Here is a 60257-nt window from a genome sequence, read left to right on the forward strand (position 1 = left end):
CCTTATTCAGCTCCAGTGATTTCAAGGGATGGTCCCTAAATGCCGCTGAATTGCTTGGGAAGGAGGCGATCCTGCTCAAAGCTCTGCTAAGAGTAGAATACAATGGGAAATACAGAAGACAACTTATGGTCTACTCCACATGTCAGAGGTCAGATATTTATTAATGAGGGAGAGAGAGGGCTTGAGAGAAGTTTGGCATTAGGGAAATAGCCAAGGCCCTGTGACAACTGCCACATCAACCTGTGTACTTTGGAATGGTCTCTGTGTGTGGAAATCCGCTTTCTGTGAGCTGGGTTCAGTGGCCAACCTATTCTATCTGCTGTAGGCTGGGCAGGAAGGAGGAGCTTTAGTGCATTTATTAAGGACTGCATTAGAGTGCACAGAAAACATGACAGTGAAAAGGAGAGGAAGGATGCTGTGCCATGGGAAGTGTTGCTGTTCTTGGTCACTACTCCCTGTGCTGGGAGGTCTCCAGTGGTCACACAAGCTAAAACGAGTGTCTTGCATTTCTGTATTTAATGCCGTCTGAATATGCCTGGGGGTATCCAGGGCATTTACCTGTGAGTTTCAGCTGTAACACGAGACCTATGGGAAACATCTGGGCCCTGCTGGAGCAGCAGCCACCAGCCAGGCAAGGATTCACCTGAGCACCTGCAATGGCTCCAAATGTGTACCTTGGGGCAGCCAGTAGGTGCATTGAGAACCCTTCTCTATTTCACAGCAGCACTCTGACAAAAGTCAGTGGATACTCCAAATGTCTGTGGATACCCTAATTCTCCTGCAAAGTGATGTCACCTGTGTTTTAGGGACTCACTGATGCATCTAGACAAAGTCAGAAGTCACCAATTTTGTGAAATGTATTAATTGCATTTTGCAGCCTAGGCGATCTCATGAGTATCAGTTGCACAATTCGGCTGTAAATAATTCAATATTTGGCTATCAGGGATTCCATCAATATTATGCAGGCATTTTGCTTCCTTTTCTCTTGCATGCAAGGGAAATAAATATTTCATAAATGATCTCACAGATGGTTTCTGGGATGACACAGGGCTTACTTGCAGCAGAAGAGAGCAGGGAGAGAGATGACTGTGTGTGCTGGATCCCATGATGGGGAGGCACGAGGAGTTACGGCACAGAGGTAGGCTCTGGTCTGAGGGGGTTTCCCACCACTGTGGAAAATCACTGCTGCTTCTCTCCAGCTCCAAGAAGTCACTCATGGCCAGCAGGTCAGGCAGGTCAAGGCTTCCTGAGGCAAGAGAAACATGTGGGCACTGTGTCACTGCTGTGCCAAAGGGAGGGGCCAGGGAAGGAAGGCTCACACCCAGCAGTGAGACCTGACAGGTGGCTGAGTGCAGGGGTTACTGCTAATGACAGGAGAGGGACGTTCAGCAGTGCTGAGAGTGGAGTAGAGACAGCCAAAATCCCCTAATTCTGGCAGTTCTGGGACAGCTCTTTTAATTCTTTTGAATTCAGGGATTCCTTTGCCAAATCCTGGGGGACCAGCAGCATCATGCCAAGCCAAACACAGCAGTCTGACTTGCCACAAGCGTTACTACTCCTCTAGTTTCCATCCCTCCTCCCAGGTCTCTCTCATGCAGACCAAGACATGGATAACATTGTCTGAGAGCTCAGACTGGGCATGTGGTCAGATCCAGGAGCCAAAGAGAGGGACTCAGGCAACATCCTGGATTTGGTCAATAAGAGAGCAGGAGCAGGAGGTGAAGGAAGGAGCTTTGTGAATCAGGACCCTGTTCTATAAAGCCAAATCCTCTGCAAATCTGGGCAAGAGACATTGTACAGCTCGTGATTAAGGCAATCTCTGCTGAGAAGTCAGCCCAGCTGAACAGGTCACGAGCTGTTCCTTGGGCTGCCACACACAGAGGTGGTTATCATGTGGCTGCTGTGACAGCAGCTCCTCTCACTACGGTAGTCAAGCCCAACCAGCCCAGACCCAGACAGATGCTGGGCATGCCTCTTTGCAACTCAATAGCCCATGTCCCCATAAAGCAGAGTTCTTTTCTGCAAGCTCTATAATGAGCTGTGTTTTGAACAACAGTCCCTGAGATGGAGCCGACAGAAAGCAGGAAATTCAGAGTTAAGGCTGATGCTCTGGGCTTTGCTCACACAATTGTTGAGGTCAAACAAAGCACAATGATGTGAGCTGGAGACAGGGTGCTACTCACCCTCCCCTGGGAGCTTCCTGCCTTGCCTTGTCTCATCCCAGTCTCCAAACTTTCAGAAGAGCTTGTACTGGTTTCTGGCATTAAGTTTCCCACAGAGCTGGTCACAGAGTTTTATTCCCATGGGTTTTTTTGCTTGGCTTGGTGAAGTCTCTTTGTGTCCCTCAGCACCCTTTGGGCAGCAGGGTTAGTGTGGTGATGGGGGTGTCTGGGCAGCCTTTGGCAGAAGGTGCTTCGTGGGGAAGAGGAAGTTCAGCAGGAGATGGGGAAAGCAAAGCAGTCACACCATCAGCATTAAACACTTAAAGGTAAAGGTGGCACTCTGCTAAGTTTTTGTTGGTTTTACTTTAGCATATAAAAATTGTTCTGGGAAAATTAATGTGACACCTGCTACCATAAAAGAATAGAGGATAGAGAACTAGAACTAATGAAAGAAGTAGAGAACTAATGATTTTTCACTTCAAGATCTTAAAGTATTCAAGAAAAAATTCAACCTCTTGCAGTCAGGACACTGAGAAGTGGCAGATCCTGTTTCATAGGCTGAAGAAACAAGAGCACAGACATCTGAAATATAGACAAAGAACAGGGGCTGGTGAGATGCGTGAACATCAAACACTGCTGGGACTTGTGACCAGTTTGCTTCAAGCTGTGAAACTATAATTAGCATAGACTTATCTGAAGATAAATATTAAATGCACAAAGAAGACGTGTAAGGCCAACTATCTTGAGAGCTTCTGTCCCTGATAAAATCTGTAAATACCTACTAGATATAGGCTGCTTCCATAGGTGGCATTTTTTCAGTATTTTCAATTGATTTTTTCCCCCTAAGCAATCTATCTCTTTCCTAGTTTAGGATTCATCTTATCACATCATAAAGATAAACTAAAAATGGAAAAGGTCACAAGTTCTATTTTATTCAGTGAAAAAAATATTACCCTTTGTAAAATGCCTTTGGACTTATTTACATGACTGCTTTTGTTTTTCTTACAGAACAAAAGCTCGACTCCTGCTTGTCCCATGGAGCCCTCAATACCAGTGACTGGATCAGGGATGGGCTGCCTGAGGAAATCAAACTTGTGAGCACCACGTGGAAGCCATGTGAGCCCACAGATAAGTTGCTGATAAGTTGTGTGAATCCACAGATAAGGGTCAGAAGCTAGTGCTTAATTTTAAAATGGAAGGTCCTTTGGCAATGTTGTCCTAAGACAACAACAAAGAAATGGCACTGTCTAATGCTAGTGACTGCTCCTCCCAGCATCCAGAGGAGCACCAGACCTGGCCATGTAAATAATGATACTGATGCCTGCGTGGAGAAAACTGCCTCTGCTTCTTAAGACAGGAGTTAGCATCAGCCTGACCAATGCTCCAGGCTACTGGCTGTTTACAAAAAATGAATTATCTGCATTAACCAGCTGAGGGTAGGAACAATTTGTGTATGTTTTCAGGTGGTATCAGAATTAGGTGGTTTATATACAGATTAAACCCCAGGAGGGCATCTGTGATGAGAGATGACCTGCCATGTGGGCTGGCCTTGTCCCAGCCCAGTCTCTGTCAGTCACCTGCCCCTTGCAAAAATGTCCAGCAGCAAACACACACATGGGGTGGGTGGCATCTGGCATGAGCAGGGAAGTCAATACAGGCCAGGACCCCTTCATGTGTGTGCAGTGCAGGTGCTGGCAGCAGGACTGCTCAGCACCACTGGGAATGCACTGGGATTTTTGGTAAGGGCACACTGTGCTTTTCCAGATCAGTCCTGCTCCCCTATTGCTTGCCTATTGCTGCAGAAAATAACCCAAAGAACAACTAAACAGCAGACAAAGCTTCTCTAACATCTTAGTTTTGTGTCCCTTCTCAGTGAGGGCTGAGAGTAAAACTGTCCCAGAAACAATGGTTTAAAAAATGCTAAAGGAGGAGAGCATAAAAGGGAAACTACGATGTGCACTTGCGCTGCTGGTGGATGTTTTTTATTACTGTTATTGGCTATTCAAACACTTACCCAAAAAAAAGAAAAGGAGAAGTGGAGACAGCAGCCTCATATCAAACAGATTTCAAACACTTCACAAACTTTTTCGAAATATATTAATCTTCCAAAGACTCTTTAGCCTGTTATTTAGATTTAAATAATCATGACCTAGTACTTACTAAATAACTAAAATCTTTTGAGAGTTCACATTTATAGTCCAGATCACTGTAAAACAAAAGGCAGAAAGAAATCCCATTTGGATGTGAATATTTAATACGGCATTTGGAAAGCTGCTGCACTGACACTAATTTAAGCAGATAATCAAATAAGTCTTAAAACAAACAATTATGCAGACATATAATTAGAACAGGAAAAGGTTCTAAGCTAAGCCAATAGAAAATGGTTTATAAAGACCATTTGATCAGTGCCTTTCAAACAGAACTGGAACAAAACACCAAGGCTGTTACTTTATATTCAGGATAATAGATCAGTGGAGGTACCAGTAGTACCTGGTATGTAAATACAGGATGGATGCTGGGTCTGTTCCTCAGGGAACCACTTCAGAGCCTGTGAATGTTAACTGGAGTCTTTCTGTTATGTCAAATAGGCTTTGGGTCAGGATCCATCACCCTCTGATGAGGGAGTCCCACAATTCCGTTATTTGGCAGCTTGCAGGAGAAGCAGAAGTAAAACATATTGCAAAAGCCAAGCTCCAACAGGAGTTCTGTTCAATTATGTCTTAACATTAAACTGTAGCTAATGTGCTTTTACCAGATGTCCTGATGAAATACTATTACAAGCTGGTGCATTGCATTAATTAAAGTGAAATTTCATAATGAATTCTTTTTTCAAGGCAGCAGGGATGAATTGGTGACCTACATAACCTCTCTTCCCTCTAAAATAGCTTTCCAAACTAATGAAATGAATCCCCCTGGTTGTGGCAAGGGAGCAGAGCAAGCTGTGCTTTGCATCCCAGCTACACACTGCGACAGGAAAAAATCTGGGCACTCTCCACAGAGATTATGGCTTGCCTTTCATTGTGTCTAGCAACAAGAGGGAACTTTCAGAGGCAGGAGGACTCTCTATTAAGGCACCTTGCATAACGGGAGGCTTTTGAAAGCTCCATTAAGATTCTTGGACAGTGCCCTCACAGAGAAGCTGGGGGATAAGCTGGCTGACCCTCTACCTTAGAAACTGGCACAAATGCACAGACAGTTAAATGCACATTTGTTGAAGTTTAAGAGGCTTAGGGTATGTCATTAAAATATAATCCACAAGGGACAACAAACATGCCCACAGCTGGCAGGCTCAGAGCCGACTGCGGTGAGCGTGTCAGGAGAGGAGCGCAGGGACAGGTTCAGCATCACACAGCCTGTGTGTGGGGGAAACACAGGGGAGGAGGGGAGGCCTCTGTTCCCAGGCATATGTTTTTAAAAGAGAAAATATGCCTGTGAATTCTGATTATGCCTGTGTTAGTACATTTTGATCCACGGTGGTTTGAGATTAAAAGCGATTTATGGTGTTGCTAAGTCTCAGCAGTCTGCATTTTACTAAGCCATTGCAGTGCAATCAAAACAGCGCCTGTACCAGTGCTGGATTGTGCCAGCAAGTCCTAATTGCCTGAAAGATAATGGTGTCATTAAAGTCTCTTGCCCCTGTGAGCCTTGTACTCCTCGACAGAAAAGATGCTTTTATTGTTGGTTTCAAAGGAGCCCTTAGTCACTGCTAAAGCACATTGTCCATTCAGAGGTACTGGGAGGCTCTACTCTGTAGCTGCTTTATTTCTCAGCTTCTTCCTTCCTAAGCAGCGGGCAGGCAAGAGCAATGGAGAGAAATGCAGAAAAAATATTGACTTTTCAACAAGCAAGACAAAATATAAATCAGATATAATTCAGTTAGACATCACAGGAGAAAGAAGTGGCTGAGACCTTGCATTAGTTTAGGCTTCTAGCAACAGAAATGGAGAATGCTTCTGTATAAGGAGACACACTCCACAAAAAATTCCAACTTCACCAATAATTTTCAAGTCAGTAATCATTTTGACAGAAAAGCTGTGACCAGCTTCTTTATTCATACAAAAGGCATGTGGCCCTGCAATTACACCTTAACTCATAGCCATTCTTCTTTCTGGACAATTTCAATTAAGAAATGACCTCTCCATAAAACATTCAATTCTGCTACAAGATTTATTCCTGTCTTCATCTGGTAACATCTTCCTGAAAAGCAGAAAGACACTTAGGCAGGTAAATTTATCACTTGTCTATTTATGGGTGTGAGTTTTCTTAAACAGAAGGGAGTTTTGCTATATTTGCCTGTACTCTGAATCTTGCTATTTCTTGTGCTTTGAGAATCACATTTCTGTTTGCTTTGCTCAGTGTCCTGTTCACTGATGGAGCCTGTCTTCACTGGGTCAACAATACCAAACCACATATATATGACAGTGACGTGCAGAGGTAGCCTATAACAAGAGTCTTCTCCATTTGTGCCATCCAAAACTGAACAGAGATGTCTTTAATCTCTAAGCAATGTCAGGACAAGTAGTATCTGCTGAATACAGTAGGAAGCTTGGTCTGCAGAGGGGCTGTGTAGTCCACTCGACCTGCTACCCTCATAAAATCTTTACCATTAAATATACACTCAGTTACACTTAAGAGACTCAGGACCTGCCCTAATACATTATATTGTAATGTTGCCCATTACAACATAATCCAGAGTGCTCACCAATGCTTGCATTACACAAAAAATGCTTGGCATTGCTGGTGCTGGATACTTTCAAGCAGAGAAGAGCCCCCACATATCAGCACTCAGATAATTTTCCTTTCATACTTTCCTTCTCCTTATCTGCCTTTCTCTTAGCTGTTGCTTTTACTCCTCCAGCTGTTACCTTTCCATCTTCTATCCATATTATCCATCATGGTGGTTATAAGAGCCTTTCTTCATTGCATCACATTTCTGGAGTACTTTGGAGTACTCTGTTGTAGTTTCTGCCACTGATTCTCAATTTATTTAAGACTTACTGGCACTTAGTGTATTTTCATTGCTGAAGCCTTTTGAATAAACTGCAGTCCTGATGCTCAGGACTGTTCCTGTAAGGTGGCACCACAGCAGGGGCTTTTTCTGAGAGCAAAAGGGGTCTCAGTCAGCTGGATGAGTTAGAGGAACCTTTCACATGGAGGGCAGGCAGTAATTACACAGAAGAGCTTAACGCTTCTTGCCTGAAATGTAAGTGGCAGAGGGAGATTGTTTAAACTCCTAAACCAAATTTGCAGACCCCCCTGTTCATACGATGCAGCAGCTTGAAAAGGGCCAAAGTGGTCATGGGTGGCCACACTAGAAAGCCCAGGGCAGCAGCATGAGCAGCTCTCCCCAGCCTCTCAGACCCCTCTGTGCACATCAGGCCCTGCCAGGGACTTGCTCTGATGCCCAAACCCTGCAAAATGTGAACACTCAGATCTTAATCTAGTGTGTTGAAAATAGACAGAGTTTTACTTGTTTTTACAAAGAACCAGAGTATGAATGGCAGTAAACCCATGAGCCTTTTGGCTTAATCCCATTTCAGACACAAAAAAGAAACTCCTGCCTGACAGCCACAAGCTCTCTGGGAAAAGTCAGCTCTTCCTATGTTTCCCTAACTATATTTACTCTGCCATGTGCTGTCATCCTCCAATCCTCCTTGAGTGTCACTTGAAGAAAAAAATCTGCAGTGAATTATAATGACAATACATTGAAGATGTCTTACAGCAGAGAATGGCACTTCATAGCAGCCAGCTGTGACAAATCTGGGTTGGGAGAGAATATTGTGTGTGTCCCAGAGATTATAGCTTTTAAAATAAAAACCTCATTCTTTTTCCTTGGGGATTTTTAATGAATTGCCACATGCAACAATGCCTTAAACGAAACATTGGTGATTATCCATCTGACTGTGGCTCAGTGATTACAAAATAAAAGAACAGGCAGCACCCTGAAAACTCTAAACCTACTTGAAGAGCTCTAGTGATGCTAAGGATAGTCCCATTTTAAAAGCAAAGAAGTAGAGGTCACCAAAGAAGCAAGAACCTTTAGAGAGGTAGGACATATTACTATGGCTAACATTTCTCAGCAGGCTGAAACTCCCACCTCTGAGCCATGGACCAGTTGCACCACACACAGACTGAGTGCCAGTCAGATCCCAGGATGATTCAGACACCTGACTGTATGAAAACCATGTTTTACACTTCTGACAAGAGCTAGAACACGGCCAGGAGCAGCAGTCCTGGTGTGACCCAGAGGGAAGTGTTGGACCACGGGGATACAGTCCAGTGAGGGTTACAGGTCTTACATCTAGGATAAAGGATGTCCTGTCCCATCCAGATATCTCCTTAAACACATAAACACTATGGCTTTTCCCTCCTGGACAGACATGCTAGTCACAGCATTTAACAGAGTTTGGCTTAGGTGTGCAAGGGAAGAGTCCAAACTACCATGGCTCCCTCTGCAGTTGCTTGGTGAGATGAGTTCCTCCCCCATGTAATGCAGGTTATGCTGCAGATCATGCTGCAGGTAAGTCTACCACTCTCCAAGGAATGTACAGGGGCTCTGGAGACCACAGTCCAAAATCAGACACCTCATTTAAATGCCTCAGCTCTGGCTGTGCAAATACACATCACAGCACCAAGTACTAGTGGAGACCTCCAGCTCCCTTGTCCATCTTTCACCACTTTTCCAATGCCTGTGCCCCTCTGGGGCTCTCCCAGTCCTATACAGCCTGTACAACCCTAACCAGTCCTTTGGGTCCAGAAGTATGTTTTAAAGCATCCCAAAGGAGATTGCTCTGAATAGCTTCTGCACATGTAGAAGCAGGCTGATGCATCCCAATGCATCGGGCTTGCTGTGCATGGAACTCAGTGTCCCTCTGCATTCCCAGGATTTCTGGATGCCCAGCAGCCCTCCTGGCAGATATCCAGACATCCACTAGCTCATTGCCTGTGCCACTGTGGAGCTGGCAGGTCCACACACTTCCTCAGCGTTCACCCTGCATTCATTTTCTGTTGCTCCTGGGCTTGGCAGCTTCCAGGGTAAATCTAGGTCAACATCTTTCCATAGGATTTCTGTTCCCTTCCTGCCATGGCTGGCAGAGGGGGATGTGCCCAGACAGTACTGAGGACCCATTGACTGATGAGGAAGGACAGGAAGGGAATGAGGGTTTTTGGTTTAACTATGTTGAAGCTGTGCACAAACACAGACCCACAGGCAAAAAAGTCAGTAAAAATCAGAGGCTGATGTATGAAAATCTCTTGTTGTCTCCAAAAACTGCACAGATTCATTTGAATCCAGTGGGAAATTCAGTGTTTGCTTTTTCTACTGCGATTAATAGCTATTCAGATTTTCAAAATTTTAAGTCTTATTTTAACATATGTAATAAAGTTTAAAACCTTAGACCACTTCAGCTCTGAATGTTGGGAAACCCACAGGAAAAAACAGTCTCAGCCCTATTTCAGTAAATGTGCAGGAGGATCAGTATGAGGAAAAGCTCTTGTTAGTTCTCTCACGCTTTGCTCTTAGTAATTGGTTGATATTTTAGGGATGGAATAATCTGTGGAAGTTGCTTTCTGTAGCATGTGCTGCTAACCCTCTTTTTTTTTTCCTGTCAGAAAATCCTTTTGAAATTAGACCCAGCTCCTGGAATCAACCCAGACACTGCTTTTCAAGCCAGAAGCATACGTATAAGCATCATCAATCATGCCACTGACTCTTATCGCTACTCTGTATTCACTTTCTACCTGGTTTGAATTCCTAATCGGCCCTGCTGAGCAACCCAGAGCCCTGAAGAAAGTGGTAGGAGGGAGGTGGGAGACAGTGTGACTTTCCAGCTGGGATTGGGAGGGTTTCCTGAAAATTATACTGATAAAGTCTGTTTCCTGGAGAAAATAGACAACAAGCAGTTGGCAACAGGGTGAGTAAGAGTCGGATGCAATGGAGTATGATGTACAAAAGTGTGTACAACTGGCTCAATTATCATCGGAGCAGTTGGCCTGGCAGCTGCTTATGTCATGTTTCAGACTCGTGTACTGCAGCGCAAGCACACGAGGAGTCATTTGGACAGGAATGGAGCAGATAATTCAGAGACAAGGCTGTTTTTCTGATTTAAGTACAGGAGAAGCTCTGAAAAATGCAGGTGATTTCCTGTGCCATCTAAAGCAGGATTTCTCTTTTTCTGCTTAGGAAGACAGTGATGTTCTCCCCATCCTCTAGCTCTCATTTATAGCAATCTCTTTCTCACAGTAAGGTTGTCCCAGGCTACCTAAAACAACATGAATTGTGTGGGAGTACCCTCAGGGACTGGTGATCCAGGACACGATGATGGGTCTGGACTGTGCCAGGGAATAGGCTGCCTCCTCAGGCAGGGATGGTGGGTCTCAGGTACAGCTAACCCAAATGGGGATTGGAGCTACCTCTCCATCTCAGGTACAGAGCCAGCACAAACAGTATGCACACAGAACATTTATTTCATTGCTATGCCCCTCCCCCCAATTGTCCCCCACCCTCTTCCCATTAAGCAGTCACACATGCTGCTGAAAGCCAGGGCAGCTGTACTCATCTATCAAAGCCTGTCAGCTTGAGAGCATAGGCTCTTCCCATTAATTAAGCAAATGTAATGTGATTAGCTAAGGCTGTAAATGTTTCTAGGCCCATTTAGAAAGCTACAAAACACTGAGCATCATGGTCTCTTTTTTTTATATGCTTGTGCTATGTGGGATGCTCCTCTGAGGCTGACTTTAGTTTTAAATCTTTGTGTATGAGAAAAAAATAGGGAGATATAATAGAAAGCACTAAAACTAGGTCATGTAGTTCTAAAATTGCTATTTGAATCTGAAAAAGAAATTAGTTTCTGCTCTTTTAAAAAACTTTTGCCTACACTTTTTTTTAAATGGATGTAACAAGAACTGCTGAAAGCTGAATTTTTGGTAAGAATCTATATACCTCATTTAAGTTTTCTACTTGCTTTGATAAAAAATATATATTACTTAGCAGCTAAGTATCTAAACTGGGGTGCTTTTAGGCTGTCAACCTGAAAGCAAATGGAATAGTCACTGGGAAGTTGCACAGAGAATAAGAAAATTCTTGAAGGAAATTGACTGTTTTGAACTAGAGTTACTTAAGGATTTAAACCTGAAGTGGGATGTGGGTGCCTAAATCTAATACTGTGATGCTGAATGCAGTCTTTGCCAGACTTTCAGCATGTACGAATCCAAAGGTTCCTCCCTGTTTAAAGCTCTCCAGATGTTTACAGTCATTTTGATCTTTGGGTCTCAAAAGTGTTCCCACTCCATCCAGGCTGAGCTGCTCAAAAATGTCTTCTGCATGTCTTTGGGATCCAGAAATGTAGCATTTCTTTCCCTAATTTCTTGCACAGGCTCAGCCTGCTAGGCATGCACTAAGAAAACCTTAGACAAAGGGGCTGTACCTCTCCCAGCAGCTTAGGCCACTCTTGAGCTCCTGCAGGGATTTCCTAGAGGCTGCATCCACACACGGACCACAGCAGGAGAAGCCTAATGCTTGATATCTCACCCTTTATGGGTTCTGTGCCAGTTCCTGAGATCAAAGTCTTGGCACATCACATATCTTAATGTGGATGTAAAAAAGCCCTCAGGACTCAAAAATCATGAGAGTCATTTCCTGAAGCCGAATTCATTTAAATGAACCATTCCATCAGACCCTGACATCCTCTCTGCAATCTTTTAGATTGATCCAAATTCCCAACTTTGTTTCCAGAAATCTGGGGCTTTTTCTGCATGGATGAGGAAGATGCTACCATCATGGCAGGCAAGGCAAAAACAGGGATGAATGCCTGGTAAGTTCTTTTCTGTCAAGGCAAAAAGCTTTAGAGAGCCCGGGATAAGAAGGTGCTCCCTACAGTCCTTATCTCAGTGCTCTCACAAGCATCCTGGGGGACACAGGGAGGAAAATGCTCCTTGAAAGCACTTTAACTCTTACCCTGAAATGGGACAGCACTGCAAGGAGCTGCTGCTGTCAGGGCCAACACAGAGCATATGGGAGGAGTTTCATCAGTCGCACCTCACAGCCTGGTGCTTTCTGAGGGATTGCTCCTTTGCCTGTCCCAGCCTTTTCCCAGGGAGCATTTCTTACTGCTGAGGCAGAAATGGAAGGGGGAAGAGGGTTGTTGTTCTAATTATCCTTTCATCTTGATGAATGTGTGATTAGATGTGAGGTTTGCCCTTATGGTGGGTCTGTGGTGCTTGAGGCCAAGACTGGGCTCAGTCCCTGTCAAGACCTGTTTGTGCAGCTGGGGCTGCAGACACTCCTGGGCCCTTCTCTTACAACACATAGATGCAGTTCTTAGAAAGACAGCAGCAAAAGCACATTTTGTATAGTTTCCTAATGCCAGGATCAGCAAGAAGCAGGATTCAAAGGAGATTCAAAGACCCCTCATCAAGACGGTGCCTTGCTCCAGGCTTACAGGAGTTTTTGAGTGGAGAAATTTCCCATCTCTCCTGGACCAAAAGCAAAGAACTATCAAGCCTATATGGCCAAGGAGCACTTCCAGAAGAGGACACAATGCTGGAGCTTCATGTTTTGGGCCTTGACCTTTGGGCTGTTAGCATAACTGAGAGTAAACAGATATGTTGAAATACTGCAGTATCTCCTGCCAGTTACTGCAGAAGTTTCAAACCCACCTAAGGGGCACAGGTTATCATTTTTATGCTGTTAGACCCAGGCCATCAAAGGTGGTTCTAGTGAGTGTAAGATACCAAGACATCTTCAGGACCCTGTGACTTACTAGCTTTCAAAGAAAAATAGGTTATCAGTCTGATTTCTGGGGATGTGTTAGCAACTGGAAGCAATGTGGGGAAACCCAAGTGGCATTCTGACAAGGTACCTTGGTTCTCTAGGCCTGGTAAAAACCATGGGAGCCTAATAAGTGGGATATTGTGATACTCTATTAGGTGTCACTCTCCTTCTTCAGGTAAAAATCCCTTGGAGTGCTACAATACCTTTAAAAATCAGTGGTGGTTAGATGGCTGAATGCTTTCAGAAATCTGGCTTCCACCTTTCTCAGAAATAGGAAATTTTCCCTATGATTTATGCTATTGAGGTGTAGCCTCTGACAATAACAGTAGAAACCTAAATATTTTACTCAGAGGATTCAAAAAGCCTTTATCATACCTCAGTTTGAGGCTGGCATTCAGTTAATGCTGATGTAATGTCTTTTTAAAAAATTCTGTAATTAAATTTACCAACACAGTCACCAAAGAGACATTTATAAATTGTATATATAGTTGCAATTCAGCATCTGTTGTGACTATTTCATTGGGTTAGTTCTAACATCACAAGCTAATAATACTGAAAACAGGGATATGGGTAATTCACAAAGGACACTGTACTCAGTATATAGCTAACAGTGATTAAGTAGTCTCTGCCTTCAGAAGAAAGATAAGGGCCAAAAAGAATAGGTCCCTCGATAATATCAGGTAATTCTTATATATGGTCCTTCATGACACAGGCATAAATCACAATAAAACCCATCTGCAGATCTAAGGGGTGAAACCATAAATCCAGCTTTATAAATGAAACCTGCACATCTGATAGTGTACATTGCTCCAGATTTACAGCAGCTGTAACTGATGTACTAAGGTTCACAAACCCATTTGCACTCTGTGGCTGGGAAGAAGGGAGGTAAGATTTTACTAGGCAGAAGAATATATTGGAAGATGCAATGAGAGAGACTATATGCATGTGTATGTGTGCAAGTGAGAAATGTGTATTTTACACAGATTTGCCATATCTTGACTTTACATTAGGGACTCCCTCCTCTGTCCCCAGTTTCTATAAATTCATGGCACTGTGTTATGCCTTCCCATTCACTCCAGGTCTGACAGGGAAAATGCAATTGATGGGGCCAAATGCTTAGCACTGGAAAAAACTGGGCTCAAATAAAACCTTTCATGCTGGCCAGGAGCCTGTGCCTTTTTTCAGGCTGCAGCTTTGCCTCAAGCAGGTGAAACCCAAATGATCATTTAATTAAGGGCAGGGTGATGATGCTCTAGTACCTTTCCTGGGTCCTGGCCCATCTTCTGGACAAAAGTCAGCCAACTTGTCCATCTGCTCCTTCTCCTCTGGGCATTGGAGGGTGCACCTCCCCTGGAAACTCCACCTTCTCCTGACCATAGCGCTGCCTCTTATCGGTAACACCTGAGCCCCATTGCCCCCACAACATGAAACATCTCCTTGGGCTGCTCCCAGCATGGCAGGTTTGGGTTTTGGGCTTGCCCAGTTCCTTGTGTCGCTGTAGCTCTCCTGTGACTGCATTTCACAGTGCGTGTACTTGTCTTTTCTGTGGGCAGCACGAGGCATTGTTTGCCTGGTGCTCTGCTGTGGTTTGACAATGCTGAGCACGGGGTAGAGGCTGACTGGGCACATTTTCATGTTAGATTTTAGCAATTTGGGGGGTTTGAGCTTTTTGTGTTGTTAGGTATTGATTTTTTGGAGAATACTGAAAGTTCTCCTCAAATTGTAAAATTAGCATCAGTAGTCAGAACATTACAATTGTTTCAAAAACCCCTCAATCTAATCACACATTCAGCTGCGTATACATTCATTACATGTGCCTCAAAAGATCAACACAAATACTGGCCCAGCCTACATAGCCCAAAGACTTAAAACATTCTCAATAAATTAAGGTGTGCCTCATACTTTTAATATCCCTCATTCTACAACAAATCAAGCAATCATTAAAAAAACACACCAAACTTTAAAATCTCTTTAAAAAAAAGGGGGGGAGGCACAGGCTATGCCTCAAATGCATTTGAATAAAGCATTGCATGTCTTAAATTTTCTCACAGCTCTTCTACATTTTCTCACCTGTGGCATGTTGTTATTTGGACCCGCTGTCCTTCACACCGATGCCTCTGTTGGGGCTAAAAAGGGGTTAAGTATCTGTGCCTGCACTTCCCTCACACTGCTTCAGCTCAGCCTGTTAAACCAAGGCATGATCCAAAATGCATGACTGATTATTTAGTTTTCATTGTTGGGACTGGCACCTCGAAAATGTCCTGGGTTTCCTACAGCATTTGCATTTCACATTTATTAGGATGTTTTCCCAATGGCACTCTCAGAGTTTGGCTACATACAGCCAAAGAAAAGTGGCCTTCCTCACACAGGCTTTTGCCACAAAAGTCTTCTCTAACCTTCATTTTTAGCACTTTACTGTGAAATTCCAGTATGCTTCGCAGCCAAGGTTAGTGCAATCCAGCAGTGCTAACTTCTCTCCCTCTTTTGGCATTACTGCCATTCCATATTTACATTTCTAAATAATTGAGCCCAGCAGTGTTGCTTCTTTCAGAGCAGTTGGAGCTTCCAGGCGTGAGCTCTCTGTGTTTCCAAATGTGATCTATGTAAAGTTCAGTACCTCCTGAACAATCAAATATGTTCCTGTGTTTTCCTTTAATGTGCCTCAGGGAATGAACGTAACCAAAATGTCATTCTGAGGAAGAAGTGTCTCCCAAAGAGTGAACAGAGCGTGTAGAAATATGAACTTTGTTTCTCTAGGGGCACCTGCCAGACATCAGACAATGCATATAACGCTATTTGCTACCTGTCAGGTCCCCAGAAATCTTTCTATTAGAGCTAGTAGAGACTGCTTTATTTTATTACAGATTTCTTCCTTTTTTTTCTTTCAGTCATACATAAATATAATATTCTAGCTTTTTAACATAGCTCCCTAAGATAACTGTATCCATCCAGTCCCTCTGCCTGCTTCTCAGTCTGCCTGTAATCTGAATTTCTTGTCCATATAAACACTTTAGGCAGACAAATGGAGGCTCCCAAGAGAAGTTTCCATAAGGTCAATGTAGAAATCTATGGCTGGAGAGAAGATAAAATTATTAATGCCTCTACTGAGGGAAAATTGAAGACCATCCCTCTGCTTGCTGATGGCTGATTGCCAGCTAGCCCTGTGTAGCTTCAGATCAGCCAAATCCCATAATGCTTTTTGACATGGCAAGAGGCAAAATACATGATGGAGGGCAAGGAGGCAGCTGGGAAGTTGGCATAGAAGCCATATCATGGAGTGAAAGAGATGAACAAATAGAAAAAAAGGAAAGAAAATCATGGGAAAAATATCACAGAGTGATGTGAGGAGCAGGGTGTGCTCTTTGGGATGTCCCAGGGAGCAGCAACAAAGAAATGGACTATTGCAGGGGGACAGTGCAGGAACATGGACCACGAACTCTCAGTGGGTTTGCTTCTTGTGGAAGACTTATTTCAGTGGTGGTGAACCTCTGTTCCATTGCTTCATTAGCCTCTACCTGGGCTCAAAGCCCAAAAGCAAGCAATGTGCCAGCTGCTTTTAAGCAAACTGTTTCTGAAACCCTGTCCATGGCTCCTTGAAGGAATTCCTGAGTGCTACCAGTGATTCTCAGACTCCTCTCCCCTGCTGTAGGCACCTGCTTGACATCTGAAAAAAGTTGTGAAAATGATGGTAGGGTTTTTTTTCATTCAGAAGGTTTATAATATATTTGTCACCTTTTCATACTGCCTTATCTCACTTCAGTGTTGCTGTAGTGTCCACAGCTTGCCCTTTTGTCCAAGTCAGCTGAAAGCTATTAGAATTGTCAAGAAATTCAGAACCAATTACTGTTACACACAAAGCTGCTTTCCCACTGCCGTCTTCATCAGTTTTGCTGACACTTGCAGCTAATGGGGACAGAACAACAGAATCAGTTGTCTTCCATATTTCCAGTTTAAAATACAAGAGGGCTATTAACTGCCCCTTTGTGCTACTTTAATGATTATTTTATTTTATTTCCCTTTATTTCACTCAATTTCATTCTATTTCGTTTTATTTTATTAGCAAGCTCTGCAAATGGCTTGCTCTAGGCTGCAGTTGTGGTCAAGGCTTGCCTGAGCTCTTGCCAATTGGCCCCCTGCAAGGCAGACCTTTGCTCTGAAAAGTCCCAATCTTGGCAATAAACTTAATACCTTCAAGACAATATTTGATAGACTAGTTTTGCCCATGGTTCCCCAGCTGGAATACAGGAGCAGCAGGGCTGGTACAATGCTGGGTGAATGCTTGTGGGGCAGCAAGTGCAGTGGGGTAGCTCTGACAAGTTAAGTCTCACTGATATTTCTCGAAGATGTTTGTTGTGGTTCCTAGGGGGTAAAGGAGTCAGGAGAAGTGCCCTGTATTTTAGAAAACATGAGGAGCAAGAAGGAGGACTCCACAGCTGGCTGAACTGGCAGCTGGCAAGGCACAGGGCAGGTCCTGGTTGTGTGCCCAGGAGCGGTGCTGCTTCGAGTCACTGCCAGGGACTGTTTGTGTAAGTTCAGTTTGAAGTTGGCTGAGGGAAGCTGTAGGCAAAGCTCTTTTGTTTAGATGCTGGCACAAGGTCTGCTTGGATCAGAGCTGAGGAAAGAGCTTTAACCCCTCCGGCAGGCCACCGCCTACAGCCAAGAGAATCACCAGTGCTCTTCTGGGCTATAAAGCAGGGGAAGGTGGGCTCTGTGGCCCTAAGGGAGCTGTTAATTCCCATGGGTGCTCATCTGAACTGGTTTTGCTAGAAATCTAGAAGACAGGATGTGTTGTGTTTTAAGGGTTTATTATTGAAACTTGAAGAGCTTGAAGAGCTTCTTGTTTGTCAGTGCAGCAGGGATAACTCATTTTGGCACGTCTTGATACTTTTGCACATGAACATTAAGGACATGGTTCAGGGTTTCCTCCCAGCCTCTCCTTCCATCCACAAACAGTTTGCTGGAGGGAGCAGATGCTTGTGTCCCCCAGACAGCAAAGGTCAGTTGGAGGTGCGTTCTGTTACAGTTTCAGATTATAATTGAGCTGTAAAGTGAACATTTAATGCTGCTAACCCAGTTCAAAGAGAAGCAGTACCTTCCAACAATCGTCCTCCATAACACCTGACAGCTTTCCTGCACGGTTATTTCCCCTGAAGATTTGTTCCACAGCCGTATAGATGTGCTGAGCATCTTAACCCTCCTGGAATTTCAGGGTCTCCCATCTCAAGAAATCAGCCGCCTTATTTCAACAGCCTGACCTGTTGGCTTGTCTCTGTACACGGCTTTGATGGATCTGCTCAGCTTGTCCCTGACAGCTTGGATACAGTGGCTCTTCCTCATATGAGGAGCTGGCCAGTATGGGAGCACTGGACCTGACAGCTGTGAGCACTGTGGCCATGAAGGAGCAAACAAAGGCTTTTCTGTTTTGGGGGCTGCCAGGCTGTCAGTGTTCAGGCAGGGAAAGGATCACTTGCTGTTCCCTTCCCCTCCCGTTCATTAAATGAATACAATACTCCATTTTAAACATGCAAAACTTACCTTTCCCCACTACAACTGAGCATCTGGGAACAGACTCCACTAGTAAATAAAAAGAAGCAGCTTGATTAATTTTATAACAGTAAAAGTGTGTTAATCACTAAAACTGCTTCTGCTGCTATGGTTCAGATAAATGGGTTTAGCACAGCAAGCAGCCGAGGGCATGCACTTGTGGCTCCTTGTGCAGCAGAGGAGGAGAGTGTGCTCAGCCCATCAGCCCCCCGAGGCACCAGCCTGCTGCCTGTGAACATGGTGGCAGACTTCCTGCTGACTTCAGTGGAGCTGACGCTGTGCTGCAAATAAATATATCTGCTTCCAAAGGGTACAAGAGACAGATCAAACATGAGTGAGCTTTTCTTGTATCTTGTATGATCTCTTCCCTCCATTTCCTCCATGGATTTCCACAGCATTAAAGTTTCATTAAAAAGAAAGTGATTTAAAAATTGCATTTACCTAGAGCCTCTGACCATTTGCAGCCATATTGCCACATAAAATGCATGTGTATTCTCAACTCTTATTGGAAAAAAAGCTATCTGGGCTTCAGTTGTGGCATCTATAGCAGCTGGGCACAGCAATATCCATGCTGACTCTACCTGTGTGAGCCCTAGATCAAAAGCACCAGCAACTGGTAGCCAGCACCAGTTGACTGTTTGCAGCCTAGAGCCAAAGATAATTCAGGATAATTTTGTTAGTCTGGATGCAATGTGTTGGTCACTAAATATGTTTGGAATATGTTAAATGAGCCGCTGTAGTGTGCATTTGTTCACACAGCAGTTGGAGCAGGGAGTATGAAGCCAAGGAGGGAAATGCGTATCACCTCCCAGGCAGGAGGGAAAGTGCATTAAGGCTTAGTGTAATCATTGGAGCCTAGAGTTTGGCTAAAATATGAGCTTTTTTTTTTTTTTGTCCAAACTGTTGTTGGCATTAGGTAAAGCTCTTGGTAAATTATTGGTAACCATATTTTGGAAGTATTGTATTCCATTAGCATATTGTTACAAACTCTTCAAAAGCAGTTTTATAGGGTATAGAGAAAATGCAAGATAGATTTCCATTTCCTGAGTGAATAACTACAACAACTCCTCCAGAACAAATACTTGCATAGATAGATAAAGGATTTGATTTCCGACACTTCATGTGCAGCAGTGGCATTCACTCCTGCACAGCAGACTCACTGTTCATGTGCTTTATAAACACAGCAGAAAGTCATCATGTTTTGGTGCTTACTGGCTTTGGTACTGGCTTTTTGCCATTGTGTTATTTATCCATTGTTCTGGAAAACTCTCACCTAAAACCCATTAAGAAGCAAGAAATTATTAAGCTGTGATTCTCATCTCTTGTCAGTTCACCACTGAGACAGCCACCACCAGCCCCTTTCCTACAGCATGCTGCTCACTTGAAATGCTTTCCAACTAACCCTGGGGATCTCACCAAATCTGCACAGGTGACTGTCAGACAGCCATACCACCCTCCTCTTCTTCACAGATGAAATCTCTACTTATTGACTATAGCAGACAAGCCATTTCAGGTGCATGTGGAAGAGAAAAGCCATTTGGTGGGTTTTCACTTCAGCAAAAAGCTCTCACACCAGCTGCAACCCTCAGCTCTGCTCCTGAGCCCTCCACAATTCTTCCCTCATCCCCTCCTCTCACAGTGCCAGTGCTGAGCAGTGAGATGCTGTGTATATCTGCTGTCAGAGCAGCTCTCCAGGCTGGTGGGAACTGACAGATGGTTGCTCTGAAATATTTCCAAAAGAGGGAAAAAACAGGAGCCTCTCAACCCACTGCAAGTCCCTTGTTCTGGATGCATTGGTAAGGCAACGTGCTTAAACGAACCAGGGAAAGCAAATGAAGGGGAAGGGTTAGGTTAAAGTAGGTCTCAAATCAGAGTCCTCAGGGCAAATTTTTGTGTAATCTAAGTTTCCATTCTCTTCCCCAATTGCTCAGCTGTTGCCCAATGTATGAGGGGAGCAGACCCAAGCAAATGAGATTCAGAAAAATCTTGGGAAGCTTTCTAGGAATCACTGTTTCACTTTCAGCCATGGCATTCAGATTTCATATTTCTTCATTTGCCATTTGGTTGAAAAGAGTAAGCACGTCCCAGCAACTGACACTGAAATGGGAGAGCCTTGTCTCTGTGCTTGAATTTTGCACTGTTTATTGCAGGAACGCTGGGAACACTGTTAGATGCCCAGGGGGTCTGTCAGAGCTGCTCTCACTTAGGGTTGGTATTGGTGCTTCTCTGTGCTGTGGCTTTTCCATGTATTCATGGAAAACTCCCCCAGTTTGTCTCTTCTCAGCACTTTCCCTGGCCTCAGGTTAACCTCTGCACTTCCAGGATCCCTAGATTGGTGATGAACGAGGAGCTTTAAAGACTAAGTATCTCTACTGACTGCTTTGCCTTCAGTAGGTCTCAACTAATTTGAAGTGGATACGGAGCTATTATAGCCCAGAAAAAATGTTGTTAGTGGGGAAGGGGAGTTGAAGGACGAAATATGAAAACACTGTGCCTTTCTAGCCCTGGGAAATACAGAGATGTCACAACTCTTTGGGAACAGTATTGCATCACTGACAAAAGCTATTTGAGCTGCTCCTTCTCATTTTTTTAATGATATTAAATAGCATTCACTCTCTCTCCTCGGGGTATATTCTGGATAATTCCTATCTCACTGTAAACCAAAAGCATTTCCACTAATCTCAGCAAAGACTGACTTAGTGGAAAGTAGGATTTTTGACCAGATAATAAGGGCATGAAAAACAGGGTGGTCGTCAGGCTTCAAAATTTTCTCCAATATTTTTGCAATAATCTCTCTGCAAAGGTGAACATGCAGCAAGGCAACCTGCTTTAATAATTAACTCAACCCTCCCCATGTAAAAACGAGGCTGATCTCGAAACTAAACCAAAAGCCACTCCTACAGTGGCTACTTTGTTACGCTGATATTTGTCATGATAAAATGGTCAATTTCAACACCTTGCAGTGCTCATTGGCAGAGATTTGATGGTGCCTTTTTATAACTGACAATACAAAACACCAGACTGCTCAGTTTTTAGCCACGTTACCATTTGAAAACAGTCTTATGCAACAACAGTGTCACCCGCATCCTTCTTCTCCCAGTCCTATCACCATCACCTGTATCACCCAAATTTAAACCAACTGATAAGGGAGGAAAATAGAATCTGAAATATATCAAGTGCCCACATATTTCTTTAAATGAGGAGAGAAGACAGATGCTATTAAGGACCTCAGCTTGCTGTGCAGGGTGAAGCGAAGCCTGGGATAACGGGAGATGACTCGTCCTGGATCTAGGAGGGTCCATGCTGGGACTCTGCCTGTACATGAGCCCACAGGAACAACATGTCTGTGTTTTCATTGCTCAAGCTTTGATGTCTCTGTGTATGGCTTTCTTCCCATCCCATTGAATATTTTAGTTGAGAAGGCATCCTCCTAATGTGGGTTATAATTTCTATTATTTTCACAGATCACTGATGGGACCATGAACAAGTGAGTGTGTATCTGCGTTTCTGCTCCTCCACTTTCCTCTCCTGTCAGCAGTAACAACTCTTTCCTCCTTTTCCTACCCCAGAGAAGCATAAACACTGTGATCATTGTGAGAAATCCTAATTTACCACCTCTCTTCACTCCAATCCCAAATGTATTTCTATGCTTGCAACAGAAATACTCCAAATACTCTTTCACTGCAGGTCCCCTCCTACAAGATAAAGTATATGAACAAACGTGTGTATCCTTGTACAGACCATGTTGTCCAAGCAAGTACATGCATTTGCTATGGGCCTTTGGGGACCTATCCTTTACAGAGCGAGTGCATTTTATATGATGCTTACACGTCAGCACTTCACACTTCCTCCCCCTGCCCCACCACACTAGTTACCTCAGGTTGGTAATTCACCATTGCTCTGACATCTGGCACCACAATCAAAGCAGGATCTCACTTACCAAGGCTGCAAGGCAAGCACATCTGTGTTTCCCTACAGCTTTGTCACCTCATCATGTTTCACAGCAGCAAGTTCATTGCTGCCCCCGTGACAAGGCTCTTCTGCTACTGAGGGAATGGTTTCCCATCACAATTGCTCTGGCAGCAAAACCTGTCCACGGAGTTTGTCTACATTCAAACCCCCACCTACAAAAAAAAAAAAAAACTACAGGTGCTTCACCCCCTTCAGGTGTGCTAACTTTTTCCTGTGATTATGCCCTCATACTTTTTAAGGGGATTTGCTTCTGGGAAACTGGAATGTAACATGTCACAGAGATTCAACTACTCTTGCAAAGCAATTAAGAGTTCCTATTACACTGTGCTATAAAATACTAATGCACACAGAGTGAAGCCTGGACTTTAAAAATAATTACCACCACCACCACAAAAAAAAAAAAAAAAGGAATTTTGATGTAATTTTATATGTTTTGGATGGAAGAGAGGCTGATCGAACTTCTACTAAATTAGAGTTTACTCCTATGTTGCTACTAAATTAAGGTTTATTCCTATGCTTCCTACTCTATAATAAAGTATATTTATTTCCAGACCAGAATGTGCACATAGGAACTTACTCTGCCAAGCACGGAATGAATGAGAGGGATATGAGAGGATCTAAGAAGGACTCAGCTCAACTTTTCCCACTGTGCCCGTTCATAAGTGTATTCAGTGGCACTAAGTCACAAGACAGTTGCCCACCAGCCCTTCCACACGTGACCCTGCTCTAGGAGCTCTGTGGTCAATGCCCCCAAACCAGGCAAATCCTTCACAGCAGTACAATAAAGTCAGTGCAGGAATGAGGGCACATGTAAAGTACTTCTGTGTCTGAAATGTGATTTGTTGAGATCTGTCATCTCTTTTGTTGGAAATGAAATAATTATTTCAGCAATAGCTGCTTTATCATACTGTATGAAAAAAAAAAACAACCAAACAAACAAACAAACAAAAAAAAACCTAAAACCCAGAAATTATATCAGAAAAACAAAGCTAGAAAAATTTTAAATTTCCATTACCAGTCTCTCTTGGGATCTAGCTGATTTTATTTCCTTCATCTTCCCCAACCATGCTATGTATTATTTCAGTCAATTTGATGTTGAGCAGTGTGGTATTCCTGCTACAGGGTAGGAGCAGGCTCTCATATTTGCTTTATTATTGTCAGTTGCTGCTCTGTGGTTTTGCTGCTTTTCATATTATCTGCTGCTCATGCTTTGGTTTTCTTTCCCTCTCTTTGTTACCAAATACTGCAACTACAAACCAGGTAAACTTACAGCCATTCCTTCATTTACAGAGAAGGCACCAACACATCTCTGAGATCTGTCTGCAAGTATCCAAGGAAAAATCAATTCCAGACATACTGTATCAATTTCAGCACTGTAGGAGCTGGCAGAGTTTAAATCTCTTAGCTTTGTATGTCTTGAATCAACTCTGCCTTTCTCTCGCATAGATACAAAGACAGAATAATCTTCCTAACTTTGAGAGAGTTTAATTCAAAGGTGCATCTGTCTAAAGAAATTAAATAAATATGTTTCTCCCAATTAATACATTTTCTGAGGAAGGGGGAAGATGCAATCACTTGATTTTGATACTTCTAGTGACCATCAGCTAATTTTACCTTAGTCCTACATTCTCTTAAGGAATCACAATGGAGTAAAGGCTTAATCTTGTTCTCATTCAAGTCAATAAAAAATTTCCCATTGGTTTAAATTAGAGCATGAGTGATCCTAAAATATTAGTTAGAATTGCTCAATTTCATTGGCCTATGCTTAAAGAATCTCTCTTAAGCCACATACTCACTCAAGTTCCTCGTATGTGAAAATACCAGTTTACCAAATGAGGCCCCAAACCCTGACTCACATGTTCCTTAACTGAACTCCCACTGCAGTACTGTAAATATTACCTAAGGAGTCAGAGATTTGTTCTTTCACCCCTACAGCAACATCACTTTTTTCCCTCCCTATGTCTTCTCCTCTGCAAGCCCCTACACTTTGCCCTGTGCCTTTATAGAAATAGCAAAAGCAATAAACTTTTGTTTCCCTCTACAAACATTATGAAACTGCTTAATTATTAAAATGCCTGTGTTGTTTCACTGGAGGGAAAAAGTCAAGCTCTGCATGTTCTAATTGTTTGTTTTCTTCTCAGTTTCCTTGGCATAGGTTTCCTTTTTTTTATAAAAGCTTAAGCAAATATTTCTCCAGACTCAGCGTTCAAAAAGTTCCTGGTGAATTAAACCAGTTGAGACTCACCACTCTGAATCTTTCAATGCAGACATGACGAGGGGACATGATTTCATTTTATGGTAAGATATCTGCAGGACATCTACGAATCTCTGGAAGAATACAGTTGGCCTTTTAAACCCCAAGAGTTACAGTCAAAAAACCTTCTTGATCTGTAGCTGAGCTACAGGCAGGGTATTGCAGAGGTGTTTTCTAGTCAAGCTGTAGCTGATGCTGTAATAAACTGTGGCTCATGAGATCTTTGTGGCTGCCGGGCCCTCGCATGGGGCATTCAGCACAGCAGCAGCTGTGCAGAGAGGCTGTGCAGGCAGGGCTGCTTCCCCTGCCTTGCCACGAGCACTCCTCAGAGCAGTTATGCAGGACGTGGCTCCTGTCTGGAGAAGCAGCCTCCTGTCAAAAATCTCAGGCTCTACCTCTTGCCCCAGATCAGTCCTGCCTCTGCTGGGAGCTGCCTGCAGGAGCTGCAGGCAGAAGAGAACTCTCACTTCCCTCTCTTGATGAAAATTGTCACCAATAAGGTTTAAGCTCCCTTTCTCTTTGACTTTTCAAAGCCCCTCAGGCGCTGCTCCAGCAGATGGGCAGCATAAACATGGTGATTCCAGCATATCTGAAGCCAGCATATGCAGGGGATTTGAGTCTGCTTCATGGCTCCAGTCCAAGTGTCAGCCAGCCTGGGAGGGGTTCCAGCCACAAACGAGTTCAGGACAAATGGACAAAGTCTTTTTTCAGCCTGGAGAAAGCTGGCTTTGTGAAACATGCCCAGTGAAACCTGGACATATGGTAGCTTTAGCTGCAGAGGACTTCATGTGTATAATCCGCCTTCCCGCACTTCTGTCGGTGACAGCTGGGAGGTCACTATAATTATCCTGAATTTGGATGCTGAGCGGCACTGAGCACTTGTCTGTTTAGGGGAAGAGAGAAAATCTGTTTGCAAACGGCTTTTAGCTTAATGTCCTCAAAGTGTGTCTGCCCCTTCTCACTCATAAGGACTGTGCACTGGGAGATCAGGCAGAGGATTAATGAAGTGGATATTCATCCACTCGAGATTTTGTTAAAGCTGAGTCAGTAAAAGTAAAAATTAATTTGAGATTGGAAATAGGCTGGTAAAGAAATGCTGGGTGTGTTTCTCCTCCTCTGTCAGTGCTTTGAGAAGGTTTCATGCATGTGGGATGTGGTGTGATCAAGAGGCTAGTCCATGAGGGAGGTTCTCAGAAGCAAGTGGAATGAGATATGTTACTTTCTGAGCTGCAAGGAAAAACAGAAGGCAGGTCACTTTGTTCTCTCTTTGCAATGTTTACCTGCTATTTTACCAGAACTGCAGAACCCGTCTCTATTAAAAAAGTATCTGTACTCTATCTCAGACTCTTGATGAAGCTGGGAAATTTTCAATCAGAGAGAGACACACTTAAGGGTTTATACAGTTTGTCAATTTTTTTCATGAGAACTAAATCCAGTTATTTACCAAGTAACACCCAAAAGGTACTAAAAGAAGTGCAGAAGGATCCAAATTTAATGCCAAGAAGACAGCAGAATTGTCCTGATCCTCCATACTAGGGACACGGAACATCATCCTGTGTGCACTACCTGGTTATAGCAAAGCAAATTTTTCAGGATCAAGAATCTTTTGGGATGGTGGCAATCAGAGTGGGATGCACACAGTGCGCACTTCCAAGTATGTTCCTCAAAACCACATTGTTGTGTCAGTCCTTCCCTTGGAGGGCAGTAGGCTGGAGGACCTAAGGAGACAGACACTACAGGTCAGAAGCACTGTGGTGTTTCACAAGCAACTTCCAGCGTGGCAATTTGTAGAAGGACCTCCTGTACCCAGGATGTTCTCCAAATAACAACTGGAGTGCCCAGGAAAGTACATACAAAAGCATTCTGTGAGAGAACATGGTACTTTCTGCTTCAGAATTTGTCCTTAAAATGCACAGTGCCTTCAAACAAGAGAACTGGGGCTTCCTGTCTGTGTTTAACTCTGCTCCTAGGCATAGTTACTGAGTGTCCTTCAAAGTGGGTAACGTTACTTGCTCTCAGCTATGCAAGCATACTGTGCAAGCAAGGAACTGTAACACGGAGCAGCAGGATGGCATAAGGAGGAGGGGTTTTTAATTTTTGACTTCTTCATGACCCATAGAGCTAATTTAAATGATTTATACAATTGTATTTAGACAGAATGTGTTATGTTTTGCTCTCTTAAACCCAGAGGGCATTTTTAGAATGTCTAATACGCTATTTCAGTGCTTTCAATACAAGTTCTTGAATGAACTCTCTGATCACAGAATTGCGGAATGGTTTGGGTTGAAAGAGACCTTAAAGATCATCTGTTTCCAACCCCTCCACCTTCTACTAGACCAGGCTGCTTAGAGCCCCACCCAACCTGGCCTTGAATATTTCTAGGGATGGGGCATCCATAGCTTCTCTGGGCAACCTGTTCCAGTGCCTCCCCACCCCCACAGTGAAGCATTTCTTCCTTATATCTAATGTAAACCTGTGTTCTTTTGGCTTCCAGTCATTATCCCAGAGTAAAGATAATGACTCCCAGAGTACTCTGCAAAATCAGAAGAATTCCCTACAAACCATTTACCATCATCTGTCAAAGAGAGGTATTTCCCATACAATCTAAAGGGGTACAAAACTGTAAAGAACAGATTTATAGTGAGTTATTGTTCATACTTGGGAGGAGAGGAGACTTTCTGGGTTAGCACAAAGCTTTGAAAAACAGAGGCCTGAAACACAGCTCTCTGCTCTCTGCAACAGCCCCTGGAGGAAAGTATCATTTATGAAGCATTGAGCTTGCAAGTTAAATGAGCCATGTTGTGTGATCCGTACATTCAAGAATGGGCTCACTTCTTACATGATATGTGTGACGCCGCAGGCTGCTCTTAGAGAAGCAAGTGACACTCCTGGACCAAGATGATTCAGTGTTTCTGCTTTCCTGGTCTTGCTATTGTGCAGATATTAAAATATGGAAGAAGTACAGGATACAATGTTTATTGTGCACTGCAGTGAATCTCTTCCCAGTCATACAGCCAAGTTGGAAGCTAAATTCAAATGAAAACAATTCATTTCAATGAAGATAAATTAAAGTTTGCAAAAGATAATATTTCCCAGAGAGTGCAGCTGAGACAGATATTTCATCATCATCTTTGGAAGGAGAAGGTCACTTGGGAAGAGGTGAGTGAAAATTATTAGTCGAGTGCCTGTCCAACAGCTCTTCACAGTGAACTGGATGAGATTCAGCTTTGGTGGATGAAAAATAGCAAGAGATGGGCATTCTGTCAGCTGCCCTTTCTCCCTCCCTGACATCAGGGGATTCTCTGGTACCAGGCTTAAGCTTTTCTCCTAAGAATAATTATCAGATAGAAAACCCTATGGATTCCTCTAAATACCTTAATTCTTTCAGTGCATAAGGTGCTGTCACTGGGTGTGACAAGATGAAACCACCTTGGAGAACTGACAGGGCTAAGCCCATGCTGTTTTCTGCCAGCTTGTGATCCCCTCTGCTCTCTCATCACATGAACCAGTCAATGCCCATGCCAAAGCAGACAAACACCTCTCACTCACTAGCTGGGAAGTGCAGGGACACCTTTTCCTGTTGTCTGAACCATAAAGCACCGGGAAATGTGCCAAGGATGACCTGATCTGCTGGTGCTTTTTCCAGCAGTGTCATGTGAAACCCTCCAAGAGGTGGAAGGTAAGAACAACGTCTTGCAACTGCTGCCTATTTTTGGGAGAGCAGAGCCCAGAGCTGGCTGGCAGCTGATGGAAATAGGCATATGTAGTACAGAGCCCAGCAGAAGGTGCTGCAGGGAAGGGGCCACTTGTGCAGGGGACAGGTAAAATGCCCAGGGTCAGCTGCAAGAGAGAGGTGCCCACGTGTGCATTAAGGGTGAGTGAAGTGGCAGAACTTTTTAGATCATCATAAGGCATTTCCCCTCGAACAGAAGTTCCTCATTAAGCATAAGAAATGGATATGGAATTCGGGATGAGTTTTGAAACCATTCTTATCCATAATAATGGAACAATAACCAGTAATCCTATTACTTGTGCTTCCCCCCATGGTGATCTTACTTGGTACACTGACTTTTTGGAGCCTTGTATCCAGAACTATCTAAACAGTGTTTAGGGCTCTGAACATGTTTGCTTGTTGCATGAAGTCCCCAGCTACTTTAATCTAGTATTAATTCAAGACCAGCATGAGGAAGAAATTAAGATAGTCTGCTTTTCAAAAGAAAAAAAATCTCTTGGACAAGTTTCTAAGCAGTCTTCTGCTTAGAAAAAGAGAGTAAACCCCGGGTTAAACCACTGAAGAGCACATGCAGCCCTAGTGACCTCCTGGGAAAGATTGTGAATTGATACTCAGCTGTGTGTTGTTTATCCAGAAGTTATTATGTCAACAAAAATGCATTTATTTTTCTCCGCTGCTTTTCTGAAAATCTCTTATAATTACCTGTTTGAGATAGCTTTTGATAGCATCTAGCAGCAGAACAACCCTGATTGGCACCTCTGATTACAATATACTAGATAGGGTGGAAAACCTGAAGTTTTGCTTTATTTGCTTTAGAGCATTTATTCTTTTTATGCTTGATCCAAAGCCCACCAGATTCCAAATGAAAGTTTTCATTTCTTCAGGTTTTATTTCAATACCTTTGCCAATAGTCATTTAGTCACAGACTGATGACTAGCATATGGAATCAAAACAATTCTTACAACGAGATGTTAAACAGTGTTTGTGGACAGCAGGGGCTCAACACAGACTTTCACATTGGAGAAAGAGGCTCTCTAGGTCACTCCCGAGGTACTTTGGCAGGATAAAGAGTTGGACCATGAGTGCTCAAATGGTGTTGTCCATCTGGCACAATTTGGCCAGACGGATTGATTCTTCAATGACCTGAATGCAGCAAACTTCCCCCTAACAAACCCTGATTCTGTTATTTCTTCTGGACTTAGAATAACTTGGGAATGCAGATTGTTAGAGCTTAAAAATGCAGTCTCTGAAAAACAGAAACCCGCAGGCAGGTTTTGTTACAGCCATTTAAATGGATTAACTCCAATACAGGCAAAGTTGGTTACTCTATTTATTTCCCCCTGCCCTGTTTTCATGTGTATTATCTTACTTCCTGCAATCCCAGTGGCATAGAAATCAAGCATCTCCTCATTAAAATTCAGAGCTAATAATTTTGGCATCCTCTGTGCAATAAGCAGCTTTATTTCAGATTGCACATAGCCTACATTTTGTATCATAGACAGCTTTACAGAGGAGAGCAAGATATATAGTGGCTAAATAAAAGATGAAAGGAGCAGGTTGAACCTTTCAGGCAGGGTTTTTTTCAGGGCTTTTTTAGCTAGAAGTTCTGCCAGGACTACATTGTCCTTGTGGTCATTAACAGTACAGGATTTTCAAGTTTATAGTTTTTGTTGGACTTGCCCGAATACAACAACTCTATACACACAACTGAGATCTTGATTTTTGTGTAAAATGGCTAACTAGCACTCTTTGCATATTTAGAAAGGGTCCTGAATGTTTATAAATTTGCAGGTTATAAAGGAAACAAGACTCAGGTGGCCTGGATCATGAGATGAATCCATTAACTTGGGGTATATTTAAGAGGGAATATACTAGTGAATTAAGTCTGGTTTGGAAGAAAGGATGTTTTTGTTTGTTTTTTATACCGGGATTTTTTTTCTCCCTATGTTGCTGGTTGTTGTGCAAATGAAGCTTTTCACACTGCTCCAGACTTACTGCATTATGAGGATAAGCTTGGAGGACAAACAGGTTTGTTAATTTTTTTTCATTTTTAATTTTTTTTTTTTGGTCTGCGATATGGTTTCTGTCTGTGTGTGCATTTCCATGTACACTGTTCATTCCAGTTCTTGCTTTGCATGGAGCAAAAACAAGTACGTGAAAGGTCTCCAAGAGTACTCAGGAACAGTCTTCCTGTCCTATAACTCTTCAGTGGATGGAATGTTGACATCTGTGTGCAGAAAATCATGGTAACAGAAGGATCTGTAAGCTACAGTCAGCTCTTGCTGGTTAGAGTGCTATTTTGAAAGTTCTCCTAGGCTTAAATCTGTTAAATTTGCATGAGGAAATCATGTGACAGAAATAGACACATTTAAATTTATTTTTTTATTCTGTTTTCGAGCTACAGGATGACTCCTTCTCACCTGGTTCTTAGATGTTGTTCCCCATCTCTGAAAGTTGAAGTTGCTCTCTGAAAACCACTTTAGTTATCTGTAGCACTTGGTATGGCTGCTCCTGACTTTGTTTTTAGCACTAAATTATCTATGACAAGCTATCCAGTAAGTAGTTATCATAATAGATGTTAAGCTTTCCTTTGTTTTTATGGATAATGTGGGCTGCTCCTTCAAATGTAGCTTCCAGCTTTCTGATTGACTCTCCAGTTTGTCAGGTCCCATGTGATTCTCCAGATGCAATTGTGCCATCAGTCACTGTTATCAGCTCCAGATTAGCAAGCAGATTGGTTTGCATTCATCAGAAGTATTCTTGGCATTTACCAATTTGTGTTTCAGAATGTGGATTACCAGTTATCCCTGCATCTTCCCTTGTGACTTGTGGCACATACAAATGTAAACTTCAGCACTAATAGCCTTTTGCAGGTGTGGTCTAACAATCACAGGTCCCTGCCTTGCATATTCTTTCTCACAGAGTTGCATACTTGTTTATCTGCACCTAGCATTTTGTCCTTATCATAGTCCACCGACTTTCTCAGTCCCTTGATTATATTTTAACATGGAGAATACCTTCAGATGGGGAAAAATAACGGTTTCTACTCTGGGTATTATTTACAAGCTGTGAAGAGGCTTGAAGAGGATGTAATACCACTGATACCACCAACAGACTCCCTGAAACAAAACTGTTTTCTGCTAACCAAGGTACAATACCTTTTGTAGGATGCTGACTGGGTTGAAGTTTTTCTTTGGGTTTTCATGATTATTTCTCCACATGTAGAGTTATTTATAGAATGTGAAAAAATCCAGGAGGCTTATTGTTTTATACTGTGGAAATGCTTTATCACTTTAAATGATACTGAACCTGCGTTTTTTCACTTTTCAGTACTAAGATCCGAATGATCTTAGTTTTGGACAACTCTTGGAAAACAACATAAAATTTTTTCTGGTGTGACTGCAGGTGGCAATTACATCAGCTGTGTAGGTCTCCAATGTTTATGTTAAGAGGTACTCACAACATTTTCTTTAGAGCTTACCCTCACAGATTGGGATGCTTATGCTGCAAGCCAGCTATAGGAAATTGTATGTAGTCCCAACTTCATTAGGCATCACCAGGAATATATAATTGGAGTGACAGTAGGTGTATAAATGGACTTGATAGTATGGTGTCCAGATTTCACTTTAGCAACTCTTCTGAAAAAGCTATTGACCTGGAAAGCTAATATTTGATTAAAGAGATACTCATAAACCATGTAAACAAATCTATCTCTTTCAAACCAAATTTACTGCTTAAACAGGAATGAGTCTCTCTGGGAGATACTGCTTTCTTTAGACTATTTAGCTGAGAGAGGATCTCTTAAACTTAATTCGTTTGCAAGCACACATGAATTGACCCAGTCATATATAAAGCTGCAAGATGTGCAGTCTCAGAGATCTGTGCAGTCTGAAGAACAGCTCAAAAAGTTTCTTAAAGTATTAGAAGATCCTTAAGTGACTGATGCAATAGAAATATGGACTGTTCAGTGGCCGAACACGTTTTCCCAAGAAGACAGAGTGGGATCAGGCCCCTTCCCTCCTACACACAGACATACCACAGTGCCAAAGCAGACAGATTTCACCTGGTTTGCAGGGTGGTTGGCTTATGGAGAACAGCTTTGGTTTACTGCAGCTGCTCTCTGCTTCACACACTCTGTGTAAGACTTGATCAGCTCCCACTCAGAAGCTGTTACTTCTTTCCTGTTAGACATGCTGTCCAAGAAAAAAGCTGAGTGTTACAGCTATACATGATCCCATCCTCTCATGATGACCTTTTCATAAGTACTTTAAAGTAAGACCTCTGACTGAGAAAAAAAAAACAAAACTAGATGTCACTTTGAGAACAGGTAAAAAAAACTGTAGCCAGGTATCTTTGTATTAGAAACTCAACAGGTTGGGCCTGAGTCTCCAGCTCCCCAGCAAAGCACAGAGCAAACTGGCAATCAGTAAGGTAAGATAAAGAAAATGCTGGATTTCCAGTGACGAAGAAAATTATTTGTGCACTAACAGAATGTGTCTTTTGTTACTATTATCAGCATAAGTCTCCTTTTCCTAGACAATAAAGATGTGGATCTGAGCTTTGGTAATAACACTGAATAAGGCAAGTCTTAAACAGATTGAATTAATAGGAATCCAATGTTCCAAATAGATCTCACTTTAACATTCATCTTGCATTTTCTCATAATTTAATTCTGTTATTTCTAGTGATAGCTCTTCCCTAGAACTGGGATGTCTTTTTAACTGACTTGAGGCAGAGTGGAATCTCTGGTCTCTTGCTACAGCAGAATGTACTGTTTTTTAGAATAGCTGGTATTCTGTTTGTAGCTTTCACAGCTTTTAATGAGACAGGAAAAATTACACTTATCTCAGTGATAAGGACCTGCTTGGAAGGTCACAGCATTTGTGAAGTACTCCCACCATGAGGCAGTGCTCAGTGACCACCTAGGCTGATTGACTAAGTGAAACAGCCTTAATTTCTACTTGCTTTCAAATATCATTACCTCTGCAGTAACTTTAAATATTCCCAAGGTTAGACAGCATGATTCAATCTGTTAAGTATTATAGCACTGCTTCTAAGAATTGGCATCCTCCCCTTCCCAAGACACACTTCTTCCAGTTCTGAAGGGAAATGGTGCTAATTAGCTATATTATGAAGATATGACATCTTAATTCACTATAGTACCTTCCTTTTAGGCGAGCTAGCTAATTGCAGGACCAGAGCTCTTAAAAATAAAGGCTGTATTAGTTATAGACAGTGAACAATCTTCCTGGTTAATAGCTTGGCTCATGTGCATTGCCAAGAAATCCGAGGCTAGACAATGAATTTATGTTTGTCAGCTTTCTTTTGATTTCACCAAATAACATCACAATGGTGTCTGTAATACAACAGTGCAGTGTGGTATAGGGTCTGTCTGCACAATGTGGATACACCTGAAGCAGTTTTTAATAGCAGTAAACTACTTGCAGAACCATGGACTTCAGCTTGAATTGATTTGAACAGAATTTGCAAGTGGTTTTGCTTCTCAGCTTTCTGCTGCAGGTATCCAGATTTTCCACTAGCACCCATGTTGACCTGGATATCACAGAATCATCAAGTTTGGAACAGATCTTCAAGATCATCTAGTCTAACCATCAATGTAGCACACCATAGTCACCACTAAACAAAGTGGATGTGTGTCTATTAGCCTCAGCAGAGATTGCAAAGCACATTCAGATCAAGAATTTTTTGATGATTGTACTCAAAGTAGTCCTGCTTGAGAAAAGGATTTTTTCTTTTACTTCACAAGGTGCTCACTCTTTATCAGCTTCTGGTACCTCCAGATAGAGGTGGGGGAGCTTGTACAATTAGCCCCCAGATCTGAAAATGCAGTAGCAAAGAGATAAAAACCTGCATATTTTCCCTTTCCCATGTCTGCTGCCTCTGAGATCCTGTCTGAGGTTTAGGCAGGTCTGGATCAGCAGATCAATACTTCAAAGACTCTGGAAAGAAAAGTCAGTCCCAGAGTTGTGTAGCCATCTAAATGACTTGCAGCCTCTTTATGGCTCCTAAAACACTAATTTTTCATCTGTGATCATATCTAAGCTGTGATACATTAGGAAGAAAATATCTTCCCAGCTCCTCTAAAGATTCTCTGCTTTACTGTGATCTATATACCTGCCAATATCAACAACAAAATTAGTCATCTTTTTAATCCTTCTTGGATACTGGCGTTGAAGGCATGATTTGAGACCAGAAATAGAATTCCCTCTTCCCATGTCTGTGTTTCTGAATGTTTATCCTTTATTATGCTTGTCTATATCACCTATCTTGAGAGGAAACACAAGGTATCTATCTTAATAACTCCAGGAATAAGAAAAATACTTGTGAATAGTTCATCTTTTTCAACAGAAGAGGTTTAACACGGAGATGGGAACTTTTTTTTCTTACTACTTCTTACATATGGCTCTGATTATCAGCATAAGAATGCCACTTCAGCCAAACCTTGTCTGTAAACCCAATATAGAAAGGAAAATGTGGTTTCTAACCTGTACTAACTGAGCCAATAGCAAAATGCTGGCATACAGGCAACATTTGCTCTTGTATTCCCCATCAGCTGGTGAGCATGAATGTCCCATGGGTGGAACACATGGGACTATAAAAGGCACAGTGGCAATGGGACATGCAAGGATATATTATCAATATTGGCTGCTATTTTCCCTTTCCAGCAACAGAAACTGCTGAGATCTGAAGAGCTGCACCTTCATGCTTTTGCTCAATGTTATGTACACTTCAATCCCACTGTCACTGTTCTATTTGCTGCAATTTGGAGATGGGCAGCTTGCTCAGAATGACAGGCTGGGAAGCCCATCTTGCCACAAGCTCTCCTTCCCCTTGAGTGCAGTAAGATGATTATTTAAGTACAAACAGACTCAACCTTTTGGCAGCTGTCAAGAACATTAAAGGTCACTTAATACAGCAATTTTCAATGCATTTTCTGCTGAGTTGGAAGTAGTTCCAGGACAGGGAGTAAGCCACTTTAGTACAGGTACTTTCTAGGCATATATTTTGCTTCAGAGCATTGCACTGCTTCTGCGTGTTCATTACAGTCAGCAATATTGAAAAGTGGGCCAGAGAGCTGCACCTAACAGCAGGCTCACAAGCCATTCCCTTCCCTCATAGTAAGATCTTCCTCAGATCGCCCAACACGTCTCACTCCAGGATGGTTTTGCCCTCTAATGTTTCCTCTGTTCTTCATCAGACTTCTGTCCTCATGTCTTGTAAAACCCCCTATGTCCACATTCCAGTTCCCTGGTTTTCATCATTGCATCCATAAGTAACTAGCAGATGATGTGTGTCCTGCAGACTTTAAAATTTCCCTCCTCCTGCTATCAATGCAACCCTACAGACATACACAGTGTATTTTCCTAATCCCAGACTTCCACAATCTATCTTTCATCTGACACCTGGGACATGCAATGTTGCATAAATTTGTGCCAAAATTATAAGATTCTTACTACCCTCCATTAAAGCTCATATCTAGAGGATGGATTACAAAAAAGCTTGCATAAAGGGGTAGATAAATCAGATAAATAGACTCCGTAGAGGAAGAAGATGTCAAGGGGAGACATGTCTATATCTTAGGCTGATGGACACTCACTGACTGACCACATTCACATTTCAGCTTTGGAAATCACACGGGCAAAATAGACTGCAAGACCTCACAAATCATTAAGCAATATGAATGATTTTCAGTTCTGTATTTAAATGTCAACTTTTTTTCCGAATGTAGCAACAAAGCTTCATACATACAGATTGCAAGTTAGAGTGGCAGATGATGGTAGGTGCCTCTGTCTTATGGTAAAATGTGTGAGAGAACTGGAACATATTCCTGAACTACTAAGGCAGAGCGTGTCCTACAGCACCACCTAGCAGGCTAATTTAGAAGTGGTCCATAACCCAGGATCCCTGACTATAACGATGTGTATGTGCATCAAAGCCAGGGTGCACTTTGGTCTTGTTTCACCTTCCTTGGTGTAACAGCTGCTTCTTGAAACCAGAACCACGCCAACGTGGTGATTAGTAAAGCTGGGGTGTCTGATTTTCCCAATCGTATTTATTATGAATCTCTTAGGAGAAATCATTGTAAAAATGCAATGTCAGATTTTTGAGGTTTAATGTAAGAAAACCTTGTTTTCTAGATCTCTTCAGCTGGTGCAGAAGCACGTCTCAAAGTCAGATTTCATAAACCCACCCAACCCTCTCTCCATATTCACCAGTAGGCTAAGTAAGTCTTAGTGTGATGAGGGATTTTAAAAGCCTGAGAGTCTCTGTGTGTTTCAGTTAGTGGGAGTCTGTTGTCCGTCATCACCTACATACACTTTTTCTTTGTACATCTGCATGAACTATGAATATCAATGCCAACTTACACATTGTAAGTTTTGGAAGATGACGAATTCCATGCTGAGGCTGTAGAGCAAAGACTGTAACAGCTCTCTGCTGATATAAAGAAGGAGGTGAAGCTTTTTTAGGGTTTTTTTGGTTGGTTTTTTTTTTTTCCTGGCTGCCTCATACCTTGCTAAAGCCTTGGCACTTCTCAGAGTTTTCAATGCTCCCATTCTGCTCGATAACCAAGCAGAAAATGATGCCTTTTTGTCTGTTACTATGTTTTCTGCTAATAGTGAAATAAATGTGGTGCATAAGAGGGTCTGATAGGTAACAGAGCTGGCAAAAAGTGGCTCAGAGAGGGACAGGTGAAAAAGGTGGGATCTTTCCTCCTACTTCTCCCTTTGGGTGGCAGCAAACTATTCATCTGCCTTGCCATACTGCCTAAAAACATAACCTAAGGGTAGAACTGTGCCCTGTCATGAAGGAGAGTGTTTTCTTAGCAATTACCAATCTGTTTATTGGAAGTTAAAACCAAGGTAGCTTCTGCTCACAACAGGCTATGCCTAGCCAGACGTGTTTAGCACTGGCATTTCTAAAAATCAGATCATCTAGTAGGAAAAACATAGCATAAATATCTTCATTAGGATACTTTCATGAAAGACCTAAAAACCCCCATGAATCTGAATGAGAACTCCTAAGTATGCAGTTTACTATCTTAATCCTTTCAATATGAACTCAGATGTTGTGCTAAAATGTCTGGGAACTAAACCTCTACGGGTAAGAAATACTTCAACCAGGGGCTGCTACAAAGAAAGCAAGATTTGTCAAAATTAATCATAAGTAAGAACAACTTGCTTTTATTTCTATTCTGTTGCCTCAACCCACTACCCAGCATAATTTCCATTTCGCTAGTGAAAAATTATGACCCTATCACTGCCTGGTGTGAAGGGACACTAGAACAATCATCCAGCATCAGTGCAAACTTTCTATAAATGAGATAAACCCGACCTTTTACTATCCCCTACCCAATTAAAATCCTAACCTGGCCAAAAGCTATTCTGTATTCTTGTTTTGGAAGGACTGCACATGCCAGGGGCAAGGCTGGACTTCCCAGAGCTCTGCCCTGGGATGCCAGTGTTTCCAAAGGCTGCTGCTCTGCCACCCAACTACTCTGCACTTCACATCTCTCCAGGGCTCTCGGAGTGCCCAGGCTGGGCAACAAATCCACACAGCCTCATTGAGAAACTACACTGACAATCTGCTTTGAGCAGTGACTATAAAGTAAATTAAAAAAAAATATCCCTTCATGTCTTATTTTTTCATTAGGAACGACAGAGAAAACAGATCCTATGCGACGGACGCCAGCTTTGTCATTTTGCTGCCTTCCCGGCAAGCATACCTGCCCTGCAGTGGAGAGGGCTGTGTTGATAATACAGATGTAAAGTACTTTGCAGGAAGAATACTGGGAGTTATAGCACAAAACACAAGCGCACAGAATTAATTTGTGAGGCGAACAGAGAGCGGCACCCCCGCCTCACGCTGAGGCTGCCCTGTGAGGGGACGGGGAGGCTGTGAGGGGAGGATGTCTCCTGCTCTTCGCTTGCACAGGCAGGGGTGCGATCTTCTCCCCGGCCCGCTCCCCCGAGGCCAGGCTCGGGCTGTGTCACTGCAGAAACACCCGGGCAACACCCGAGCCGCTTTGAGGCAGCCGCCCCCCACTTTCCCGAAGCCAGATTTGGGCTGTGTCACTGCAGAAACACCCGGGCCGCTCTGAAGAAGCCGTCCCCCACTCTCCCGAGGCCAGGCTCGGGCTGTGTCACTGCAGAAACACCCGGGCCGCTCTGAAGGAGCCGCCCCCTGCCCGCCCCTTCCGCCCGCGGCCCCGCCTGGGCCCGGGACCCGCGGTAGGTGCTGGGGTGGCCGCGGTGCGGGCGGGCCGGGTGGCTCCCGCCCCGGGGTTGTGGTTTTCTGTCGCCCTCCTCTTCTAGAGTCTTAATTTTCGTGACAGCCCGAGCCCTGGAGGCATGTCCGGCCCGCGCCCCATTTCTTGATTGATTGTGCTTTAAGCAGGGCTCTCATCTCGACTGCGTGCGATTTTAAAGCAATAAATTCAGTAACACACACGTGTTGTGGCCAGACCTGCCTAGATAGCCCCCATCTGAACTTTAGCTGTTACAGTTCTGTGAGTTCAGTGAGAATTAAGTGCCTGTGACACCACAGGGATAGAAAGTACTTCAGCATTTGCGGGAGGCCGCCGTGTAAGTGTGGTGGTGGCTTCATGGTTACTAAACGATTAAATTTACAGGATATGGGCCATATAAATTGCCTTGCCGTTTCCGGTTGCTTTCCTCATACATAAATTGCACAAAGTTTATGAATTAAAATAATTATGCCATACACGGTTAGAGTCTTAGTGGGATATCTGCAGGAGCTGAGCATCTGCACTGACCCTTGGGCAAAGTTTAAAAGCATAATTGCTAAAATGTATTGTGGGCATTTTTCCTTTTATTTTCCTGAATATGGACTATTATGAGAAAGCAAATACTGTGTGGCATTTCCTGCTTACTTTTGCATTCGCTGATCAAGATCACGTTTGACCATGCAAGAAAGGAGAGTAGAGTTTTCAGGGTGGTCTGTCTTTCCCCACGCAGGTGTGGATGGAAGCTGAAGAGGGAATTTTCTTTTCCTTGCAGCATTTCTAATCTTAAAACTATGTTAGCCAGCTCCAGTGAGAGGGCATTCTCTGACAGGTGAAACCTGTAAAGTCCCTGCCTCAGCTTCACATGAGGATCAAGTGATAGGTTCCCTACAATCATCCCCTTAGAAATGCTTCCCTCTGCACTGTAAATGACATGACCTTTTCAATCAGATCTAGACTACCAGATTTGCTGAGAGGTCATAAACTTCAAAATGGTCATTTGAGTTTAAGTATTATCATTTTCTGGGTTTTAGTTCTATTATCAAGGAGATTTTCTCCTGAAATTTAGTTTCATCCAAGCTCTTGGCTCTTTAGCAGGTTTTTCTTAAATAGTATTGTCAAAAACCTCACCTCTGTCTTCAGCAGAATGTAAGAATACCCCTAGTTATTGCACTAAGAAATACATATTAAATTGCTGTATGATTACATACATCATTGTTTTTATTAAGCACTCAGTGTGTGTTCTGTGCAGCATAAACATTAAACAAGATTATTCTTCCCCTGGTGAATTTACAATCTGAAAGATCTTAATAGGAAGGAGTAGTAATAACATATCATTAAAACACCACCTTTAAATTAATCTCTTTTTGTTTCCCTGTGGTTAACACTCATTTGCTGTTGATAATGACTGGTGTATCCTGGCATGTCTTGTAGTGCTGTTTGATGATGTTACAGACCCCAGTTGTCCACGCTATCCCTCTGTGAGAAGTTCTTGTCCAGCACATGTGGAAGGAGAGCATATGTCCCTGCTTCAGCTGCTGCCATACAAAGCCCAGCAGCATAGCTGAGACCCACCTTTCATGGTACTCCACGCTTGGTTGTTGTATCAAAGCACAATTTCCTTCTGCCACCGAGGCTTCCTGTGAGGACAGCTGGAAACACTCATGTCTTTGACAGCTGCAGCAAGATTCTATGGAGCTCGTGTGTTAAAGCCCTGAGAGAAGAGACTCTGCAAATGGAAAGAGTGGCGTCCAGTTTTCACTGATTTCTGTTGGATTTAGGTGCCTAATTCACTTTTATACCTTCATAGTAGTATTATTCTAGGAGGGAATTCTGTAGCCAATAGATTTTTTCTTTTTTTTAAGAAGAGATTGGAGCTTTCCTGGGCAGAGCACATAATATGGCTTGGATTACAAAAAGAACTGATGCTTCCCAAGGGAAGCAGGATGCATGAACTGGATGAGTTGGCAAGTTTGAGAGTTTTTAAGTTTATTTGCTTATTTAAAGAGTCGTAGTATAGTCGTCGGCCCTGAAACAATTTATGTTCCAGTTTCTGCTCTAGATTGAAAATAGTATTTGTCAGAGGAATTATTTCAGAGACAAATTTTTAAAAGTAGCTACTGAAAGCATGCTGTTTTCTGAAAATAGCTTTTTGCTGAGTGAGCTAGAACCACTGCCTGGAAGTTGAAAGCTGAAAGAAAGGAAAAAAAGCACTGTAGAAAAAAAAGTACTGTTTCTTGTTGGTTTTGGTTGGTTGATTGATTTTTTTGTTGTTTGGGGTTATTTTTAATAGTGAGTTTGACTATTCATCAGAGCAAACTCCTAAAGGAAAATTCTGTCTCCTGAAGTTTTTCAAACCAAAATCTGATCCTGTTTCGAAAGTTGTAGTTAAACTCAGCTTGTTGAATTTAATATTCAGGTCACTGATTAACATTTTTGCACTGTAGAGGAGATTGGCATAGACTGATGTAATTATTGGCTCTTTCTGGCCTCAATACCTGTAGACTGTATAGTGGAAGGTAAGAGTGGGATTGTGCTAGCAAGGACTAGACAAGTGTGTTGGGTTAGTACAGGGTATGTATTGATTGCTGGGGGAGGAGGAAGTGTGGTGGCTTTAGTACTGTTTTTATTGTGGTAAATTGATTTACTGGAGGAAAGGGAGAACTTAATTCTTAATATAAATCATCCTGTGTTGCAAGGTCCAAAAATTATTGCATATCTCTTCCTCCGTAAAGATATTTTGTGTTTTGTTAGTGTAAAAAGATGTTTGTTTGGGTATTGTGCTCTGCTTCTTCTCATGTCTTTTGCTTTGGTTGTTTGGGGTTTTTTAAGTGCTAGAGAGATGACAAACCTATCTATGCACACTTTAATTCCTGATTTTGTGTTACGAACAGGTTAGGATTTGACTATGGCAGTGCGGTTCCTGCGGAAGGCGTCTGTGTGGTTAAAGAAGCACAAGATCGCTGTGTTGGCCGTTTCTTGCATGGGACTGCTTGGCACTAACCTTTCCTATCATGTGTTTCCTGAGCAGACATTCAAACTATTGCATGAGTGTTGGTCAGAGGGGCAGCCAGCTGAGCTTTCAGAGAAGCTCTGTGGTGTGTTTCAGGATGTCCTTCAAGATACTGGTGTGAAGTCCAACTCCTACAGAGCCTTTGCAGCTTCTGGCTTCCATCCTGTGAGCGCTGGAATTCCCTGGCTGCCTGCAGGCTCTTTGGTGGGCATCCCACTTAACTTTGATAGCACAGCTGAGGATAAAAAAGGAATAGTCAACCATGTAGTTGTAATAAATGGCAAGAAAGTAGACTGGGAGAGCAGTGAAGGCATGGCTTTGAAGGAAGCTCTCACATTTTCCCTTAAAGCTCAGAAATTTGCCATTGCCAGAGAAGTTGTGTACTTGCAGATTGGCAGTCCTTTAGCAAGTGCAGTTGTGGCTCCGACTTGCTTGGCTGGGACGTTTGTCTGTGGGACAGCTCTAAAGCTGCTTCTGGGGTTATCCACAGGCCCCCTGATCCTCCGTAGCCTCTGTAACCTCGTCACTGCCATGGGAGGGCTGCTCTGCTACAGCATCTCTTCTGATGCCATCACCTATCAGCTGGACTGCAGGGCTGACAGGAAGGCAGCCAGGCTCTCCGAGGACTACGCCAGAGGTGGCCTTGAATTTTATGATAAAATCTTGTTCCGCAACAGGATTTTTCGTGGTCTGATGGGCAAACAAGGGATGGAAATGTATGCCCCGAGTGGTAACCTTTTCCCAAGGCACTGGTTCAGAATGAAGTATACCCCATACACTTACCGGAGAACTTTGATTGTTAATATTTTAAGAGAGCTCCAGGCATCAGATAGGAATGCTTGAATTTTAAACCTGTGAATTATGTATTTTGGAACACCGCTGTGCTGCTTTTTTTTTTCCCTTCTGTATCTTCATTAGAATTTTGGGGTTTATTTTTGCATATAGTTCAGGAAGAGTTATTGCACGTTTCTTGAATAAAGAATTTTCTCTTAAAATATTAAAGACTTGCTTCTAAAGTGCTCGGTTCTGTGTGCATCTCAATTCACAAGACTGCTGAGAAGGGAAACTTTTCAGACACTGATCTGGAAGTTCTGCTGTGCTGCTTTGCCTTCCTGCTATTTCAGTCTGGCAGATTGGGAGGGGCAAGTCCAGCAGAGTTTTGGGATCATTATAATTTAAACTGGGGTGTTTGCCGTTTCTCCTATGGAACAACACAAAGATATTTTATAAAACAGGCCGTCTTTATCATGTGGTTACATAAATATCAAGACACAGAGTCTTTCTGTTCTGTGTAAGTTCTTGTGCTGTGTATATTCATACACTGCAATCACCATTCTTCAGTAGGATCCATTAGTTATGCTGTAGTTCCTACCAATACAGACAAATTATTACCAGCACCTGCATAATTTGCTTAAATCTAGTTCTGCTCTCTCCAGGGCATAGTGAACACAGTGTCACCGTCAATGTTTCCCAGGAGTGGTAGTATGTAACAGGACTGTCCTGGGTTGGTTGTTTTCTCACAGGTGGGATAAGCATATTGAGAAAAGGTTTTTCTGCTTGCTTTGGTATCATTTTTTGTTTCATTTAAAAATAAGTGTAGATGTATGTCACCTCTTATATCAGTAAAGGCAAGGTATGAGACGTAAGTCTGGCATTTGGTGCAGAAACTGATGAGGAGTTGCCAAAGGAAATCATTCTCCTGTATCTGACTGGCTTAAGAAGATTTTGTCTGGCAGGCCAAGCTTTGCCCAGGATTATTAATCTTCTGGAGAAGTCTTTCCGCTATAGCTTCACTTTGATTTTCAAGGTGATAGTTCTCAAACTCTGTGGTTCCCTCTTCTCTATGTTTCTGTTGCTGTTCCCTGGTGACATCAGAGTAGTTCTCCTCACCTCTGTCATCATTCCTACCAGCAACTTCTATTTTGTGTCTTCTCAGTCAGAGATGTGCTGAGTGTCCTCTCTGCCCTGGCTTTGTCCTTTCTTCATCTGCTACAATAAAACTATCATGCCTGTGTTTGCTCAAAGCATTACTGAGTTCTGTTTTCCTTTTGAATCACATGGTGACATAAAATTGATATTCTGGCTGCCGAAGCACTGCTGTGGCTTTCCATTGCTGAAGCCATGTGTGTGAGATGTTTGAGTTTCTGCTGAAGTAATCTGTGCCTCTGAAACATCACCTATTGCTTGCACTTGTCCTCATCTTATCAAGTCATTAGATGCCTCTGGTACTTTTCTTACTGTTAAGGCATAAAACTATTGTTTTTGTGCCCTTTGTGAAAGAGTTTGATAAAATTTCCTGGTCTGTGGAATGAAAAGAGACTTTACCTTTAGGCAGGAGTCTTTTAAAGCTTTGGGCTAAATCTTTTTTTTACTTGTCTTCCAGGTAAATCCAATATAAGACATCACAGAAGTCTCTTGGTAGAGTGACATAGTGACTCAAGACTGGAATATAATTCCTGGTTTATATACCCTGTGAGTTCAGTTCATCCTTCTGTTACTCCTTCAGACAAGTCTAAACTCCATGAAATATTCTCAGAGAGAACTTGGCCCACTTGGTTTATGTGGTTGAAGGAGTTGCTGCTACATAAAGAGCGCAGAGAGGAAATCAAGGCCTTCTTGGATATTTACAGCAAGTAGCAGTTTAAACAAAATTAAATTAATCTACTTGTCTTTTACCACTCTTTACTGTTGTTTTTCATCAAAATGCCTGCAGCTAGTGTGGCTGACATTCTCAGGGTGTAAAGCCCCAGTGATGCTAATAGGTTTTGCAGTTGTGCATTTCACTTGACTCTTAAAGCAGGATTCTTCAAGAAGCTCCACATATCTATAAATGCTGTGTCCCATTTACCCTTCTTTGAACTTGCTGTGGCACACTGCTGTTGGTGAGGAAGGGCTGGCTAGCATCAAGACACATGCCCCTTCTTTCCAGAGACAGATTCTTGTCAAGGGCTTACACACCTCCATCTCTATGTAGTTGAGCACAGTGTCATACTGTCAGTATAGGGAAATCAGGAATTGCAATCACAGCTGCTAAGTAAGATTTCCCTGAACTTTGGGAATGCACAGATTGTTCTGGAAAAGATTTTTGTGTGAGTGTGTTGCCTGGTAATTGTTGCTTGCAAGATCGCCCATGCTATTTGGCAAGTAAGAATAGCACAACTCAAATAAATGGCCATGACAGTGCTCATGAAAAGTCTTTTATTATACTGCAGATGTTTTTCTGTAGGCAGAACTATCACTGAAATCAAACATGAACTCCACATATTGGTGATAAAAATGGTCTGGTTTCGAGAGTTCAAGGAGCAAGCACCCCAGAAGTAAAGGTGGCAATGTTCCATGTTAGGAATGGTCTGACATGGCAAAGCAAGTTCGTTCAGTGGCCCAGAAAAGGCCAAACAAATCAGTTTGTAAATCGTGTCAGTGAACAGCCTCCCCCAGCTCTGAAGCTGAAAATCTGAGGAATTTGAAGAACTTGTTTTTGTATTAACTGGCTTGTCTTTTGCTACTCAAACAAGGCAGACTTTGTACAAATTTTTGTGTAGAAATGCAACAAGAAAGTTAAGCTAAAAGGAATTGCTAGGAGTTGTTGATAAAAGAAGACTAAATCTGGTAATTGTAAAAGCAGAGTGGAATAATGAGATCTCATAAAAATGGATACTATCTACAGATATGAAGCTCTCTGTCTGGTAAAGTGATTAAAGGATGAAGAAGTATGAGTAGCAAATGACCAAAATGAGTTGCTAGTTTAAATTTAGATAAAATCTAGTTTAAAGTGGGATTTGCTTGACTGGTTTATTTGTGTTATTATGCTGAATGTTCTAGGTAAGTGGAAAGAAAATTATCCTTGTAACTTTTTTTTTCTATAAATGTGATTCTTGCTGCTACATAAAGCTTTAGTAGGTGATGTTGCAAAAAATGAGGGTCACCAAGGTGCTTTGCTCAGAATTCCCACTGAAGTGCAAGAAACGACTCATATATTTCTTTATCCAAAGAATTGCAGTTTCTCATTGTGGAATTACCTTCAGCTTGTTGAGTGGTCAAAAACATAAAGTTGTCAGAAAAGAGCAAGATGGAGAGCTAGACAATTTTCTTGAAGACAAACAAGTTGTGTAAGTAATCTGATTACAGCAATTCAGAGAGAGGGGAATCTCCACCCAGGTGGCATGTGAGTAAAGTGTGTGGACTGGTCCAGAGGGGTTCAGTTGAAGTATAGTGGTCCTTTGGAAAACAACCTTTTTTATTACAGTAGAACACTGCTATCACCCCTTTTCACGTTAATGTGGTTTTCAGAATTTGACAGATAAGATGGTGAGAGAGCTGACAGCAGAGCTGTGGAGCTTCTTGCCCTGCAGGGAAAGCTGGTGATGTTGGAAGAGGTGATGCTGGGAAGAACCTACTGCTGTTGTTTTGCCCTTGGCTGTAGCAGTTGTGAAACAACCACGGTGACAAAGTGTGGCTTGCATGGGTGGAGTGTGAATTTGAATGTATGAATCAAATTACCAGGACTGAAACACAGGTGGCTTTCACCAGAGGAACAAATGCAGAGGATCCATCAAGGAGTCAGTACTGCTATGTGCAGTATATGAGCCATATCCTGCAACTGTTATCTGCTCCTGTTCATTAAAAGCTCCATGTAGCAGCTGTGATTACATTAATATAAAAATTAGTAAATTGCAGACAATCTGCTATCCGTGCATCCAGTCTCTCCTTGATTTCTCTCGTCTCAGCTGGAAGTGTATGTTATTGAAAGGCAGAATGCCTTTCAAGCAGAAGAATGCTAATGTAGGAAGACATGCTTAAGATCTTGGAATAAGGAGGACACCTTCAGGAAGAGAGAAATTTGGTTGTTGTCAAAACCAGACTTAAGAACAGAAAAACAACATCATTATTCTCCAGGAGTTGGTATGCTAGACTAATTAAACTGAAGGCACTGAAAAATGGCTTATGGATGTTTTGCTGGGCATCTTTTTCAATGAGAATATATTACTTTGTTAAGCTGAAGTGATTATATTCAGGCTGCTCAAATTGCCAAATCCATAAAGTGGAGAAAATTCGTAAAATTTGGCCAGAAACCAGTCTGTTTTTCCCATCTGGAAAAGTACAAGCCAAACTCTTAAGCTTCAAAGCCAGAAATGAACACTGAAATATCTCTGTGGTTGGAAGTCTTTACTCTCCTCAGTTTGCCGAAACTATCCAGGTTTCGGCAAACAATTTGCAAAATCTATCCAGGTCTCCAATTCTGAGAGAAAGAGTGTTCTTAAAACCTCAGTTTTGTGTCCAAAAATGCAGTTTGATGAACACAGCCAACCCAGGTTCATGGTTTTTTTTACTCCTACCTTAGTTTTTCTATAGGAAAAATATACTGCCAGAAAAAATTGTGGTGCTCTCCGCTTGTTTTGAAAAAATAATTGTCCCCCAAATCATGCTTACTGGAGAACTTTCTCCTGTTTAGTTGTTTGGTTTTGGTTTTTTTCCTCTTATAGTTGAACTTCCATTGTCTGGAAAGTTGGTCCCTTTTCCAGTGCTGACCTGGTTTCTCAGAATCACTTTCTGCTTTGGTCTGCAGGAGCATTACCTTGTTAATGTAGTCAAGGTGTTAACAGCTTCTTTCAGTATAAATGAGTAGCAGATGAAGCTGAAGCTGTGTCCTCCTTTGTGTATGGCAAAACTACTTCTGTAGAAGTCTTGCAAAACATTCTCATTAGGGTGACTAAGAGTATTTAGAAAACATAAGACATTGTGAGCCTGATCCCAGGTTCACAATTCCAGCAGTTCTTGCAGAGTGAACATGAAGAAAGGAAATGCAGTATCCAAACAACTTTTATCCACTAACTGTTTAGTGGTTTAGTGCAGACCTGCTGACCTCTGGAAGCTTTGTTTCTATCATATGCTGGAAATTTTCCAGTGGGAATGTTGTTGTTTCTTCATTCTCTGTTTCATTTCTCCTTGTCCTGTTGCTCTAATTGCCTCTTCTGCTTGCTGACTCATCTTAGAAGCTGCTTTAGCTTGCTCAACCAAGATTTGTGAACTTTTAAGTGCTCACTTTCTGCTTGCACTTTTCATTTGCACCTCCTACTTTTTCCTACAGTACTTACCTGCCAAAGATCACAGCAGCTTCAATTCTCCTGTGTTTTGCTACATTTAGTCTACGGGGTTTTTTTCTACCTTGTTTTTTCAAGGAAAAACACTTTTGTCTACATGAAAAATAGGCATTTTGGTTAAAACCTTTCCTATTTTGCAACAAGAAAAGAATTGTTACTTTTGAAATTTCCATTTAGCATTACTATTGAAAAGATGTATTTCTTATTCACTGCCTATGGCACCCAGTTCACTTTTGATCCTAATTTGCCTCTGTCGCTTTCAAGATGCTGCTATTCGCATTAAGTCCTTAGAAACTTTGTTTCCCATTCCTGAAAATTGCAGGGTATTTCATATACTTCTGGCTAGGTGAAGTATTGTGAGTTGAGAAATTATACCTAATGTAGTGGAAAATAATCCCCACATTCCTTACATACTCTAAGTCTTGACATTGTTATTACAGAGATGTGTACTGCACAAGACTTGCAATACATTCTGTAACCAATTGCATCTGATTTCTGGGTCATCTGCTCAGTTCATCCTCACGTAGCACCTTTTCCAGCCCTTCCCAGCTCCTCAGATGCAGGCCTGTTCCACGTACTCCAGGTAACAAAAAGCTTCTGCTTCAGCCCTCTTACCCAAACCGATTCCTCTTCAGTTCTCCTTGCCCTGGAAGTAGTTGCTGCTCTGCCACTGCAGATTTCACCGTAGCAGCCCCTGATTTAAAGGAGTTGAAAACTCCATATGATGGTTCCCAATATGATGGTTCCCTCTCCAACTTCCACTAAGCAACATATGGCAGTTCAGTACCACAGTGGCTCTACCAGGTATGTTGATCTAAAAAGCCCATGCTGCAGTTTATTTCCAGCCAGAGAGAATGAAACTTTGCAGAGTTCTGTTACCACAAATATAATAGTCGATATCAATGTGAATTGGCTAAGACTGAAGCCATAATTTGTGATATAAAAATAGGAAGTGGAATTTTAGAAGTGAAAACTAGTAACTTACACCACTGTAGCTATTAAGAGGTTTAACTTATATGGAAGAAAAGATGAAGCTATAATCTGCATTACTATTTTAAAGCTACATTGATTCTTCAATTAATTACTGTACAATAAAATTCTGGATCAATTTCTCAGGGAAGATTGAAAATTAAGATCAAGTCACATTGTAAATAACAAGCCTAGTTTTGAAAAAAAAAAAAAATTTCCCAATTTTTTATTCTTTATATTCTGACTAGACTGGAGGCATCTATATAAATATTTCAGACAACAGAGCATGGTAAGAATGAGTCTGTAGAAAGCTTTCCTTGTAAGATCTTTCCTCATTTGGGATGAGTTTCACTGCCTCAGTGACTGTGTTTTAAAAGTGTGTTATATAATACTCTGTAGATACCCATAGACAGATGTATTTATGGTTTTTGGAAACTTCATGTAATTTAGACATAAAACTTGAAGTGTGTTTTATAGTTCCTCATTAATAATAGTTGAGAATTATGCTCATCTAAGGCAGCACACATAAATTCTTAATGTTCAGACATTCGTTATATTCTTGTGATGGTTAGAAGTTGCCATAGGAAAATAAAAGCCAGTGATCCCAAAGATTATTATTTATATATATTCTTTTAAGCAGTTTGGAAAATTGCATTCATCCCCTAACAGTTATTTCTCTTCAATTTCCACATTCTTCATCTTAACTTAAAGATGTCATACTGAGTATTAAAAAAGTCAAATCAGGAACCAGATAAACTTTTTATTAAGCCTGGCAGCACCTTAAAAAGGAAATGCTGAATCCATCATTTTATGGAAGTTATAAATTCAGGCAGGTTTTTTGCAATCACAGTTTAGAGATCCCAATTGTGTTTGCTTGTATCATATTTTAAAACTGTGGCACAGTTGCATTTGGCTGGATGACTTGGTGTGTGTATGATGGCTTTACACCTGTGAAGCAGGTGAAAATGCAACGGTTTTTTCTTGCTTTTCTGGCCAGAACATAATTTATGTGTTGCAAATTGAAGTCATGCGTTAGCAATAGCAATTGAACTGTAAAAGCATTTCTTTCAATTTTTCTTTTTACTTTCCAGTAGAAGAACTGGATATGTAAATCCGTGGAAATGGTCCGAGAGCTGAATGAGAAGAGTAGTTGTGATTTTCTACATATTAGGGATTCCTTTCAGTTAGTATTAAAGAAAAAAATCTCTGCTGAAACCTCACAATAGATGAATCAAAAAAGGTACATTTTCTTCTAGAGTCATGTGGTGACCAGATCTTTTTTTCTGCATATTCAGTGAGCAAAAAAAAAGTAACTAAACATGGTGGCATGTTCTGAACAAGCAGTTCAGCTGGCACACACATATATTGTTTCCTTGATACAGATAAAAAATTCGCTTGCATTGGAAAAGTGTTATGTGGACATACTAAAGGGAAGTTTACCTGTATCACAGATTTCCCAAATTTTACCTGGCTGTTTCTGAAGTTTCTTTTATTCTGAGGCTGGAAGAAGATTGGATGCAGCTTTGAAGTCTGCAAAAATGTGTGTGTGCATGTTCCAGGATCAGATATGTCCAAATTTTTTCTCCTTTTACTGAGCATCGTCACCTTGGACTTTCCAGTCTGATGTCTGGTGTGAAATAATTGCTCCTTAGCTGTGTTTTTATGGGTGTTGGATGCATGTTGGCTTCAGCTGAAACTATGAAAGCTTCTGGAAAAGAACAGACCTACTGTGCACTAGTTTTCTTTCATGGCGTTGCTCTGGTTTTAATCTTAAAGATTTTCTACTGAATTTTGCTTTGAATGGTATAGAGAGAGCCAATATTCATGGCCAAATCCAGCAGAGGTGCTTGCCTAAAACCAGCAGGAGGCATGGCTGATGATGTGATACAAATTGGAAGTTATGAAAGGTGCATCACCCCAGCACACCTCTGCTTACTTGGCAGGCAGAATGCTGCGAGGGTCTGGAAGTGACCCGGTCATGCTGCTGCTGACCAGTGAAGATTGCTGCTCAGCCACTTGGTCACTGCTGCTGGATTTGTGCAGGGGATCAGACTATTCTGTGCTCTGAGCCAAAGCTTCACTGCTGGGATCAAACCCATTACCACTGGAATCTGGGATGTCCTTTTAACACATGGCTGGAGGAGGTGACATTGTGCCCATTGTGTTGTGTAACATGCTAGCGTGCATGTTGAGGATATAGATCTGTGCTAAATCGTCTCCTCAGGCTTATGATTTGTAGATTTAAACCATAATCTCCTGGAGATTATATGAAAGAAGGAGTTGCAGGCACGAATGCATGAAGGGGATCCCTGTGTCGTGGTGCAAGAGAAAATTTAGGAATTGTGGCACTGGAAGTGGAAGAGACAGAGGGAATGTTATGGTAGGTTAAACAGAATGAGGATTGTGATACTTGTATCATGCAATCCAAGGAACATTTGCATCATATTCATTGTAGCTAATGTAGAAATTGTTTAACTCCTTGAGAAATAAGGGACTGGAACCAAGTAATCCCACAAGGTGGATGACCTAACCACAAAGCACTAATCGGGTTTTCCTTGGACAGACTATTTCAGTGTGGAACAGTGTCTCCTCTGCCTCCTCTCAAGCCTTATTTTGCCTTGGGTTTTCTTTTTTTGTTGGCTTTCTAGGAAAAAAAAACAAAAAATCAAACCAACACTTTCATTGTTGCTAAATAGGTTAAGGAGAGAAAAAATACTGCTAATTTTTTTCATTATGATCAAAAAAGCCCCTTTCTATAGACTTTGGCACAGAAATATTATCACCTCGTGTGACTTTTACAGTTTTCCATCGTTACAGTACTTTTTAGTACTTGATAATTTCCTTTAGGTTAGTTTCTATCCAGGCTATCAACGAGCATGCAATATAAATTTCTTATTGCATAAACAGGTTCCATGAAAAGCAATGTGTAAAATACAGTTCATGTTGTAGCTGTTTTATTTTCTTGGCGTTTAATGTGTGCATCCATCATGCCATCATAAACTCATCACGCGTTTTGTAACTCAGCTATTAAAAGTTTTCCACCCTGCAGTTGGTGGATGGGTTCACAGGCTGTCAGCTATGAAACAGTGGTTCCCTGGCTTAATTCCCTAGCTAGATCTGTTCTGCTCAATGTCCCTATAAATAATTTAAGGAAAATCACAGATTCAGAAGTTTTCCCCTGGCCTGTTTCTGATGATAATAAATAATATTGTGGACCAAAGACAGTGATTTGCCAGGCAGAGAACATCCAGGGTAGGCCTCTGTGTGTCAGATGTGAACTTTGTGTCCCTCTTGGCAGGCAGGCAGTCACACGAGCACTGGCAGCAAATCAGTGATAAGCACATGTGCTTGAGTAACTCCTGCCCAGTGGGGATAACACTTGACATTCTCTATGAAAGAGAACTTTTTTTCAGGAGTTCAGCAAAGCACAAAGACTTTGAGGACATGACTGTTTTTCCTGGAATTAACAGGCTGAATTGAGTTGCAGGCTGAGATTCTTTGGTTCACCTATTGTTACATCTGCCATGTATAATCCTGGGTTTTTAAGTGCCAAGGCCGTGCTGGTAGGAAAACTAGTATCTAGCTCAAGGGCTTGATTAATGAGTGGCAAACCAAGGGGAAGGGAGACTGTCATCTATTAATAAGACCAAAATGAAGTGTCCACACTGCAGCAACTCTGAATTATTTAGTTACCACAGATGGACAGGATGCCATTTGAGGCAAGAGGGTTTGGCTAGAAACTGGCTTTGCTTAAAGCCTGGCGCAAGGCATATGCAGCAGGTGTCTTGTCTTGCCAACAGAGCTCTTTTCTTTTTCCCATGGAGCTTTGGCCCTTTAGCAGGCTAGATGTTGGTCCCTCAGAAGGAACTGAGTCACCCTCCTCAAAGAGGCAAGATTTTTATTTGTGCCAAGTTTGCCACTCAAAAAATAGGGTAGTTCCAAGGTGCCTACCATGTTCTGTTCCTAAACATTTCTGTTTGGTCAATAATGGAAAGAAATTATCAGCACAGCATTGCTATTACTCTGTGGTATCTGTTGGCCAAACAAATGGTACCATAGGCTTGATATGTATATTATTTTCAGGCAGCTCTCAGTTTGTGCTTAATCGGCATCATTTTGAAAAAAATAGGGTTTCAACCACTTGCTACAGAAATTGCCTATAACACAGGAGATCTCAGTGGTTGATGTTTTTAGTGAGCAGTACGTAAGAAAGAGAAGAAGTTATTTGAGCAACCTGAGACCTTGATCAATATGGTAATGCTGGGTTGACTTAATACTTTCATCCAGACTGTGGTGGGTGTATCTGCAGCCTCTGGAGAGCAGAGCCTGCTGGCTTCCCTGATCAGCTACAAATGCAATCCTGCAGGATTTTTAAACCTATATTGTGGGTGAATACCCCCTTTCAGGTCTGCAGTGTGTTTTAATATACATCTTTATGGGGATTTTCATCAACAGAGCCACTCTCTAGTTTTGTCAGAGTCTACTGAAGATTTTTTTCCTTGTCTTATTCCTGCCTACAAAATGATTATTTTCTCTATTCTCTCATTGCTCATTCATTAATAAATTTAGCAAAACAGATTGATTTCATTATGGTACATAGGAGTATTTTGCAATCAAGCTTATGTGACATAGAAAAATTACCAAATATTTCTATTTTGTGTTTTCTGTCTCTGAGCCAGCTTCTCATTGACTGGCATCCCTTGATCACTTACTCTTCAAAAGCAGATTTTTGCTGGGAGAATATAAATTTCCATTAAAATTATTATATTCATTTTCTGATCATTGTTTTGTTTACTAATTCAAGAAATCACAGTGAAGCATCACTTTTTGTAGAACAGCCTTATTGTATAAGCCCAGCTATAAGCACTATGGTTTTGAAATCTTTAGGTGATTAAAATTAGCATGATTGTACATTGTTCCACTTGTGGTGGAATAATACTGATGTGTGAGAATATCTATTGACAGTTACCATAAATGGGTAGCAGTTAGCTAAGAATTGAAGCAGGGGCATCAGAAGGGACAAGGGGTTCTGGTGCATGGTAAAATTGAATATATGCGCTTTTTTTTCCAGACAGTTTTCTTTTATGGACATAGATTTAACATTTTTTCTGTTTTTTATTGATTCTCTGAGAACAGCAACTTCATATTGGGAAAGTAATTTTCTTTGTTCATATTCTCAACAATAAATTAATTATTTGGTATTTGAGAACTCCTAACCAAAAGTGACAGGGTAGGAGTGAAGAGAAGTCAGAATGCATGGTGCCACAGCTCATGTACATTTAAGTATTATAAAAAGGAAGATTTAGTTGAAAATAATACATTATCAGTTCACTTGTTTTACACATTTATTGTGTTTTTAGGATGTAAATTACTTGTAACTTTTCTTTTCCAGTAAAATACTGAAAATATAACATTTCCACATGTGTGTATGTTAGAAGCGAGTCACAACTTTAAATTATGAACTAGAAATTCAGTTCATCTATATTGCAGCAGCTCCTCTGAAATCAGCAGAGTTACATTAATTTATCCCCCCATAAGTCTGACTGTCCTGAAAGCTAAGCTTACCTAGACAGAAAGGTCTACTAGTTGACAAGGATCAAATAATGCATATTTTTATACATCTCCTCCTATTCCTTAGAATTTGGTAGTAAGATGCCTGTCAGGTTTATATTCAATACAGGAGCCCTTCCAGGGATGCCCTTTTGTCTTCTCAAAGCAGCACAGCAACAGCTGTCTCACCAAGGTAGCAGGAGAGCAGTTGCCACATCCTGGCCATGGCTCCTGCCTGGATTTTCAGTGTGCTGTGTGCATCAGCCCAGCATGGGCTGGGGAGAGTGCTAGTCACCATTCCAGTGCCCCTGGCTTCAAAGCAGAATGGGTTTTGTGCACCATCAGTCTAAAGATCCTGTATTTGGTCTGGTTTGGTGACTGGTGTTAACAAAAAATAGTATTCTAGTGAAAATAATTTTGTCCAGTTAAGTATTCATCACCAAACTGGTTGCTGGCATCCAAATTTCCAAGTGTTTCATGTAACTTCATTCCTATGTGAGGATGAGGGTATCTCCTATTTGGAGATGTTTGATGTCTGTCCAGCTTATTCAATCTTTCTTGTATAACAGAGAACCACTAACATGATATAGTTTTCTAGACAGACAGAATCCACTTTCTTCATGCAAGTATGTTATTCAGAGTCAACAAGAGGTAGAATGGTTGCATTGGAAAAGGGTTGCTAGCTTGAGAGCTCAGAGACAGAAGGGTTTGCTGCAGAACAGTAAGAGAGCTTGAGACTGTCTAAAACTATAATCTTTGAATGTGCTAAATCTCAGTTCCTTAAACACACAGTCTTTTTATATTATGGTAAGCTTGTCATAACTTCCAGATGTAGGCTGGTAAATAGTGTATCTTATATTTAGCAAATAGGAAAAGAAAGTTAAACCTTGACTGTAGATTTTTTTCTACTTAAACTTACTAGAAAAATGCAAGATGGCATGAACTGTGGAGTACCAAGACAACAAATTTAGTTCAGCTTTTTTCTGGGGATGAATATTCAAGGACATTGAAACCTTTCTGCTTCAATTCTGAAAAAGATGCAGACAAAGTAAATACTAGGTTTGTACTCTTTACTTTTCTTTGCACACCAGGTATCAAGGCTCTTGCCAGTTTTTATTTTGGCAAGTCCAATTACCAGGTTTGCTTGCCAAGGCTGTAGAGAAACATCATTTGTTGGCAAGATGGACTAGATGAAATAATCTTCATGGTTGTTCCTTGCTACAGCTTCTTCTGCTAAGGATTGCAGCACTGTTGTTTTGAGGTTTTGTTACTGCTGTTGTTTCTTGACCACTGAAGTTAAAGCTACTTGCTTATAATAAAATAAAGTACATTTTATTTGAAAGATATGAGCATTTGTCATCGCTCTCTTCACAGGGTTTGGGTGTCTGTGGGCCACATTTTCAAAGGTGCCTAAAAACATAATAAACGTGTAGAGAAACATGAAGTGGCTGAGAGGCTAAGTGATAGTTTGCTCTTTGAACCCAGTCTCCTAGTAATGAATGTTTCTCTACTGAGCAAAAGGATTTGGAAGAACAGATTTCCCTCTACATTACCACATGAGAAAAATCTATTAATCTCTCTCCCCTCTGCAGGAGTGCTATAAATGCACCAAACCATGAAGCTAAGTGTTTTTATACCTTGTAATGATAAATTGCCCATGTTACTGTTCTTCTTTTAAAAGCAGGAACTATATATGGCACTTCTTCAGGAAATTGGCTCTCTCCTCATTAAGCTAATCTTTTGCCCCAGAACGTGGAGTATTCCACATGTTCACAATCGCTAAAACATGCTCTTACCATTAAGTTGTTAATGAAGGTACATAAGTAAGAGATACCATTACAGTCATTACCTAGTGACAAGATATAAAATTATTCTGATACCTCATCTCTCAGGCTGAATTCTGTTCTCATTTGGTGTTTCATTGTCAAGATAGGAATTAAAATAATAAAGTCAGAGTTTAGCAAATTTGTTTCTGATCTTGAAGCCATATGGTCCTGTTTCATGGTGGTAACTGCTGTAGCCTTCATCTGTAAGCAGAAAAGAGGCAGTAAATTAAAAAGTTAAATAATTTCTACGGTTATTGTTTTAAGACATGATATAAGTGAATGGAAAATTGCCTAAACTAGAACTGGATTTACCAGTTTACTGTGGCTGTCACTGGACCACAGGATCCTATCCAAATCTTCTCTCTCTCTCCGTCATCTGAGATTTAGATCTGGCCAGAACCTGTGCTGCGATTATCTTTTCTTTCTTGACACACCACTGTTTTCTTCTAAAAGTAGCTATGAATTACAGTTTTCTATGTTTAAAAATTACAAGGTCATGAATACCTGACTCTGATCTGGCTGATCAGAGATGACAACAAACTTTTAAGTAGCTGGCAGAGTAGACAGAGACCCTGTTCTGTGAATTTGCTTTCTGTTTTTCTTATTTATCTTGAGGAGAATGTAGTAATGTGCAATGTGTGCATGTATTTTATGTGTTTATTTTCTTTTGCTTCAGTTGCAGTGATCAGCAAATGTGAGTGCAAAGCTGAGTACAGGTAAATTGTAATGCTCATAAATGGTTTGCCAAAGCCTCATTACTGGGAGGAAACAGTAATGCCAATTTGCAGCTAGAAGCATTTTTAAAGTAGCTTTTCATTCTAGCAGAAGGGAGCTTGATCTGCTGCAGGAGACTAACATCTGTGTACACACTGTAGGGTGCACCTGCACCAGCATTTCAGTTTGGCTCAGGAGCATGATTATGAAATGTCTCTTCTAACTCTGCTGGGTGTGACTCCCCATCACTGTGGCTGGTTATCCAGTGCCAACTCAGAGCCCCCATGTTCCTGCATTCCCCACACCAGGCCAACAGCATGACTCCCTCCAGGGGGCTGCAGCATGGCCACCACGTTATTTCACACAGTGCAGTTGAAAAAAGCCAGCTCCTTGTTGTTGGCATTACCATAGTAGCAGTAAGAACAGTAATAGTGATAGTAGTGATGATGTCTCACAATAAGAAGGGCCATCCTGTAATGTGTGCATGACCTTTCTATGAGGGAGGGAACCCTGATCATTATGGACACAAGCCAGCATGTGCCTCCAGGAGCTGGGAATCACTGGCCACATTTTACCTCACAGTATGCATATCTTGTCTATAATTTATAAGAAATACTCTCTTTATAAGAAGAAACTTAGGAAGTACAGGCTGTTCACAAGGTTTTGCACCACAAAATGCCAGGGCTGTCCTGTTTTGGCCACTGATGACAAAGGTGAATTTTTTCCATGGTGATGGTGTGTTTATATTTGAAAACTAGCGGAAAGGAGACAAAAGTAGCACCTGCATGCCTTGGGGTTAAGTCTTGGAGAATATTTGCATGGCTGGAGAATTATTTGTAGAGTTTATGTATCTACAGTCCTGCAAGAGCAGCATTTGATCAGAAAATGGGGACTAATTGCAAGCAAATATAAACTGGTCAGTCTCAAACAAATAGACAAGAAAATATGAGATTGAGCGTGTTCAGGCATTTAAGGAAGAAAAGGGCAGAAAGATCAAAACCAACATAAAGAATGACAGTCAATGGAATAAGGACGTATCTACCAATATATATGCAATGGCTTCTTATTTTGAGCTTTTGAGTCACTTTTCCTTGTTTTCCCATGTTTCTTTTATCTCTATGTTGATGCCAGATATATTGTGATAGCATAGAGATCCTCTAGTGTGCCAGAGCTTGCATGTTTGAAGCTGAGATTGCAAGTACTTGGGGACTAACACCCTGTCTGTTTATTAGCCTAGAGAAAAACAAGCTCCATGAATACAATTTATTCATTTTTAATGAATAAATAACACAAAGGAAATTGATTTAGAAATAACTATTCAAAGGAAGAAAGTGCTAATATTTCAGTGCAACATTTGCATGAAGAATTATTTGCAAAGTGTTATTCAAACATATATCAAGGTAAGGATGAATAAGGAAAATATTTATCCATAATAAGTATTTGATAAAAATATTGCCCAGCTTTGCAATGAATAATTCAGTCTGCATTAGTAAGACGTGCATGATTCTGCACATTGTTCATGTCTTTATAAATTCTGTGGTAAATGGCTACAGGTTAATAGGTACTTATATCTTTTTCTATGTAGAATGCTATTAGGTCCAATTTCTCAAAGGAGCTGAGCCACCCAGAAGTTTATATATGATAATGAGTTTCAGATACTAAATCTGTGTGTAAATCAGGCCATGGCAATGTTAGTCACAGGGAGGCTGTTTGGGACTGGCTTGGAGGGATAATGCAGCAGCCCAAAGTAGGGACATGTTCTGTAGGGCTCTGTGTGTATTCATTTCAGCCTAAACATCCTTTTCTTATCAGTACAAAAGGCATGTTTAAAATGGATAGGATTTAGTGTTTAAAAGCTGATTAGAATCCTAACAGATTGCTGATGGGAAATACCAAAAGAAGGATAAGACTGATTACTGGACACTGTGATGAAAGATGACAAACCCCTGTGAAAAACAAGACACAATAATCTAGAAAGCTCACTCAAAAAGATCTCCCCACCATGTTTCTACTTCTGTTTCATTATAATTGACATTTAGGCAGGCAGTGGAAGTCAGGCAATGTAAATAGCCGTGAATCTGGCATCCTGTTGTTAAGCCCTGGACAGGCAGTGAACAAACCTATGTTCCAAGCCACTGAGATGCATATGAGGTATGTGTAAGAGAAAAAAGAAAAATAGATTGTAAAACAGCAATAACATTTTGTATAGATTTAACTTTTTTAAAAGCTCATCATTCTAAAGCAAACTGCAGTTGCTTGATTCCAAAAAGTGTGCTTTCTGAAAGGATTTAAATTTAAGCTGGTTCAATTATTCACCCTCTGACTTCAAAGAGCTCTGTAGACTGTATCAACCCATACACCTGGTTAAAAGTTTGCATCTGTTGTAAAGAAGTTTTGATAACACAGAGGTTGTATTGCTATAAGGAAGATATATTAATAGTAGAACATTAAGAAAGTGTCATATCTCTTTATATCTCTCTACTTATCTCTATGCACATCCTAACAGACCATTATTTCTGTACATTGAACTATCCAGTGATCTTAGAGTGGGGATATACACATTGTGCTAGTGAATATGAGTTATTTTATCAGGAATCCAGGCCTTGAAGTTCACTAAAGAAAAGCAGGGCAATACAGTACAGGCCACCAAGAACACAGGAACACGATGTCAGCAGAGCCTTGAAGGCACAGGACATTACCAGAAGCTTTAAGTACACATCACAAGTAGCAAATTACTTTTCTCAAGAGAAATGAAATCTTGAGAGCTGGGTAAAACCAGTTTTAGGGCCTTATTGGGACATGTGTTATGCAACAGCCTGTTGCAACTGGCTGGCAGCACAGGTGGAGGCTCCTGTAGATGGAACAAAAGATTGTCACAAAACCAACTAGTCACACAGGAATCTTATTTCAGAATTGGGTATGCAAATTGATCACTCTGATATCATCTATGGATGCATATGTAAAGTTATTTCATCATTATATTTTCTCTAGTGATGTATTACTTTTGTTTGATTTGAGGCTTTGGTTTAATTTGGGTGCAGAAAGCTGTATATTTTGGTTTTTCTTGATAAACAAACATCTAACTGCTATGTTGTTTAAAACACCTTTGCTTTATTCAAAGCTTGCAGACCTTCATCATCCCTGATGATGCAATTCCATATGTCCAATTCTAGCATAATTGGCATTGTAAATCACTGGAAAAGACTGCAAGAAGCAGATATGCTTAGACATAAAATATGGGTTTACAGCTTATATGGTTCTTTGTAGGAACAAGATTCTTGTGACTGATTTTTAAGCTAAAGAAAATTCATGTGCCTTTTTTACCTGCTTTTATTTTGTGCTGACATAGGCTGATAGAGCAAATAAATAAATAATGTTTACACA

The 60257-nt window shown here is 41.6% G+C and overlaps 1 protein-coding gene across 4 annotated transcripts; it reads left to right on the forward strand.

Moving 5' to 3' along the window:
* Nucleotides 1–30447: 30447 nt before the first annotated feature.
* TMEM177 (transmembrane protein 177) lies at nucleotides 30448–42729 on the forward strand. 4 transcript variants are annotated; one of them, XM_088168243.1, is made up of 3 exons: nucleotides 38638–38686; nucleotides 40135–40481; nucleotides 41595–42729. In XM_088168243.1, exon 3 carries the CDS (start codon nucleotides 41609–41611, stop codon nucleotides 42554–42556), a length of 948 nt encoding a protein of 315 aa, XP_088024369.1. In that variant the 5' UTR covers nucleotides 38638–38686; nucleotides 40135–40481; nucleotides 41595–41608; the 3' UTR covers nucleotides 42557–42729. The 4 variants fall into 4 exon arrangements, with proteins under 4 accessions (XP_088024370.1, XP_088024369.1, XP_088024371.1 ...); XM_088168244.1 differs by lacking the exons at nucleotides 38638–38686; nucleotides 40135–40481 and adding an exon at nucleotides 30448–30464; XM_088168245.1 differs by lacking the exon at nucleotides 40135–40481 and having other exon boundaries at nucleotides 38649–38686.
* Nucleotides 42730–60257: the final 17528 nt, after the last annotated feature.

Source organism: Sturnus vulgaris, chromosome 7, assembly GCF_052056855.1.
Source record: "Sturnus vulgaris isolate bStuVul1 chromosome 7, bStuVul1.hap1, whole genome shotgun sequence".
In the NCBI taxonomy this organism is placed as follows: domain Eukaryota; kingdom Metazoa; phylum Chordata; class Aves; order Passeriformes; family Sturnidae; genus Sturnus; species Sturnus vulgaris.

What these genes read in the sequence shown, in the direction of transcription:
- TMEM177 (XM_088168244.1), top strand. Translation starts at nt 41,609, where the DNA reads ATGGCAGTGCGGTTCCTGCGGAAGGCGTCTGTGTGGTTAAAGAAGCAC.